This window comes from Amphiura filiformis, chromosome 12 (assembly GCF_039555335.1).
Source record: "Amphiura filiformis chromosome 12, Afil_fr2py, whole genome shotgun sequence".
Classification (NCBI taxonomy): domain Eukaryota; kingdom Metazoa; phylum Echinodermata; class Ophiuroidea; order Amphilepidida; family Amphiuridae; genus Amphiura; species Amphiura filiformis.
This window is the reverse complement of record NC_092639.1, coordinates 4,485,487-4,557,575: the sequence shown is the minus strand read 5'-3', so window position 1 is coordinate 4,557,575 and position 72,089 is coordinate 4,485,487. Positions and strand designations below refer to the sequence as shown.

Sequence of the window (72,089 nt, the reverse complement as noted above, 5' to 3'; positions counted from 1 at the left end):
CATATACAGGGTGGCTCAAATGTATTGATATCATTGTGATATTGTCAAAGTTTCTTACCAGTAGACCATATGCATTTCTTTTGGAGCAATTTTACCGCATTTTGGCTTTTTTTATTTGAGCTATCCGTAAGAAATGATAGTTTCAAGCAAAAAACTAACGGCAATATTATTTAAAAGATTTTTTCCTTGAACAATTAGTTTTACAAGCTATGTGAAATCAAATAAATCCTATGAATATCAATCTATAATTTTCCTAAAATTTGTTTCATAGTAAACCTACTTTACTTTAATTTGACAGTTACGTATTTGTGATTTCGAGCATTTTTTACCATAAATTAACAATTTCAGCAATAGCACACTTGGTTACTGGGTAAATTGACATATCTTTATGGGGTAAATGGGACGAGGCTGTAAATTGAACCACCCACCGATATTGTATGTGTTATGAATATACCCTCTGGATTAAAAGCTAAAAAAACACCCATTTCATGGTTTGAATTTCACAGACAGCGATGATGACCAAGTAGACGACCAACAAATGGACACTCAGCATGTAGAACAGGAAGCCCAACCAGTACCTGAACAACAGGTGCGAAGAGTAGCCCCACCTCAACTGAGAGTGGATCCCCCAGAGCAGGCTCAGCAGCCTAGTCAGGAAGCACCTCTACAGGTTCCTATGGCAGTAAGTTATTGGCGCAAATTTTTTTGAATATTGCATCTTTTGTTGTCTTTGATTATGAGTTATTCTCACATCTGTGTTCTTTCTCACAGTTTTGGTTTGCATGCTTATCACCATCAATTTAATGCTCACTATTAATTATCTATTGCTGCTGCTAAACTAAGGAACAGTTTGCCACATGGTCTTCCTTACTGCCTTCCTTACTGTGCCTCTAATTTGTTAACCCCCTGGACACTACTGATCATCTAACAACATTTCTGATTAGTTGATATCTTGAAATGCTCATTTCAATTGCCAATTATGACTATTATGGTCAAACTCGCATTTGAAGATGATCTTATTAATACCCTCCTTAATTGGTTAAAAAATTGGACACAATATTCATTTTGGCCAATCGGCAGGTAGTTCTCATCTTAATTACATGATATAATCATCTATCTGATCAATCAAAATTCAAAATAGTTTTTTAGATCTCTTGGCACTTTTAAGCTTAATGCCATTCAGCTCTAACTGGGTATTCTTACGATATCTGTGATTGGATCAATGTATGGTATAACCCCATTGTAACCAATCACAGTAGTTCTTAGAGGCTGATATTTTGGTAGGTACCGTAGTGCCATTGGGGTTAAGTATTCAAAGATTGTTAATAAGTATCTCTAAAAACACATTTGCTTACTCATGCTTTTGCTTGTTCTTTAATTGTTTTTTTTTAATAAAATGCTTTTAAGGGCTTTGGTGTAATACAATTTATGAGCATGGTTTTATGTTTATTCTGAAGATGTATTATTTATTGAAGAAATTGTTACATGCTGTAAAATATTTATTTACAGATCATCCTCCTGTTTGTTTGAATGTTGACCTACTAATTCAATTAAGATGTAGTGTAATCTTATAAGTAGGGAATATGTTCAAATTTAATCGTTTATTAAAATACGAGATATTTAATTTCCTAATTTTTTTTACTAATTTTATAGCGTGTGGGTCGTACAAGGGAGAGACTGCCTTCACTTGGAAGACCACCATTTTCTTTGGTAAGTTCAATAACATTGTGGTATACAGGACTGATGTGCAAATCCCTCTTACCGAACAGGTGTTTTACCTACCTGACAATTCATTAATTCATGATACACAATTTCAGAGATATTTTTGTTACATTTTTACCAATTGTCAAGTTATTTAAAACACCAAAATGTACGGTAATAGTTGTTTGTTTTTTGCCCCATTTGGCTCCATTGAGTTGCTGCCCCCATCATAATTTTCAATATTTCTTCAGAGGACCTACTGGTAGCCCTGAAAAATAAAACATGCATACCATTTTAAATATTTCTTCAAGAGGACCTACTGGCAGCTCTGACAAATGAAACACGCATACCATATTATTTGTATTAAACACTCCTCTAATAAATGCCCCGTCCAATTTTTCAACGAAATAAGGGACAAAAATTTTCCATTTCCTATCGTGTGAGTAAGCTTCAAACTTGCATCAGTCATGTCAGTGACGATCGCTAAATTGCATGAACAGAACCTGTTATGCAGACTCAAGCTTCTATCCAGTTCTTTGCCTGATTAGGCCAATGAAAGTCAATTCCTTGTTTCCCGTTACACAATTTTTCATGACTGTAGGTGACCATTTCATTTTTCATTATTTCATACCATTTCATTATTGCATCTGTTACAGGTGTAAACCAATAACTATACCCATGTATACATGTGATAAATCACAGTTTGTAGTTTACAGATGTACAAATGTAGTTTACAACCACATGAAGGTGATTGTACAACTATTATCAAAAGTGTCACAATATTTTTACGGGATGAGATCAGAGCAGATCAAAAAGTGTGGGACAGAGAAGTGAGTAGGTATTCATTATTAATCCATTATTAACCATATGCCATGCTCCTACTGCAAAGAAAATCCCTGAAAATCAACAGAAAGAGATTTATGATATATTTAAAACCACAATTATTTATTGGTATGTTAAAGTTTGTTAGAAATCAATGTTTTATTCAAAATTATGAAATATTTGGCCAGCAATTGGTTTTGAGCGGAGTAGGGTAACGGGAAACAAGGAATCAACTTTCATTAGCCTTATGGTAGAATTTCACTCTTCTCTCTCAATCTTGCTGTGGAGAAGTGTTTCTGTGTTTTACAAAGCACTTTCAGTTTAACCATGGTGAATTTGTTTGTTTCTAAATTGACAGAGTTCAGGTGTTGTAGTACCATTTGAAGACATAGGTGACCATGATTGTCAAGTGCCAAGCACACCCACATTATTTGTGCCTCCTAGGACGGATGGATTTGCTGAAGCAATCAAGTAAGTTGTTGATGATTGATTGCTTGAATAAAAGAAATAGAGTTCAGAGGAGGTTAACTTGTCTCTGAATAGTCTACTGAAAGTGTTGAGAATCATATTTTACTGATAAATTATGCATATTTGCGGTAATGTGTGCTTCAAATTTGTTTTTATTGTTTTTATTTTAATTCTGCCTTCTTCAAAATAATTCTGTCTTCTACAAAATAACTCATGAGCCATAAAAATGATAAAGTTTTGTGATACTAACAAACTAAAAGTACTACTTCCTGTGAAAATTATCAGCACCTGAAGCATGTTGTTTCTGGTTTTGGACTTTCCATTGGGTGCTCCTTTTCATAAGCTTCCTCAGTGGGTGCTTGTCAGCAATTTCTTTTTTACACCAGATTTTGCTGCAAAAAAACCAAAAAAACTCATGCAATTCTATTTAAAAATATATATCTGCAATTCTCTATATAAAAACACATTTTAGATTTGTCATTTGTTATTTTTTTGTCCATTTAGTTCACCACTTGTACAGCGAGGAGGTCAATTTCAGTTTGGAACAGAAGCAGACAGGACTAGGTTCTCAGGATTAGCACAGTTGGCAACTCAAGAAAGTAAGTATATCATACATGGCATATTTATACATTATTGTGCATATTTTGTTGTCTGCATCTGTGACTTCTCTCTAGTCCAAAGGATCGCTAGTCCGAAGGTTCTCTAGTCCGAATATGGAATAAGGGTTAGGGTTATGGGTTAGGGTTAGCGAGCCTTATACTATATTCGGACTAGAGAACCCGATATTCGGACTAGCGAACCTTTTTTAGAATTCGGACTAGCAAATTTTGCTCAATTTCACACTGTTTTTCTGGATTTTTTACTATTTTCTGGATATTTCACAAGCTTTGAATCACATCCCTGTGAAATACAACAATGATAATAAAAATCGCACAAGGCAACTTTTTGTGATACAATAATAAGTGATGCAGACAACGAATAGATCAATACTTCTGTTGAATACAGTTAACAACTTTGCCTTCATTGTGTTGAAGTACAGCAAATATGTGAAGTAGTATACGGCTTATCAGATGTTTTGTGTGCTAGCAATAAGCTTCACATGAAAAAGTCCCAAATTTATTGATATTTTCTCAAAATATGAAGAGCTATCTCAAGAACCACTTAACTAATTCTGGGCTTGTTTGTACTAATTTTAGTGCATTTTTCATGCTGGTTACAAATACGGTCATATAAATTTACAATATTCCAAATACTGTCATAAAAACTGCTGAAATTTTCATGTTATTAAAGAAAACTTGTAACAAGTCTTCTGCAGCTGACACCTGTGTGGAGAGGGTGAAGCTATGTGTCTTTATTTACTCATTAATAATTGTTTGACTTACTAGATCTTGGTATGGATGACACTCGCATCAATTTACTCGGTGGCGATGAGGAAGGAGGGCGTAGTGTACCTACCACACCGCTACAAACACAGGCTCCAGGTGAGAAATGAATGGATATGTCATGCAAGAAATTAATCTCTAGATTAAGTGAACTTTAGGGTTGTAATCAGGTGGGGTGGTGGAAACTGCTCTTAGAAATCAGGTGAAATTGGGATGTAACTAATTAAAAAGTTTCTGTGACAAAATTTTCAACGAGGTTGGTGAACGCACCTTTGTATGGCTGTAATTGATGGAAAATTGATTAACCGCTATGGAAGACATGACCTTAATCTCCCACACCAAGTGGTGTAGATTTGAAATAAGAGTTACCCATTTAGGTAACCCCATTTAAAAACACTTCCTGTGGATTTTTAAGGGCATGTCTTCCGTGGATAGCCCATTGTCCCGGTATATCTATATCTATATGAAACTCAGAGAGCTGATCCTGGCTGTGGTGTTTAATTATTTAACTGTTTTCTCCTCATCTTATTTAGTGACCATGCTATCATCCAGTCCATCAGTGCCAAGTCCCGGTGATGCTTCCCAGTCAGTGCCAGTCACCACAGTATCTACCGCTGAGTCTGCCCAGGCTACTGAAGGAACGTTAGGATTGGATGAGCCTGATACATTACCCTCAGAAGTACCCAAAGCAGAGCAAGGGGAGAGCACAGCCACTGATGAGGACAGGTAGGGCAGATTATTTCACAGTGTATTAAAACTGAACAGGTTTGGGGTGGGTAGTTTAGATAAGGCAGATACACTAGTATTTAAGATGCGTTTGAAACCACAAGGAAACTCAATGTGCTTAACTACAAGCAACAAGAAAAATGTCATATGTATATATAATGGAGAACAGAGATAAAAACACTAGTTTGCGTCTGGCGTCATCTGTCAATCAAACTCGAGCACGATTTGTTTACAAGACTTGTGAGTGCTGAGTTGCTGAACGTGTCGGTAAAACCGGGCGCCTTATTGTTAATTTTGCACCTTCAAACATACAAACCATCTCAAAAGTTAGGTCTTTATAGTAGGAAACTTTCTTTTACGAAGGCACCATGTCAACAATACCTAGAAAAGTTGCTTTATGCCTTGTAAAAGTACGAAATTTTTAGCCATTTTCTGCTATCAGCACCAAATAAATCGACCTTCCTTTTACACGCCATTAACCAATCAAGGATCGTAGGGAACTTGATTGACAGTGACGTCTACACGCCATTAACCAATCAAGGATCGTAGGGAACTTGATTGACAGTGACGTCAGATGCAAACTAGTCTTGTTATCTTGTGTCTTCAATTATATAGCAAGGCAGGAAAGAGCAGTACATCCACAGGGCATGGAAGGTAGGATTAAGGCTAACCAGGCTAGATCCATTTTTCTCTGCTCAACGCATGATAGGTTCTTCCAGTTGAAGTTCATACACCCGCTGTGGAAGATATGTCCTTAAATCTTCCACACAGGGAGTGTGAATTTCAAATAGGGTTACCTAAATGGGTGATCCATTTGAATTCTGCACCCCTTGTGTGGATGATTAAGGACATATCTTCCACAGGGGGGGTGTGGATTTCAACTGGAAGAACCTATTATGAGTTGAGCAGAGTAAAATGAATCTAGCCTGGTTAGCCTTGGTGATATTCTAAACATCCTTAATTGATACAGAGTATGTTTTTGTTGTCCATACCAGGTCTAGCACAGTTCCCACAAGTCAAGCATCACAGAAAACTGAGCCATCAGCTTCCACTCCAGAGGGAGGAGATAACGAGAGTGGAACATCTCAAGACATTCCAGGAGGAGAAGGTAGTTCATCAGGTTCTACCAGAGGAGCTGGTGAAGAAGAGATACCAGGAACATCTGGGGAATCAGGTAGGTGTCATTGGGTGACGCCAGAGGGGGGGGATAATGAGAGTGGAACATCTCAAGACATTACAGGAGGAGAAGGTAGTTCATCAGGTTCTACCAGAGGAGCTGGTGAAGAAGAGATACCAGGAACATCTGGGGAATCAGGTAGGTGTCATTGGGTGACTCCAGAGGGAGGAGATAATGAGAGTGGAACATCTCAAGACATTCCAGGAGGAGAAGGTAGTTCATCAGGTTCTACCAGAGGAGCCGGTGAAGAAGAGATACCAGGAACATCTGGGGAATCAGGTAGGTGTCATTGGGTGACTCCAGAGGGAGGGGATAATGAGAGTGGAACATCTCAAGACATTCCAGGAGGAGAAGGTAGTTCATCAGGTTCTACCAGAGGAGCTGGTGAAGAAGAGATACCAGGAACATCTGGGGAATCAGGTAGGTGTCAATGGGTGACTCCAGAGGGAGGGGATAATGAGAGTGGAACATCTCAAGACATTCCAGGAGGAGAAGGTAGTTCATCAGGTTCTACCAGAGGAGCTGGTGAAGAAGAGATACCAGGAACATCTGGGGAATCAGGTAGGTGTCATTGGGTGACTCCAGAGGGAGGGGATAATGAGAGTGGAACATCTCAAGACATTCCAGGAGGAGAAGGTAGTTCATCAGGTTCTACCAGAGGAGCTGGTGAAGAAGAGATACCAGGAACATCTGGGGAATCAGGTAGGTGTCATTGGGTGACTCCAGAGGGAGGAGATAATGAGAGTGGAACATCTCAAGTCATTCCAGGAGGAGAAGGTAGTTCATCAGGTTCTACCAGAGGAGCTGGTGAAGAAGAGATACCAGGAACATTTGGGGAATCAGGTAGGTGTCATTGGGTGACTCCAGAGGGAGGGGATAATGAGAGTGGAACATCTCAAGACATTCCAGGAGGAGAAGGTAGTTCATCAGGTTCTACCAGAGGAGCTGGTGAAGAAGAGATACCAGGAACATTTGGGGAATCAGGTAGGTGTCATTGGGTGACTCCAGAGGGAGGGGATAATGAGAGTGGAACATCTCAAGACATTCCAGGAGGAGAAGGTAGTTCATCAGGTTCTACCAGAGGAGCCGGTGAAGAAGAGACACCAGGAACATCTGGGGAATCAGGTAGGTGTCATTGGGTGACTCCAGAGGGAGGGGATAATGAGAGTGGAACATCTCAAGACATTACAGGAGGAGAAGGTAGTTCATCAGGTTCTACCAGAGGAGCTGGTGAAGAAGAGATACCAGGAACATCTGGGGAATCAGGTAGGTGTCATTGGGTGACTCCAGAGGAGGGATAATGAGAGTGGAACATCTCAAGACATTACAGGAGGAGAAGGTAGTTCATCAGGTTCTACCAGAGGAGCCGGTGAAGAAGAGATACCAGGAACATCTGGGGAATCAGGTAGGTGTCATTGGGTGACTCCAGAGGGGGGATAATGAGAGTGGAACATCTCAAGACATTCTAGGAGGAGAAGGTAGTTCATCAGGTTCTACCAGAGGAGCCGGTGAAGAAGAGATACCAGGAACATCTGGGGAATCAGGTAGGTGTCATGGGGTGACTCGAGAGGGAGGAGAGAATGAGAGTGGAACATCTCAAGACATTCCAGGAGGAGAAGGTAGTTCATCAGGTTCTAACAGAGGAGCTGGTGAAGAAGAGATACCAGGAACATCTGGGGAATCAGGTAGGTGTCATTGGGTGACTCCAGAGGGAGGGTATAATGACAGTGGAACATCTCAAGACATTCCAGGAGGAGAAGGTAGTTCATCAGGTTCTACCAGAGGAGCCGGTGAAGAAGAGACACCAGGAACATCTGGGGAATCAGGTAGGTGTCATTGGGTGACTCCAGAGGGAGGGGATAATGACAGTGGAACATCTCAAGACATTCCAGGAGGAGAAGGTAGTTCATCAGGTTCTACCAGAGGAGCCGGTGAAGAAGAGACACCAGGAACATCTGGGGAATCAGGTAGGTGTCATTGGGTGACTCCAGAGGGAGGGATAATGAGAGTGGAACATCTCAAGACATTACAGGAGGAGAAGGTAGTTCATCAGGTTCTACCAGAGGAGCTGGTGAAGAAGAGATACCAGGAACATCTGGGGAATCAGGTAGGTGTCATTGGGTGACTCCAGAGGGAGGGGATAATGAGAGTGGAACATCTCAAGACATTCCAGGAGGAGAAGGTAGTTCATCAGGTTCTACCAGAGGAGCCGGTGAAGAAGAGATACCAGGAACATCTGGGGAATCAGGTAGGTGTCATTGGGTGACTCCAGAGGGAGGGGATAATGAGAGTGGAACATCTCAAGACATTACAGGAGGAGAAGGTAGTTCATCAGGTTCTACCAGAGGAGCTGGTGAAGAAGAGATACCAGGAACATCTGGGGAATCAGGTAGGTGTCATTGGGTGACTCCAGAGGGAGGGATAATGAGAGTGGAACATCTCAAGACATTACAGGAGGAGAAGGTAGTTCATCAGGTTCTACCAGAGGAGCTGGTGAAGAAGAGACACCAGGAACATCTGGGGAATCAGGTAGGTGTCATTGGGTGACTCCAGAGGGAGGGGATAATGAGAGTGGAACATCTCAAGACATTACAGGAGGAGAAGGTAGTTCATCAGGTTCTACCAGAGGAGCTGGTGAAGAAGAGATACCAGGAACATCTGGGGAATCAGGTAGGTGTCATTGGGTGACTCCAGAGGGAGGGGATAATGAGAGTGGAACATCTCAAGACATGACAGGAGGAGAAGGTAGTTCATCAGGTTCTACCAGAGGAGCTGGTGAAGAAGAGACACCAGGAACATCTGGGGAATCAGGTAGGTGTCATTGGGTGACTCCAGAGGGAGGGGATAATGAGAGTGGAACATCTCAAGACATTCTAGGAGGAGAAGGTAGTTCATCAGGTTCTACCAGAGGAGCCGGTGAAGAAGAGATACCAGGAACATCTGGGGAATCAGGTAGGTGTCATTGGGTGACTCCAGAGGAGGGATAATGAGAGTGGAACATCTCAAGACATTCCAGGAGGAGAAGGTAGTTCATCAGGTTCTACCAGAGGAGCCGGTGAAGAAGAGATACCAGGAACATCTGGGGAATCAGGTAGGTGTCATTGGGTGACTCCAGAGGGAGGAGATAATGAGAGTGGAACATCTCAAGACATTCCAGGAGGAGAAGGTAGTTCATCAGGTTCTACCAGAGGAGCTGGTGAAGAAGAGATACCAGGAACATCTGGGGAATCAGGTAGGTGTCATTGGGTGACTCCAGAGGGAGGGTAAAGAGTGGAACATCTCAAGACATTACAGGAGGAGAAGGTAGTTCATCAGGTTCTACCAGAGGAGCTGGTGAAGAAGAGATACCAGGAACATCTGGGGAATCAGGTAGGTGTCATTGGGTGACTCCAGAGGGAGGGGATAATGAGAGTGGAACATCTCAAGACATTCCAGGAGGAGAAGGTAGTTCATCAGGTTCTACCAGAGGAGCCGGTGAAGAAGAGACACCAGGAACATCTGGGGAATCAGGTAGGTGTCAATGGGTGACTCCAGAGGGAGGGGATAATGAGAGTGGAACATCTCAAGACATTCCAGGAGGAGAAGGTAGTTCATCAGGTTCTACCAGAGGAGCCGGTGAAGAAGAGATACCAGGAACATCTGGGGAATCAGGTAGGTGTCATTGGGTGACTCCAGAGGGAGGGGATAATGACAGTGGAACATCTCAAGACATTCCAGGAGGAGAAGGTAGTTCATCAGGTTCTACCAGAGGAGCTGGTGAAGAAGAGATACCAGGAACATCTGGGGAATCAGGTAGGTGTCATTGGGTGACTCCAGAGGGAGGGATAAGGAGAGTGGAACATCTCAAGACATTCCAGGAGGAGAAGGTAGTTCATCAGGTTCTACCAGAGGAGCTGGTGAAGAAGAGATACCAGGAACATCTGGGGAATCAGGTAGGTGTCATTGGGTGACTCCAGAGGCGGGGATAATGAGAGTGGAACATCTCAAGACATTCCAGGAGGAGAAGGTAGTTCATCAGGTTCTACCAGAGGAGCTGGTGAAGAAGAGATACCAGGAACATCTGGGGAATCAGGTAGGTGTCATTGGGTGACTCCAGAGATCTACACGCTTAGTGGAACGACGCTCTCAAGACATTCCAGGAGGAGAAGGTAGTTCATCAGGTTCTACCAGAGGAGCTGGTGAAGAAGAGATACCAGGAACATCTGGGGAATCAGGTAGGTGTCATTGGGTGACTCCAGAGGGAGGGGATCATGAGAGTGGAACATCTCAAGACATTCCAGGAGGAGAAGGTAGTTCATCAGGTTCTACCAGAGGAGCTGGTGAAGAAGAGATACCAGGAACATCTGGGGAATCAGGTAGGTGTCATTGGGTGACTCCAGAGGGAGGGGATAATGAGAGTGGAACATCTCAAGACATTACAGGAGGAGAAGGTAGTTCATCAGGTTCTACCAGAGGAGCCGGTGAAGAAGAGATACCAGGAACATCTGGGGAATCAGGTAGGTGTCATTGGGTGACTCCAGAGGGAGGGGATAATGAGAGTGGAACATCTCAAGACATTACAGGAGGAGAAGGTAGTTCATCAGGTTCTACCAGAGGAGCCGGTGAAGAAGAGACACCAGGAACATCTGGGGAATCAGGTAGGTGTCATTGGGTGACTCCAGAGGGAGGGGATAATGACAGTGGAACATCTCAAGACATTCCAGGAGGAGAAGGTAGTTCATCAGGTTCTACCAGAGGAGCTGGTGAAGAAGCGATACCAGGAACATCTGGGGAATCAGGTAGGTGACATTGTGCGACCCCAGAGGGAGGGGATAATGAGAGTGGAACATCTCAAGACATTACAGGAGGAGAAGGTAGTTCATCAGGTTCTACCAGAGGAGCCGGTGAAGAAGAGACACCAGGAACATCTGGGGAATCAGGTAGGTGTCATTGGGTGACTCCAGAGGGAGGAGATAATGACAGTGGAACATCTCAAGACATTCCAGGAGGAGAAGGTAGTTCATCAGGTTCTACCAGAGGAGCTGGTGAAGAAGAGATACCAGGAACATCTGGGGAATCAGGTAGGTGTCATTGGGTGACTCCAGAGGGAGGAGATAATGAGAGTGGAACATCTCAAGACATTACAGGAGGAGAAGGTAGTTCATCAGGTTCTACCAGAGGAGCCGGTGAAGAAGAGACACCAGGAACATCTGGGGAATCAGGTAGGTGTCAGAGGCAATGTCATACGGGAGGCAATATCTGTGTCGATGCGCACTCCTGGGATGCAGATCAATGTGAACTTTTCTTGTGCATGCAAATGGCATAGACTCAAACAGTAAACCACTTGATAGGCCCATAACAGTTTTGATTCCGTATTTCAACAACTCTTCCTATACCTTTGTACAGGAGCCAAGCGTTGTTAATTGGTGATGAATCCACAGTCCAGTAGCGTACACGAACGCAAGGTCATGCCTGGAACTTGTTGAAACAACTCCATACGGGATGCGCACTCCTGGGATGCAGATCAACGTGAACTTTTTTGTGTGTGCAAATGTGTGCAAACTGCTCTGAGCAGCAGTAAACCATTTTGATTCCATATACTGTATTGTCCGTTATAAACGCCCCGGTCATTGCAAGTTTTAAGCTCACTCACACGATATAGCATGGAAATGTTTGCATTTTTGTAAATTTTTCACAGAAAAATTGGAGGGGCGTTTATTAGAAGGGGAGTGTTTATTACAGACAATACGGTATATTATACTGCTCATTGACCTTGGGCTTGACTATTGGGCTTTTGTCGCTATTTGTTTTACAGGTGAATCAAAACAGAAACCTATCAAAAGAATAGTGTGGGGAGAGCAATCCTCCCAGCAGGGAGAGCCACAAAGACAGGCGCCACCACAAAGTAGAGGGCCTCCTCCATCTGGTCTGCAACAACGAGGTGGACTACCCAGCCGAGGAGGAGGACAGTTCAGCCAGAGAGGAGGACCTCATCAAGGACACCGTGGTGGTGGTAGGGGCAGGTTTATACAGAGGAACTACCATCCAAGAGGTGAGATGCATAAATTGCTTATTGGGCTGTTCCATTTAAAATCCACACTACCCCTGTGGAAGATTTATCTACAGTCTTCCACAGAGGGAGTATAAATTTAGAATAGAATAGACAAATGGGTAACTTCCATTTGAAATACTCACTCCAGTTGTGATGGATATAGGAAAAGCTATAATACAGAGGGAGTATGTGTTTCAAAATGATTTACTCTGACCAATTACATTTGAAAAACATAGTCCCCCTATGGAATATATTTCCAAAAAGGGGTAGTGTGGATTTTAAATGTTACATGTGTGTTGCAGTTGTGTAAATGTGAGTGGCAGCTTGTGTGAGCGAGCAAGGAAGGTTATTTGCATTTGAAGTGTCTTTGTTTAAAAATATTGTCAATTTATATTTATATGCAATTTATTATTTAGCTTATGTATTTTTATCTGTGCAATGTATGTTATTCAGCCTTTGGCTGCGTAAATGCATTTTCTAATAAACCTTGAATAAATAAAATAAATATAATAACCCATTGAGTACACTGGTAAGAATATTGACATGCTGTGAAATGATGACATGCAGCAACCCTTTCAGTGGCAGTCAGATAGCGTAAATTATCCTTTGGCTTCAATCAATCTGAAGGTAATGCCCATTGGTGTATCATGTGAGGGGACAGATAATGATAATGCATTTATAATGCGCCATCTATCTAGACAACCTATTCCGAGGTGCAAACATTGAACAATTAAAAATTAACACACAATTATAAAAACAGTCACATAGAAGTCAATTGTCATAAGCAATCTTAAACAGATGAGTTTTTAAAGTCTTTTTGAAAACATCAAGTGAATCATAACAACACCGATCCCACGACAGATCTGTCTAGGCAGGCCAGCTCAACTTATTGGACAGAAAATCAGAAAATTGCTGCATAAATATCTTCATTTAGACCTGTGATGACAAGCATTCACCTTAATTATGGGCCAAAATAGCTTTAAATTACATACTTTTGTGCATTTGGCATGTAACTGTCCCAGTAATCATATTTTGGAGTGACCGGTCATTGGCACAATTTCAAAGATTTCAAAAGAAGTCTTGTGCAGTATGTCACAGATATTGTACCCATTTGACCTCGTATCTCAAAGCCATAGTATACTGTATATGCTGTAGTTTTCGTGATGGTCTAATTTGTGTAGATTTTGCATGTTGGCATGGAAGTATTCTGCACAAGAAAATAATGGTAGAGTAATGGTAATACCGTAAAAACTCAATAGTTGGCATATGTGCTTACTATCGAGCGCTTTTGAAACATGCAAACATGGATAGCCCCATCCACAAAGGTGTAAAGGGTTTTGAGCAAATCATTGATACACATAGTTATATACGAACAAGTGAACCTCCAAATTTGTGTCTCAACCCCATAGCTCAGTTGGTAAAGCGCCGGACTTTAGAACAATTTCATGTTTTCAAAAGCGCTCGATAGTAAGCACATATGCTAACTATCAAGTGTTTACAGTAGATAGTGAATAATATGTGCAGAGAATTGAAAAAGTTGTGTTTGGGTATCTGTAATTCTCAAATACTTTTTCCTTTTCAGGTCGTGCTCGAGGTGGAATGAACTTTGCAAGGAGAGGCGGCCAAGGCTATTAAATTGTCTCGTCTAACTTGATTGTAATGCAGCGGCCTTACCCCAGTGAATTCATGTTGCCCCTACTTATTGATACATTGTATACAAATCGATTATTAAAAGAACAGATTCAGTGCAGATGGGCAAAGTCCCCCATGCTTTGTATGGATTGATGCATCTCACATATTCATGAGGGCTGATTAGTCTAACAAATCACACATAGTGTTGTATGTTTACACCAATGATATTGCTACTGTGCTTTGAAAATATTCTGTAACAGACACAGACTGCATGCGCATAGTAATTTCACCTTGCGGACATCACAAAACGATTGGCACACATTTGATGCTGGTGGACTTGACCCATTTGTACTGCATCTGTTTCTCACTATAGGCAAAATATCTATCTCTCAATCATGAGGGCCAACTTGTGGTATGCACAGATACCACAAGTTGGCCCTCCATAAGCATGTGGTCTTTGCGTAGTACGTTGCGCGTACTATACAAGCTTATGGAGCATGCATAGCTTTTGCAACTTAACCAATCACAGTCTTCAAATATGGTCTTCGTTAGGCAAGGTTTGGTCATGTAGGTCACACGATTGTGTTATTCCATGAAAAGTACGCTGATGCTACATTACGCAGAAGGAACATCCTCTTGTGATCAAGAATTACATATTTTGCCTATAATCTGTGTATACAAGAATGTATTGGTTTTATTATATACTGTGGGATCAAGTATTTTGGTTTGCATTAATCCATTGTCACCCTCTGTTGTTGAATTATATAAAGTGATGCAATGCAGATGGTTTAGTTTTCTGTGATTCATCAGTAATGACTACTTATAGTATCTGGCAAGGTCCTTCAGCAGTGTCCAACTGCTCTTCCTGATTATCGCGTAAAAAGCACTAGGTCACATTTGGGTCATGTGATGCTATGCAGCTTGATCGGGGAACAAGGTGCTGATGTGATAAAGATGTGATTCAATTAGCCAGTACGAACCCCACTTCTATGTAAACAGTGCCATATCAGTAGACCGCTGAAGAACCTTGGCAAAAACTATAACAGTATTTGACAGAAGACATGGTCTGTTGAAGTGCAAGAATTCAAGTGCAACTTGACGATGTATTGATTTAATGTTGAAGCAAAAACATGAGTTTTAATGTGTACTTTTCACACATCAATTTTTGATGTTTTCTGTGTAAATGTGGCACATTCCATTTCCAGTAATATTATGTATTGTCATTTGACAAGTATCCAACAAAGTGTTTGATATTTTGTTTTTCAAATGCCACCCAGCTAAGCATGACTGAAATTAGTTTTTGAGCAGGTTTAACCTGCAAATTATTTGAGATTATGTTGAAATGAAAGATAAATGTTGTTAAACACCTAATAATTATGTTTACAGTTAGAAATTTTGTACTTGGGGAAAAAGAATGCAGAAGGCTGTAGATGATTAAAATTATGAGTTTTTTTTTCTGTTTCTAGAATGCTATTATCTGTTCCAGCTTTGATGACACCCTGTCACTTTCAAAGGGGTATTAGAGTGGTTTGATGAGACAGGTGCCCTGTTCAATTCCTAGCAAATCAAGGCTGGATTGATTGCAGATCTATTCGCTCCATTGCACTCGCACACATGAACATCCTCTGACATTGAATGGAATTTCTCCAGTGTGACGTCACAAGGTGTCACCATAACTGGAACGTATAATAGATATTGCCTTTTTGAAAAATTGGGCATTGCCAGCTGAACTTCACACACCCCCTATGGAAGATGTGACCTAAATTTACCACACAGGCAGTGTTAATTAATTGCAAATGGAGTTACCCGAGTGGGTGGCTCTGTTTGAAATTTACACCCCTGTGTGGGAGATTAAGGTTCTGTAGGGGGTGTAAGGATTTCAAATGGAATAGACCCATTTAGATTTAAAGAAAGATGGTCCCATTGCACCAAGTGCGGATTCCACCTTGTGTAAATGATCTTGATCCTCACTCCGCTATTTGGGGAGTTTCATGCTGGTATTTCAATCATGTATGAATAGTAAGTGGGTTAACTCAATTTAGATGCATTTTTGACGAAATCCAAACAACACTATTGCACAGGGTCAGCGAGATATGACATCCACATAGGCAGTTATGGCAGTGGGGTTGAGGTTGTTCAATAATGTTCATTGACCCATCATCCTCGTTGAAGTTACAAGTCCAAACTATTGAGATATGGTCAATGACATGTTCAAATATTTTGTATTGCATGAAGGTTTATGTAGAATATTTTTGAACTCCTGCTGTTTAAATCCAAATTTTGAAAGAAAGGTCACATTGTGCAAAATGGAATAATCACGTGTAGGCAGGCATTGTCTTAGCCAACCATCGTAGCCGACATATTGGATGGGTAGTTTGCTCCTGGGACGAGTAAAATTAATATTTTTGATAGATGCATAATATTATTATCAAGGCTGTTGAGAAAGTCTGTTGAGCTTTTAAGTATCTCAAATTTACAAAACAAGGCGCATATAAGGTGTTTTAAAAGTCCAATTTGGATGTGCCACTTATATGACAACCAAACTACAATCACTTTCTAGCTAAGATACTGAAACTAAGAATAAATTATTTTGTAAAGTTGCAAATGTTATTGAACGACAGGCCCCTCATTGAAGAGCCAGAATTTGTGTGGAACACAGAATACAGTTGTGCACAAATTCATTTCAATCAGGCCAGTCTATATTTTACTTTTGTTTTGAACAAAAAATTTGGTGATGCAAAAAATGTGTGTTTCCTTCCTAAATTTGCCATTTGCAAAGTACAGAGGATGATTTAAGTATTTCCAAACACCGTTGTCTGTGTGTGAGCCTGTTGTGTCCAAAATACGTGATGACATGGTAAAGGCAGCTTACATAGCTTTGTCGATTGCTACTCCTTGCACCCTGGTAGACGTCTATTGATGTCCATGATGTGACCATTATCTATTCCAATTCCAGTGACACCGTGTGCATATTGTCCGGGGTAAGATTATTAGGCCAGTGTTCTCTGAGGGGTATGAAAACTAGCACTACAGCCACCTGCCCAGGCTACTGCCTTGCTATATTGATTTGTCAAAGTAAAATGCTAATACCTATAGAGGTCGTGCATGACGTATCATACCCTAAATATGGCGGACTACTCAAATGCATTCAACAAAACCGTGATTGCAATCTACTGCGACAGTTCGTCTCACACACATAACAAATGCACCACGATCAAATAGGTTGATGACAACATTTGATTGAATGGACTGCACTGCGCTATGATTATGGTGAAGGACACTGGTTCAAATCCTTTGTTTGTAGCCAAACAATAATTTCACGCACAACCTCTATACCTATTACAATACATCCAAAGGTCCAGGGAAATTAATAAACTCAACCCAGAAAAACTTATTTAATGCATATAAAGCACAGCTTTCTCCTGCGCATTTTGATACCTCTTTTGTTGCTCTACGATATCATTTGGTCGAGTTATGGGGGCTTGAGTGGCTTCAAGTCGGATTTTTAAAGTTGCACTTGGCGCCTATTCAAGCCACATACTCATTTGAATTTGGCGGACAAAAGCAATGGCCATTTATTGGTCACGGTGCAACGCATTTGGCTTGAATAGGAGCTAAGTGCAACTTTCAAAATCCTACTTGACGCCACTCAAGCGCCCATAACTCGACCAAATGATATCGTAGAGCAACAAAAGAGGTATCAAAATGCACATGAGAAAGCTGCGCTTTATATACATTAAATAAGTTTTTGCTATATATTTCGGTTCCCGATATATCTGACCATCTATAATCGTTTCGATACTTTCTGGGTTGAGTTTAGTATCACAGGAGATGGAATAGATAATGGTACGACACTGGCAGATTCTAAACAATGTTGAAACATTAGCGATGAACACTTTTGCAGTGGTATATCAGTTCGGGGGCACTCGTAATTCACGGACATCTCTAATTTCAAAGACGGGTCAGTGATTTCATTTACGGGGGTCTGTTATATCACATACGTCGAGCTTTGTTGACAGCTGGGCACTCGATGCACCACATTGGAATGAAGCTGAGTGTATTAGAATAAGCTTTCCTATGTTTAGCAAATATCTATCTCTGCAAATTCTGACAAATGGTCCCAGAACACACTTAGATTGCAATGGCCATAATCAAATGTTTTGGTAGTAAAAAAATCTCAGGAGTACCTGAGCCTGCGCTCTAATTCATGAATTGGATAGTAAAATTAGCAGGCACTCAACTTGGGCTAGCTACAACCCTGATAAGCATAAGGCCTACTCACAAAATTATTCCCACTGCGCCGGCACGTTCTCCAAAATTACTTATATCGTTTGAGTATGTAATTTATGAGATGTCTCTGAAATATGACATTGTTATGTGACATGACGCTTCGAGAGTATTTGATATCAGAGACGTCCGTGAATTATGAGTGCCCCCGAACTGATATGGGAAGTTCTTAAATCGTCCTGTGGTACTGAGTCTTGTACCGATATTTAAGATGTTGATAAGGTGTTCATGAATTCTTATCTATGTAGCTGTATGGTATAAGAGAGTATTGCACAGAAATGTTATCTGTGTAGACTGCAGAAAAGGATCATGTCTGCATTATTTTGCTATTGTGTATCAGCAAGGCTGATGATAATAAAGTATATTCAGAAATAAAATTGGTGTCAATTTGATTTTTTACGAGTGTATGAATTAAATTTACACAGAATATAATACTATCTGGGGAAAGAACCCAAAAGATCGATGGCATACTACAATGGGTGAAAATAATATTGCTGTTTTAAAACCATTGCAATATCGCACAGGTCAATCAGAAACATGTGTTTGTGGACTTAACATGGTTTGGAACCAAGCTCTTCATTTATATTAAACAAAATAAACTTCCCAAAATAAAAACACTCGCAAACACAATGCAATACAATTAAAAAAATAATTACATTTAATTACTGTGTAAGTGGTAATTTCGTGAGGTTTTTTTTTTCCATGCCTCCAGTAGCATAGCCAGGGGCAACTGCCCCATTGTAAGAAGTCAAGAAGGGGGGGGTACTCTGTATACCATGCACTACGGGTAAGTGCCACACTCCTTAGACCCACTTTTTCAAGCTTTTTTTTTGTTTGTTCTGGAGACCCGTCATCAATTTCTTTTTGCATTCCAGAGACCCTCATTTAAAGTTCCCACAATCTTTTGGCTAAATTTCCTCAAATTTGAGCTCATAGCACTTATTTCTGTATTTCTGAAATATTTGCCAAAAAGGGCACTGAACAAAGCCCCATTTTAGTTCTTGAAACCCCATTTTTATGTCCTCAAACAAAGTCCGATCCAGAGCCTGCATCTGGGCGGCACTTACCTACCAAACAATTAGCCCCCCTCCCCCCGGATAGGTTCTGAGACAAAGCCCTGGAAACTGCTGACTATCAATATATTGTCTAATTCCATTAGGTGCTACATGTGACCTCTCTTACTAGCATCTAGGAACTGATCTATGTTACCAGCAGTAATGTCAAATACATGTACTTCTGATTGTGTGTGTTAAGTTTGCAATGCACTGCATGCTGTCTGTGACTTGAATCTATATCACAATCATGTTCACCAGATTTAGAACAATATGTCTCCATTCCAGTTATAAATCCTTCTTCCCTGGAATATCAGGAGTCAAGTTACTTTTAAAGCCATAATGTACGATCTTATAATATGAAATTGGTTAATTTTTTTTCAAACCTGATTTTTTGCATATTTGTAATGTTTACACATGTCCCAACTTGCACCTAAATGGAATCGGCCAAATTTGTTGTCTTTGTAGGTCAACATAGCAAAGTTCGACATATTATCATAATTTAAAAATTATGATAATAATTTTAATATGTCCTCCCATATAGAACTGTGTGTTAAATGGCCAAAATAACCAGTGGGGTTTCTTTAACTTTTTTAACTTTACCTTGTTATTTCAACCTGAAATGGACAGCAACCCTTCTCGTCAGTTATTACTAATATTATTTCAACATTTTGAATAAAGAATAACAAAATCAAAATTTGTCGGAAATCATACATTAAGGCTTTAACATCATGGCTACCTGTATCTATCACATGTACATTGGATTGAGAACAAACAGTCACCACATCCTAAATATAAGCTCTTCGCTGGTAAACCAGGAGTCAACATCATGGCTACCTGTCGCATCATGGCTTCCTGTTGCTTGTATCTACTACATGTACCCCATAATGTCACTCCTGTCCTAAATATATGTCCCTCCCCTGGTATACCAGGAGTCAACATGATGGCTACCTGTCACTCATATCTATCACGTGCACATGTACTTTGGATTGAGAACAGTGACCCCTGTCCTAAATATAAGCTCTTCCCTGGCATACCAGGAGTCAACATCGTGGCTATCTGTCACTTGTATCTATCACATGCACCCCAGATTGGGAACAAAATGTCACTTTTCCAGTCCTAAATAATTCTTCTTCACTGGCATACCAAGAGCCAACATCAAAATCTGGAAAGAAAAGACCAATTTCTTTCTTTGCATTCTCATCTGAATCTGCAGAAAAGTGAAAAAGGAAACAATAATATGATGAATGCATTATCAGAATGTGTCTGATATTAACCCCATGAGAACTAACTTCGGATTGGCCTAAATGAATATTGTGTCCAATTTTGAACCAATCAAGGAGGGTATTAATAAGATCATCTGCAAATAGCGTTTGACCATAAATAGTTTAAAGCCTAGTCATAATTGGCAATTGAAATGAGCATTTCAAGTTATCAACCAATCAGAAATGCTGTTAAATGACCAGCAGTGTCCAGGGGGTTAACTCCAAGTACTCCAAGTATGTCTCAAAGCTGCGACACACATTTGTTTTGTGGTGTGTATTTTGTCTTGGAGAAATCGGCCCATTTTTTTTCCCTATTTCTTTTTTTTTTTTTTTTTATACAAAATACCCAAAATATTGGTAAAAATGTTTTAAAAGCATTTGTTGGTAGAATTGTGTGATTAACACTTTAAATTAGTGAAAATATTTCAATATTTTTATAAGAATGTTAAGTTTTGAAAATGCCAAGCAATTCAAGCTTATCTTGACTGAGTTTGAGTCTGGGGAAATTCTAGAATATGGGCCTGATGTCACATAAAAAAGAGAGAATATGGGGTCATTAATATTGCACATACCTGATCCATGGGTTGCATTTCTTGTATCTGTGAGCCCATACCTAGCTCTCAAAGACCCGGGAGCTTCATGTTTAGCTCTGAAAAAAAAGAACAAATTACACTGGACACACACCAACTGCAGATGTCCTTGGTTCCCTAGCTACAATCAGTCTACTCTGAAGTACAAAGTACAGACACGGACGCACACATTGTGCCGACTTTGAAGGCACGCATACCTGCAGCAGCGACGCAGCACTACGCACTGTTAACACGCTGTATACGCGTGCGTTGTCACTTTGTACTTCAGATTGGACAAACTGTAGCACAGTCCACAAAATGTATATAAGACCAGTCAGGTTGCCTGGAATAGGAATTTACTACAGGAACCCTTCATAAAGTTACGTCTAGTATTGGGTATTCGTAACTTTACGAATGGTTACTTGAGTTACAAAGGTTTAAAGGTTTAGAGAAATGAACCCCTGGTGTGTGAGCATAGGGTGGGTGTGTGTGGGATGTATGTGTAATTCTCTTAGGAACCAGAAACAAGTTTGTTTGATCTTTGGATCGGCCGTTGATGCTGCTTCGATGCTTGTTATCAATGAACTATCAACTACTTAATCAGAATTAAAGCTAAATTGATATTGGTCAATATCACTACATGTACAAATTACCATTTTATCACAGTAAATTAATTGACTTTATAAATAATAAGGATCGACCAAGCATCGATGGTCGATCGAAAGATTGAACTAATTTGTTTCTATTGCCTTACCTGAATGTTTTCGTTGGACCCATAAGGTTTCTCCAGTGCTTAATAGCATTCTGTCTTGCCAGTACGTGAACACTCATTGGTCCCATGGACATGAAACCAACAAGTCTATTGTAGAAAAACCGACCTGAAAAGACCACATTGAGAACAATTAAATCAAACAATACTTTTACACTTGCAAACTATGACACAGATCATACAGCTGTATTGATATCAGAATTTTTAAGCCAAAGTCTTACAAAGCCTACCCTGGAATAATTGCCTACTTCAAGGTCAAAGTTGAACACAAATGTTCTAACATCAATATTTTCATACAACATGCTGAGCACAGCCCCGGAGCATGGCATTCGCAATAGTCTTTATAACAGGACATTCATACAATAAGAATTCTTTTGTAAAAGTCCGAAAGGCAGTTTTATATATATCTGAAACACATTATGAGACTGCATCCAGTTGTTGGCATAGTTTGGTGTTTTACAACAAGGTTTATTGTGTTGAAAAACATTACAGAAATCAATTCAATTAATTAACCTCTAGATTCCAGTTGAAATCCATAAACCCCCTATGGAAGACATGACCTTAATCTTCCCCACAGGGAGTGTGAATTTCAAATGGGGTTCCCTGAATGGTGACTCCATTTGAAATCTACACCCCTGTGTGGGAGATTAAGGTCATGTCTTCCACAGGGGTGTATGGATTTCAACTGAATAGCCCAAAGTACTCACCTTTATGTTCACCATAGAATTTCTCTGCATCACTTTTACTCCATTTCACAATTTTGGACTGGATGAAATAAAATTCATTCTCAACAATTTCTTCTTTCACCTCCTGAAAAACAAAAATTAAAGATGTATGGTCTGATCAAGTTTTACTGTATAATGGGATATTTTCGCTGCGTTAATTTTTCGTGATTTTATCAATATTGGACAGTTCAGTGGGTGATTAATTTGTGTTTCCTAAAAGGGGGGGGGGGTAACTTTGACATCTTTTTACAGGTCACTTTTTACAAGTTAAACTCTACCTGTCAGATATCAATTTTCTCTCTCTTGGAGAGAAAGACTTTTGCTTTGCTTGAAAGAAAATCTATTTCTGATAGATTTATTAATTGTGGTGAGATGTTTTCCAAAAAAAAAAAAAAGGGGGAGGGGTGACTTTGGCATGCAGGGGTAGCTTTGCAATCTTTTGACAGATCACTTTTTACAAGTTAAATTCTACATGAATCTATCAGATATTGATTTTCATTGAAAAGAAAGACTTTTGCTTGAAAAAAAAATCAATTTCTGAGAGTAGGATCTGCTTGCCTCTGCATTGCCCTCTTTTATATATGATACACCAACAGAGGCAATCCTTTACTATAGGAGTACATGATTATGATGGACAAGTAATAAACATACAGCAAATAAAACAATGTATGGTACTCCCTAACTGCCAAGTATTTTGCAGTACCAAATTTAATTAGAAGAAGGAAAGAGTAACAGTATGTCCCCTTATAACAGATCACTTCTATAAGGCAATAGAAACAAATAAGTTTGACCTTTCATCGACCATCGATGCTTGGTCGATCTTTGTTATTTATGAAATCAATTAATTTACTATTATTCTTGTGATAAAATGGTAATTTGTGCCTGTAGTGATATTGACCAATACAAATTTACCATTAATGCTGATTAATTAGTTGATAGTTCATTGATAACAAGCATCGAAGCAGCATCGACGGTCGATACAAACAAATTTGTTTTGTCAAAACTGCTCTTAATTTTACCAGGCCTTTTTCTTTTTCAGTGTTTAATGAGAACAATTACCAACTAGGTTGTGGTACATACCTCTAGTCTATGTGGATGTGCAACAACATCTGGTTTAATAATAGCCAATGTGAGTTGTAGTCTACCGTCTCCATTACTGGTCATCATTGGTCTCCATGGTGCACCTCCTGGTGTCAGAGTAGATGTGATGAGTTTCCTGAAAAGCGCCCTCATTGTATTGTGTCTAGTACTGGAACATGGATTTCGATTACTAGAGAATTACAAAAAAGTTAATTTGTAGCTATTTGCCTGCTAGATTTCCTTATGTTAGGCTAAATAAACAAAAAGGTTTGTCTCAGGAGTGAATTTTGATTTTATATAGTTTTAGGGTTATGGGAAATGAACAATTGTATTTGAATGGTAAAAGCGATCACAATCACCTGACATGAACCTTCTTTTATGCCCTATGAACTACAAATTCATTCTTGCATTTCTTTACATCTTTAAATTTCCTACCTTTCTGAATGAACCACATTTTATCTGGTATTTTGGCTTTATGACATTTTCACAAATTAATTTGTTAAATATTTGTTTGTAAAACCAAAGTAAACATTGTGCAATGTTGATGGAGGGTACAAATTTGTTATTGTGCCGCAATGTCAGGTTTGAAAAGAGATGCAAGAATCATGATTGATGAATGATACTTGTTAAAGGACATTTTTTGATTCTAGCATCCTCTTTTTAGGGTATGCATAGATGAAAACCTTATTTCCAATCAGTTGATTTGGACATATATTTGTGAGTTAATACGCATAATCACTTGTATTACAGTGTAATGGATGATGTATTTGTCAAATGACCAAATCTGCAAAAAAAGGTTATGTACAAAACAGAGCTCTACAAGCAGTTATAAATGTAGTCCTAGGTTCTGGTGTTATAAAAAGGTCAACTTTTTTGGAGTACAGAAGTTGAGGAGGATGAGGCTGTGGATCACAAAGTGCCCTTTAATAAACACTTGTGCATCACCGATTAACAAGTATGCGTCCGCATCGTCTGCATGGTTTACTTCACCAAGCAAAGTAAACCATGCAGACGCGCCGGACGCGAGTTGTTAATCGGTGATGAATAACGGTGAAACATGATTGAATCCCTTTCAACAACGAAAACAAGGTTAAGATCATCTAATTCACATGATTCTTTCATTCGGAATGTCCGTTTGTCATTGCCACTCAACCTTACAAGAAGATCGGTGATTTCTTCTTCTTCTTCTACGTGAATTCTGGGTAGACCATACATGGTATCACGCCCAGCGGTGCAACTTCACATCCGGTGCAGAACAGACAAAATCACTCCCACCACCGATGACGATGATAAAAATCACAAAACTCACGACGAAGGGTGCAAAATTATATACAGTGAAGACTTGGTGCAGGACTAGTTGAGTGACGCAGCTGCTGGAACAACTGAGCCCATGTACAGCTTAGATTGATCACTGGAAACCAGCTGCTGGATCTTGGTTTTGAATGTTTGGCTTGATGTTGAATTCACTATAGAAGCAGGGAGTTTGTTCCATACTGGTATGGTTGCTGGGAAGTAGCTGTTCTTGTATACTTCTGTTCTTACTCTGATAATCTTGTACTGCTCCTCATGTGTCCTTCTGGTTTTGATGGAGTGTGTCTTGTGGTATGTAGTGACATGGTATTTGGACAGAGACTTCCTGGTTATGAATCTTGTAAAACAGAGTCAGTCTTCATGCCAACCTTCATTGCTGTAGTGTTGGAAACCCCAAGTCGGCCCTCAAAGCAGTGACACTCGATCTTCTGCGATAATTCCCTATGATGAACCGGACGGCCTTTCTCTAGACTCTTTCTAAGCTGTTGATGTCCCTTTCATGGTATGGGTCCCAGATTGTGGCAGCGTACTCGAGGGTCGGGCGAATTAAAGAAGTGTATGCTTGTGTCCGGACCTTCTGAGGGCACTTGTATCGATTTCTCTGCAGGAAAGCAACATAAGAGATTTGTTTGCGGGTTCTAGGCATGACGAATTTTACGCGTATACGCTACTGGACTGCATGTGGATTCATCACGGATTAACAACGCTTGGCTCCTGTACAAAGGTATAAGAAGAGTTGTTGAAAGCATGATGACACCCCAGGGAGGATATGTGACGCAACAGATGCCCCCACAAAAGCTTGACTGCTATGCTCTTTAAGAATCCAGCCAATATGAATTGATGTTGCTATTCATATTTTACTTGCGATAAATGATAGGCCTAAAAACAAGTCAACTATTGATTTGAACATACTTCACGTAAAATTAAATACCCCGAACAAAACTCAGTAAGTATTACACATCAAAAAGCAGATAAATGTGCATAGGTAAGATGAATTAGCTCATATATTTAATGATCATAAGCTTTATACTCGCCCTTTCGGTTTTTTCTGGACTGTGTGGTAGCTTTTGCGCATATGCAGATAAAGCGCGTAACCCATTAGAGCGGTGTGGAAAGCTTGTAACCTATTATGCGTGGGCGTGGGCCCGGTGACCAAGGCCAAGGCCCCTAACCATGCTTACAAAATTTGAAGTTAGCACACTCTAAAATAGAATTAAACAAAAACAAACTAAAGGTGCAAGTCCCGTATAAGGCGAAATTCCCTAAGCAACGCTAAGGTATCTATAAAAAGTTCTATAAAGAACCATAAAGATTTAAAGAAACTTTCTAATCCAATTGATTCTTTGTAGAACCTTTAAGGCGGGCTTTCATTCGTTTGTTTCTTCCCGATTCATTTGTTCGTTTGTTCATTCATCAATGCATTCATTCATTTTTTTTCATTCATTTGTTCATGATCATTCATTCATTCGTTCATTCCCCAGCAAGTCGTGTTTTGGTTTTGAAAACGTTTTAATAATATTTAAATGTCGTCAGGTCATATAAAGGTCATGAAAACATTTTTAAGTTTACATGAAAAACACTACTACATTGTTGTAATAACATTTTGAAAAATATTTGTAAGCAAACATTTGTGCAAAACTTTTTATCAACGCTTAAAGGTGGGTAACCTGATTAACAATCTCATCCCCCACTTTACCTCATCAAAATGCTGATTTATATTATATTTCCGAAGATATCATCAAAAAACTGTCGAATTAGTCTCAAATATGGTATACCATATTTGAGACTAATTCGACAGTTTTTTGATGATATCTTCGGAAATACACAGAGTATGTTTATGAGAAAAATAAGGCCTTTCACTTGAAATCAATATATTACATGATCATGATGATTATAAAAACACTGTAGACTACCAATATCACGCTGTATAAATGTCGGTAATGCCATTAGGAATTAGTCACATTTACAAAAAACATTTACATGTTGTTTTTGCATGAGTGCTTGAAAAGGATGACATTTTATGTTAAATACGTAAGTTTTAAAGAATTTGATTTTCCAAATATATCAGGTCACCATCCTTTAATAACACTATTTAAGAATTTTTTGCAACAAGTTTTCACAAATATTTTCTTCTCAGTAAACACGTTTTATACCCTTTATATTTACCCGACATTTAAACGTTTTAGGTTCGCTGGGTAATTTATTTATTCTATTATTTTCATATTTCGTACTTAGGAGGGCTGGCATATTTTCTTCGGAAGGGGTGGGGTCCCAAATTTACAAAAAGTCGGCGTCGATAAAATTGCGACCCCCCCCCCTATTTCGGCAACAGAATTTTATGACCCCTCACCACTGATACACCTTATCCCCTAAACAGGTTAAATTGTATTGAAATCAGTCTTTTTGAATAAAATAAACACACTATCTGTGGTCATCTGTGACTTCTTTCCGAAAATTTATGACTCCCCCAGTGTATTTGGGACCCACCCTCTTCTGAAGAAAATGCTAGCCTCTTTCTATACTTAATTGCCTTTGTTGTTCACGTTTGTTCGTTCTTCCATTTGTTCTTTCTTTCTTTCATTCATTCATTTTTTTCTTTCTGTCTTCATTTAGTCCTTTCGTCCGTCCGTTTATTCTTTCTTTCTTTCCTATTTCCTTTTTATCTGACCATACACATTTTAAGGGCTCTGGTAGCAACGTTTGAACAGTATTTTTTGTGGGACGTGAGAGCACATCAGATATATCGAATTGCATTCTGAATACGAGGAATGTCCTTCTGATATCAAAGAATTTTGATTTTTTTTTTGAAATTCGCAATATAGTACACATATGGCAAATGATTAAAAACTGATATTTAAAGGTCCTCGAATTAAACTTTATAAATTTAATGATATGTACTTAAAGTGTGTGTAGCTGGGATGAAAGCCGACGATCAATTGAAAATGAATATTGAAGATATGGATATGTTTCCCCAAAACACCAAAACAATTTAGGTCTTTTTGGGTAAAATATGTACATATGAAAGGTCAAAATGTTCAATTGATCGGCGGCTTTTCATCCCAGCTACATGCACTTTGAGTACATATCATTAGATTTATAAAGTTTACTTCGAGGACAGTTAAATATCAAAAATTTAAAAAATATCAAATTTCAATAATTTGTCATAAAATTTGTATTATATCGCGAATTAAAAAAAAATCTAAATTATTTGATATCAGAAGGACTTTCTTCGTATTCAGAATGCAATAGGTCTGGTGTACTCTCAGCTCCCACAAAAGTACTGTGCAAACGTTAATATCCGATCCCTTAAGTCATAATAAATATTGTCGGGCTAATTTTTCGCTTTCATCCAGCTAGACAATACTTGAAATTTGAATCCGTCTAAAACTGAAACGGTTCATCTTCATAATCATGCTAATTTATATAATTTATTTATCTAAATGGAAAAGTTCAAGGGCGACGGTGTAACTGAGCACAGTCTGCACAGATTTAGGATATAATTGCAAATATATAATAGAGATCACTTACCAAGCATGATAAGCAGTAAGTCTTTTCTCAGACGTCAATTTAATAGAAATCGGCAAGAATGTGGTCAGTGACCACCACCAGTTTTCTTTTCTAATGAAAGTCTTAGTTGATATTCGGGAAAAGACACAGAATGTTTTCTCCACGCGGAAAGAAATGCTCGTTTTACAAGTTTATATTTTTGTAAACGTACACGGAATATTTTGCTCTGACGCACATAGCTCACTATCTGATAATTCGTCATTATGAAGGAGAAATTTGTTCATTACTAGTTTGCTATTGTAGACATATCAAGATAAATACAAGGTAGGTTTAATTTATATGTATTTTTACGTGAATATTTGTGAGAAATAAACTGTTTTGTGTGTAAATAACATGAAATGAGTAATGGTTGATAATCATGCTCCAGTGAATCACGTTGTGGCAATATTGTTTGTTTCATAATATTAGAATTTATATAGCAGGAAATGTCACCATTGCTTCGATTAAATACACATTTTACAATTTACAAATTATTAAACATTTAAAGATTTAAAACATATTAAGAATTATAAAATAGGAAATCGAAATTTCACAATTTTTTCAATAAATACACACATTTGAAAACTAAGTAATGTATTTCAACATTTGCCAAATACAAATCTTCCAGTTACATTATTTAAAAAATACAATCTGATGTGTAAAAGCAGTCATACACACTTCATCTAGGGAGAACAAGAATAACATGTAAAAATAAAATTTGTAATTGTGAAGGTCAAAATACGTGTTACTATGGAAACTCAATTCAAATTGATACCATGGCAACGAACCAAGGATGAGATAATTACATAATGGCAGACTGACATCGTTTGTACATTCATCTAAGGATGAAATATATAAATAGCCATTTTGAACATATTTGCTATTTCGTGCAATGGAGTGTTTGTTTTTGTTTTTGTTGTTGTTGTTGTTGTTTTATTTAAAAAATAACAGATAATCATGATAATCATGATAATAGATAATAATAATTTAAAATATTTGTTCGTAATGATGTCGATCCAAAAAGAATTTATGTTTCATAATGTAAAAATGTGTTCAATGTGAAAATGAAATTTAAATATACTTTTTCCTTCAAATTTCAAAATGATGTTACGCTTATATGATCTTGTTTATTTTCCCCCATCTGTTTATCAATGCAATGCGCAATATAGTCAAAATCAATCAAATTAATTATTTTAAGGAGTGACGAGTTTTATTTTTGCCGGCATCAAACCATACAAATGATTACGCAATCAAAATTATCATAATTAGAAGATTGTATTTAGAAATAAAAATGTACTTATATTTCAATCACAAAAACTCATTAAGTGTGGAAGAAACGAAGGCATGGCCAAAATGAAGTTAGGGAAAGTTTGAAGTCTATGTTGTTGCAGTTGTTTAATGTTTTTTAATGTAGCTTTTCTTTTGAATTTGCAGTTGTATATATGTGTCAGCCAGCAATTCTGATGTTGACTTGTCAGCCAGTATAATTCCGATGTTTTGTCGATGACGGTACTCTCGATGAAATTCACAGAGCCATGAACCGAGCTTTTGATGTCCACAAATTTGATTTCGGTTTAGTATTCAAACATGTTTCTATTCAGCTGTGGTATATGATTGCGTGGTTTGTTTTACTATGGACACCATTGGTATCTGCACAAGGTTTAGGAACAACAAATCAGCCGTGTAAGTTTACGTGATCAAATATTTTAAATGTTTAATTCAGTAGAATGCGTTAGAAATAAAGTGATAAGAATTTTATATAGGAAACTAAATTAATAACCACATATCAAATTGGGTGGATCCGTTAATCAACTTAGGCAAGGACGCATGACTCCAGACATGACTCCGCTACCGGGGACCACCATTTATGACTAAAGACTTCCATTCGGGACCATCCCGTTATTCTCAAAAAACAACAACAAATAAATAAATAAGATTAATGAAAGCATGTCATAATGTTTTTTGTTTATTTTTGGTACAAACTGAGTCATGTACATGTCTCTTTATCTGTTACTTTTTAATTAAATCATGATATGAACTGATATAATAACTTTATCATAACAAATTTTTATCTTTTTTTCAATAGCTCCATGCGACTCTAACCCATGCGTCTCACCAGACGCTTCGTGTTTCGTCAGCCAAGATTTGGAGCATTATATTTGCGCATGCCCAGACGGATCAAATGATTGCCAATTTGGTAATAACCATGACAGAATATTATAAAGTGGGTGTGGGTGGGGTCGACCCCCAAATGCTAAGAGAAAATCGGTCCACACCACAGCAATACTGGTTGCAGATACATTACCTCTAAGAGTGTACACGCGCTTGCTATCTACTGAAGATAGCAACAGTATTACGACAACTGGAGCACGGCAGGTGCATGAAAAGGCGATTGCAGTTTCCAATAAATGGCGGACATATCGTAAATATGATTATGAAAATAAGAATTAAATGTGTATGAACACAGAATCACAGTTAAAGGCCCATTCAGTGATTTGCTCATCCGGACGATCATAAAAATCATCAAACTTCAGATTTTGGTACCTTTGTCATTGTCACAGATGTGCTAACATAGCCTCCCAGGAAACACAAAAACGTTTTAAAAACGTTTTAAATAAGTTATATTTTGGTTTTTGGTTTAGGTAAAAACGTTTTAATAACATTTAAATGTCGGATTATATAAAGGTCATGATAACGTTTTAAAACGTTTTGTATGAAAACACACTACAATAATATTTTAAAATGTTTTCAAAAATGTTATTGTAAACTATTTTTGCAAACATTTTTGCCAAATATTGTGTCAATACTTAAATAACATTATGTTAAAATATTTGAACCCAGCAAACACAGAAATGTTCTTAAAATGTTTTTTCAAAATCGTTTAATAACATTTAAATGTCGGGTTATATAAAGGTCATGAAAACGTTTTTAAAACGTTATTGAAAATATTTTGGGCAAACATTTTTCGCACAATATTTTTTCAACCCCAAAATAACATTCTGTTTAGAATGTTTTGTATCAAGTTTTCAAGAATGTTTTTGGAATGTTATTAAAACGTTTTTATACCCTTTATATAATCCGACATTTAAACGTTTTTGTAAAACATTTTTGTTTGCTGAGCAGTAGATTATCAAAAATGTTATTTAAGGTTATGAAAACGTTTTATACTCTTAATATACCCTTTATATAACCCGACATTTAAACGTTTTCTGACAACCTTTTCTAACCTTTTGCGAATGATGTCGAAAACGTTTTGTGTTTGCTGGGCTGCGAGTGGTTCAGCCGAAAGCCGTGTATTTAAGACAAAATAAGACATTTTACACGAATCTGGGCAGTATCTAAATTAGCTACGGTACATGTATTGGCTTCAACTTCGTCAATATCTGCTGTTTTCTTCGTTTTTTGCCAAATTTGTCATTTCAAAAATACCAAATGACAATTTGAATGACTTATCCTTCACTTGTAAGCAATTTATAAACAATTTTAATTTTTTTACACTTGGGCTGGGATCACTGAATGGGTCTTTAAGTCGGCGGGGGGAGGGTCTCCCTATTTGATGGTGTATACGGGTATGTACAACGGTATTGAAATACATTTTAGCCATTTTGGTATAGGTGTAAGTCTGTTATAAACCGTTTTCGATAGGTTTCAGCAGACACAATCGCGCCCATATCACATGACATGAATTGGGTACATTTGGCAATTTTCCCCACAAAGACGACCAATTTTGACAAAATTGGGTATTTTCTGTGAAAAGTGGGGTCGTAAAATTTACTTTTGTACCGCTATAGAGATAAAATTGATTCATAATACATTATTTGTATGTTTTAATATCGTTAATGTCTGCTTATTTCCTCATTGCCAGTTCCGTGTGATTCCAACCCATGTTTACACGGAGGAGACTGCTTCTCTAGTGAGGACCTATCGCAGTTTTACTGTATGTGCAAAGGACAATGGCATGGACAATTCTGTCAGACTTTAAGTAAGAGAAATTGTTTTAACAGAATCATTCTGTGGAAAAATGGGTACTCCAAGTGGAACTCTCATACTTGAACATTAACAAAATTCCTAAAAATTTAGAAATAGCAAGAGCAGCTGGTATAGCTTTAGGAAGAGTCACTAATACATGCTAGCAATAACGAAAAAGGGGGAAACCTCAATAAGAGTTCGTTTGACAAGCAACCTGAATCTTCTGGGGTCTGATTTGGCCATACTGGTGTTCTGCCAGCTCTGCCGCTTGCCAGGATTGTAAAATTTTTCTCCCCCTGGTTCTGCCCCTCTCCTAAAATTTCTATATGCATATACAACTGGTGTTTAGAAACTTTTTTGACACCCAAACGCATTTTTCTCTAATTAGTCAATGAAAATGCACATAAAATTTGTTTATTATAGTTTACTAGTATCTGTTGCCCCCTGTTTTATCTTGTCACGTGAAGGTCCTGGATCTAGTGTGACGACACGGAAACCAACCACTGCTTCCGTTTTTACGATATTTATACCAGTCACTACATCGCCTGCGCCGACTACAACACGAAATGACGATGGAACTCAAGGTATACAAACAAACAAAATAAATAAACAAACTTCTAACAAACATACGCACACATAGTAAATTTGAATCAAAACGTTCCGTTGATGGCCCGCTCATAAAATAATTAAAACATGTTATTTTTCAAAACAAGTTTCATATATCACATTAATTCTCTGAAAAGATTATTATATTCGGGCTCTAGAAAGTTAAATGTTCAAAACAAAATTGTTAACTTGCTCTGCTCTTTTAAAATGCAAGTGCATTCTTTTTTATTTGAAATTACTAACTAGGCCTATGACAGTTCTGTTTTATTTGTAATCGTTACACCTTAAAACATTTACCAAAATGGGTTTTTTTAAAGTGTTCTAACGTGTTATACGTTTAGATAAACCGTTTTAATAACATCCAAATGGCGGGTTACATGAATGGCATGAGAACGTTTTTAAAACGATTCATATGAAAATGTTATCTTTAAAATGTTTTTAACTATTGGCATTGCAAGATGTTTTTGGCAAACATTTGAACAAAAATTTGTCAACACTTATAACATTATGTTAGAATGTTTTCGAAAACGTTTTTTGATGAGTTACTCTGCTCTTTTAATACAAGAACATTCCTTTTTATTTGACATTACTAACTATGACATTTATGTTTTATAACCATTAGGGATGAAATCACAACTCGACCGGCGATTAACCACCGGTTCCGTCCGGTTTCCATTGTTTAGAGCAATAGAAACCGGACGGAGCCGGCGGTCAACCGGCGGTCAAATTTTGATTTCATCCCTTACACCTTAAATCATGACAGTTGTCGTCCAAAATGAGAATATAAATTATAGTACCATAATTTTATTATATGCTCGTCTTAAGATGTTAATAATAATTCTATCTCTCCCAGACCCACATACTTTGACGCAAACAAATGACCGATCTACACACTCCGTGGAGCAGACTACGTTTAAAGGACCTATAAAGAAGGAGGAATGGACGCTATTTGGTTTGACTAAGATTGATTTACTCAGCATTGTTCTACCAGTAGTCATTGGTATTCCAAGTAAGTACAATCTAAAAAAAAGTTACTCAATGTTGCGTAAAAAGGGAACAGAGCAACAGAGCAACAAAATTAATCAAAAACAAAAAGGCATGAAAATTCACCAAGCGTTGGTTAAAATTGCTACGCATTCTTTACCGAACTGATACCACTTGTTGGATTTATATTAGACTTCACTGGGATAATGAGAAAAATACGAGCTTTCTTCTGATGCCAAAATCTCAATTTTGATGAAGAAAATGGGCGACGAGGCTGTCGATCGGGTCAAGGATCGACCTTTATCGGTTTTCTCAATTTTTTGAATCAGCACCAATAGTGTTTTTATACATTAAAATATACAAAATGCTGATCGAAATTGAAAAAAGTCAAATTTTGATCCTTTTTGACCCATTTTATAAAGACGAAGAAAAACAAATTCAAAAATTTGAGAAACTGTGTCTAGTTTTGTGTCTTGATTATGTTGGATGAAATAAAAAGGGATTGAATATGTAATTTGGCGCTTTTCTCAAAAACTGCTCATTCGGGATTATCAAAATTGATATGTTGGTGTTGAGGTAAAGTTGGAGATTGCTGTCATTGATTATTAATGTCAATATATGAACCTTTTTCATTTAGGTGCAATTCTAGCGATTGTAAAAATTTACTTCAAATGCAAACATCGTGGACGAGAACCTGGCAATGATAACGATGACGATGGTAAGAAAGTCAAAGGACGAGTATTATAAATCAATAAAACAACTTCACTCTGCTCGTAACTATAGCTGCACATTAGAGAGCTTGCGAAATGACGTCCATGCTTTAACTTTAACTTTAACGTCTAGAGGATTATAGAGGATTATGTATTCAAAATCAAGGTGGTTTTGAATACATAATCCTCTATAATCCTCTAGACGTTAAAGTTAAAGTTAAAGTAACGTCATTTCGCAAGCTCTCTATTACTGACACCGAAGGCTTGTCATAAACCCTACACTGTTAGAAATGTTCCGTAAATTTTACGGGAAAAAACCTGGCAGTTCTATTGCCAACTTTTCCCGTAAAAACGACGATTTAACAAGTATTTTACCGTAAAATTAGCATATTTACGATATATTGTCCTAAAATATACGGTATGCGGTATAATGTACGGCAGAAAGTCCGTAATTTACGGTAAAAACCTGGCAGTAACCTGGCAGTTCTATTGCCAACATTTTCCCGTTAAAATTACAGTAAAAAACAGTAAAATTACAATAAATTATATGAAGTAGTCTTTAAACACAATCTGTCAAAACAAATACGGCTATTTCCTATTTGAAAAATGTGGACGATGCAACACATTACAAAATAATCAACTTTAACGGTACTAACATGCATATTTGTAGAGAAATAGTAATTCAGTTTACGGTAAATTACCGTAAAATTTTACGGTTTGTGCCGTAAAAAAACCGGTGATTTCTAAGAGTGTAGTCATGCTTAACAACTTCACTCTGCTCGTAACTAGCTGCACATAATATGACACCGAAGGCTTGTCATAAACCCTCGTCGTGCTAAATTGGTTCTTACCGCGAAGACCAATGAATAATACGACTTGATAGCTCATTCATATACCAGCATCCTGATTTCTATTTACTGATTTAGGCAATCTCCCTTTTTTCCTTCTTTAAATTGAAAACTGTTTTTATAAATTGAAAATTTCAGATGATTGATTTTGGAACAGTATGAGTCGGGCAGAAAGGCTATATACAATTATACAAATGGAAACCTTGAATCCGTCCTGATGAATGTCGCACCGAATTCACGAACAGCAAGGTTTTAAAACCATTTATGGAAATTTGATAAAGTTTGGAAAAACCAACTATAGACAAAAACTGATGAAACTTCAGCAAAGTCACTCACCTAGAGAACACAACGTGTCTTATATACACATGTATATTTTCTTAACTTCACCACAGGAAGACGTGGATCGACTACAGCCATCTTTTGGAAAACAGAAAAGAAGAATTCTACCACAGAAAAGAAACAGAAAACCTCGCGAAGTTTATCACTACCTTCGTGTAATAAGGTAGAAGATGTGTCGAATGTGTCACTTCAGGTCTGCAGGTAACATAGAACTTACGGAAAGCTGTATCGGATATTCTTCTCGTTACCGATGAAATTGGATAAGCGCATGAGATCTCTCTTAAATCCGAGCTAAAAGCCCGGGCTAAAAGACGCAGCTACATGGCTGCTCGTTCCAATTATGACATATCTGTCTTTATTTAAGCTATTTAGGTGAACATAACTGGTACCTTAATTATTTTGTGCACTGTATAAAGTAGTGAGTATTATTGTGGTATGTTTGTATATAAAGTGCTTTTAGTTTTAGCATTTATATTTTGGTCTTAACGTTTAAAACTGACTAATGAGGAGTCGAGTTTATTTCCAAAGATGCTCTTTCACTTTCGCATTCTATAAACGTTTATCATGTGTATAAAGTTAGGTGTTTTAAATCCATAAAATCCTTTTCACGTGTCAATGTATTTCCACTTAAACACAATGTATACTGAAAGGCCGCTAATATTGTAAATAATTATACTGAAATTGAAATACATGTACCTCTAAAAAGCCTGAAAATTACACTTTGCAATACATTTTATGGGATTAAAAAAAACCCGAAACATCAAACAGTATCATGATCCGTAAAAACAGTAATGTATTTTTTGTACTAAGAATTATAATTAAAATTATACCTAATTGTTTTGCATTCACATTCTTTCTCTCTACCTCAAAGTGGACTAAAGACTAATATCGTTGAATGCGTCCCCTATATGGTACTATTGTATAAGTGCCACTGGAAATTAAATGATTCCGATAAAAATCCGAAACAAATTACGTCTTGATGAGTATTAAAGTCTCTGAAATGTCAAGATTGTGTTTAAACAATGGGAAAAAGTGTCGATCGAGAACAAATTAAGTTTTTAGATTTGCACAAAGATCTTGACGTTTTAAATTCAAAATCTAGCTTGCTTGTTTCGATTTATAAGCATGAAAATAACGAAACAAGAATAGGCCTATGTGTGTAACCATGGTAACGGTTAGCTATAATCCAGGATTGGACCTTCATCATTCTTAGGCCAAAAGCCGAAGAGAGCAAATAATGCAAATAAATTCATAAGGGGTTCAGCCTCAAGAAGGGGAAGAGAAGCAAAACTTCTGATGGATTTTCCCCAAACCGGGCCCCAAACAAATCCAGTACCCCCCGATAATGATGCGTCCCTAACTACACTTGTTTGAAAATGAAAAAGTAGGGTAAAGTGGGTATAGCAGGGCCTACATAATATTATGCTAAAGTTGTAATTGGCAACTTCCTTCGATGTAGCTAGAAAACCACTCCACAGGATTAGTATTCATTTACAATATAATATTAGTAATATACTAGTAGATGAAATAATTGCCAGAACCGCCGGTTATATACATTAATTGGGCTACTTTCACGATTTCTATATCAACTCTTACGCTATATAAAGTTAGTCCGGCAAGTAAGGACCAACGAGTGCATTACCAATCCGTGTCCGTGGCTAACACACTCGTAAGTCCTTTCTTGATGAACATAAGTTGCCCGGGATAAGTTGATATTAATAGATTCATACGCTTCACTTTGTGTGGGTAGGCCTAGTTTTGGCAACTTGACTTTTTCTGAAAAAATCGACAACTGTGCCAAAATTTATTAACAGGGATAAATGTCATTTAAATCTATAGAACAGGGAGGGTATTTAGGGATTTTATATCTCAGTGAATCATTTTCGTTGACTTGACAATGGCATTTGCACAACATGTTTCAAGCCCATTCATGTATGATTAAATACATTCCTGCCCTAAGTGATAGTGGATGACTTTTGCTTGGATTATTTTTATTAAAACGTTGGAGTTCATTTACTTTGCCAGCTTCGTTTAGTTTCGTTAAAAAGGAAAATATTATGTATACCATGATTGGACAGAATTATTAAACTTAGTTTACGATTTCGACATCGAGTTGTGTACGTGGTTTAGGATATTAACACGGTAAGTTGAATCTAAAATGTCATCATGTCATGGGCGCGAAGGACCGAGGTAGTTAGGAGGTTTCCGTTTCCAGTTACGGCGGAAGCAGTAAAATTGAGGGGAAACGCAGTGTTCCAATCTTATACAAGGACATTTGCGCGCCAACAAAATTCAATTTCAGACTATTTATCCCCAAATGAAGGTTTTGCTAATTTATTAGTAGACCAGGTGCGCGACAAGCGCGCAAACTTTGCAATTTTACCCTATTTTTGTTGCCCTAAAATAGCTATTTCGGGCTAAAAGGAAGATGCATAGGGCAATTATTGTTTTATTTTTTCTTCCATTTGGATAAACGTCCCTCTATTTAGGGGGTACGTGTGCCCCAGACCCCCTCCACCCCGCGTCCGCCCCGTATGTCCGGTTCTGTCCAAGCGAAAGAAAGAATCCGATGCTAACCTACCAAAGTTTCTGTTTGAAGGCTATTACGAGGGGCAGTCAGTATGTAATAAGAGTTGACTTGTGACGTCATATTTGAATTGTTTTCATGGCATTTCTCAATGATTACATAAACACTGTACCTTTCAAATAACACACATGACTACGTAACAGCATTAGCATAAAATCAATAGACTAGGGACACTGCCAAATCACGCAAAAAAAGGCGGGCCTTTTAAATTACAGCAAAGACACGTGTTTAAAATGTCCGAGAACAGCAAAAGTACAAGGTGCATATGGCTAATTTTGGGTAGGAATAAACACTAGGTCTTTAGTTTGCTGTTGGTAAAATATGAGACTTGCCATTAAATTTGGATGGAAATGGGACGTCTGGAAACTTCAACAATTTTAGGGCTTAAATGGAAGCAAAATTATTATGGCGAAAATGAAAAAGCAGTTATTACAAATGACAGTAATTATCTCCAAAATGAAACAGACTAAAATATAATGACTGGTCACGTGTGAGAGCTGGTACTCAGTGCGATGATAACTGGTGCAAATCAAACAACAATCTGCGCATGCGTAGGTAGGATGACCGATACAACATGCTGGAAATGCACGAAAATTGCAAAATGCCATGTAAATAGGGCCTAAAATATTACAAAATGATATGAAAATTTTAATTTAAATATTCTTATGAATTTTTATGGATGACCTCAACCTGAAATGAACAGAAAAGTTTTAAAATAAATTTCTCATTCAAACGATGGCTCTCTCTCTGTTCCACTACTTTTGTACAACTATAACAATAGTAGAATAACAGTTATATTTTAATCACGGTTTCAAATATTTTCCATGGAGACTCCCGTTATAATGTCGGGAGATTAGTCAACAGAACTGGCAAAAAAACATTTCCACGTTTGCTATCAATATCAAGATTTTCATAGAAAAAAAAGTCTTGTTTTTGTCAAAAATAAGACATATTTGACCACGCATTTTAAATAAACTAAAACCTTTACAGCCCAATAAACATGGTTCTATGAACTGATAGTTTGTGTTCTATTAGGCCTACTATTCTAAAAGGCAGCATTCTCCATATTTTAATTCCAGAGAAAATATAAAAAATACAACAATACCTCATTTCAGCCTCTTATTTCCCTTGATAACAAATACGACTCAATTTCAGCAGGTGACTCTACACCATTGATTTTATGCTAATGCTGTTACGTAATCATGTATGTGTGTGATATAATTTTTACATGTGTTGTTTGAAAGACAAAGGTAGGGCCTACAGTGTTTAATCATTGAGAACTGAATGCCATGAAAACAATCCACATATGACGTCAACAAGTCAACTCTTATTACATACTGACTGCCCCTTGTATTTCGGAACTTTTTGTATAAATATTCGATATGTATGTATGATCCAAGCTCCGTACGCAGGATTCTAAAACTTGGAACCGTTTACTCCCAAATTCGCTTGCGCGTAAAGCATTAACTGTATCCCCTCCGCGCAGCAGCGTTTAGCGTATATTTAACGGATCTAAAAAAATAATGATATTTACCTAATGTAGAATAAGCGGACAATTTGACACAAATTGACAAAGTATGAAGGAAGCTATAATTAATAATATGACAATTATGAATATGACCTTGAAAAAAGTTCACTTATCAAGTGTCACTGCTAAAAACTGTCAATAAGGTCACGAAGAACTGATTTCAAATTAATCAGTTAACTTCCTCGTTAGGCCAAATAAAAAAAATAATATTTCGTCTCCTCCAATACCTATGTTTGCGTCCACCTCCTCACTTTCTGGGATCAATCCATATATTTTTCATATCAAATTTGTCAATTTTCATATTAAATTTTCATAAAGTTTATAATACTTTAGTAAAACGTTAATGCTGATAAACAAGTTAATTAGTGAGCATGAATCATTTGCAAGTGTTTTTATGGAACTCTAAGGGGTCTAACCCCTTATAATTATAAAAAGGAGCCCTCATCGTTTTCCTGCCTGTTACTGTTGTAGTTTGTCAATTTAGCAACAACAACAAAATAGCAAAAAAAGCAAAAACACACAAAAAAAACCAAAAAAAAAAACAAACCCCTAAACCTAAGAAACCTCTTTTCTTACATTTTTTTGAAATATGGCGGGCACTAAAGGAGAGGGCGTACTTTGATTTCGGTAATCTTTTGTCAGCTGAGAAGTATACAAAAGACTACCCAAACCAAAGTACGCCCTCTCCTTTTGTGCCCGCAATACTTCAAAAAGGCTAATGGGTGACTCCATTAGAAATCTACACCTCCTGTGTGGGAGATTAAGTATGTCTTCCATAGGGGATTTCCACTGGAATAGCTCAAAGTGAATAATAAATGCACATGTTTCTTTTCATCTTATAGCAATTCAGCGTCACCTTAACAAAACTTTTATCTACCATTTTCTTCACAGATTGTCAGCATTCGACGTCTAATAAAATTGACAAATTCGCATCATGAAGTGCGTTTTACAGACGTTTCAAAAAGATTTCTCTCAAAATGTAAGATGGTGTAATATGAAGATATTAATAGTGACGTGGATCTTGGCATTGAATGTTCTTTACGTTGGTGCGCCGCCTGGTGGCAAGAATAAGCCTAACCCTAAGTCTGATGGTAAGTTGGGCTGTGCAATTATTATGTGTATACCCGAGGGTGAATTATTAAAATTGTTGCCAAAATTCGCTGGATCACCCTCCTTTCGATATGCCAAAATCTTTGTCTTTGACTTACCAAAATATCATTTTCCCCCACATTTTTGAAGCCCACATTTAAACCGTTAAATTTATATCTGATTATATAGTTCGAGTTCAGCGATTAGGAATATTTGAACGTATTTCTACTTTACCTATCATTTCTGTTCCCCCAGGTGATTAATTGATTGATTGATTGATCGATTGATCGATTGTTTGTTTGTTTGTTTGTTTGTTTGATTGATTGATTGATTGATTGATTGATTGATTGAGTGCGTGAGTGAGTGTGTGAGTGAGTGAGTGAGTGAGTGAGCGAGCGAGCTAATTGGTTAGTGATTGAATGAGTAAGGCAGGGAGACGTTGAATGATTTGACAGTGATTGTGTGTATGGGTGAGTGATTGAGTGACTCAAACTATGCATTTTTGACAGTGATTGTGTGGATGGGTGAGTGATTGAGTGACTCAAACTATGCATATTTGACAGTGATTGTGTGTATGGGTGAGTGATTGAGTGACTCAAACTATGCATATTTGACAGTGATTGTGTGGATGGGTGAGTGATTGAGTGACTCAAACTATGCATTTTTGACAGTGATTGTGTGTATATGGGTGATTGATTGGGTGACTCAAACTATGCATATTTGACAGTGATTGTGTGGATGGGTGAGTGATTGAGTGACTCAAACTATGCATATTTGACAGTGATTGTGTGTATGGGTGAGTGATTGAGTGACTCAAACTATGCATTTTTGACAGTGATTGTGTGTATGGGTGAGTGATTGAGTGACTCAAACTATGCATTTTTGACAGTGATTGTGTGTATGGGTGAGTGATTGAGTGACTCAAACTATGCATATTTGACAGTGATTGTGTGGATGGGTGAGTGATTGAGTGACTCAAACTATGCATTTTTGACAGTGATTGTGTGTATGGGTGAGTGATTGAGTGACTCAAACTATGCATTTTTTGACAGTGATTGTGCGGATGGGTGAGTGATTGAGTGACTCAAACTATGCATATTTGACAGTGATTGTGTGGATGGGTGAGTGATTGAGTGACTCAAACTATGCATATTTGACAGTGATTGTGTGTATGGGTGAGTGATTGAGTGACTCAAACTATGCATATTTGACAGTGATTGTGTGGATGGGTGAGTGATTGAGTGACTCAAACTATGCATATTTGACAGTGATTGTGTGGATGGGTGAGTGATTGAGTGACTCAAACTATGCATATTTGACAGTGATTGTGTGGATGGGTGAGTGAATGAGTGACTCAAACTATGCATATTTGACAGTGATTGTGTGGATGGGTGAGTGATTGAGTGACTCAAACTATGCATTTTTGACAGTGATTGTGTGTATGGGTGAGTGATTGAGTGACTCAAACTATGCATATTTGACAGTGATTGTGTGTATGGGTGAGTGATTGAGTGACTCAAACTATGCATTTTTGACAGTGATTATGTGGATGGGTGAGTGATTGAGTGACTCAAACTATGCATATTTGACAGTGATTGTGTGGATGGGTGAGTGATTGAGTGACTCAAACTATGCATTTTTGACAGTGATTGTGTGGATGGGTGAGTGATTGAGTGACTCAAACTATGCATTTTTGACAGTGATTGTGTGTATGGGTGAGTGATTGAGTGACTCAAACTATGCATTTTGACAGTGATTGTGTGTATGGGTGAGTGATTGAGTGACTCAAACTATGCATTTTTGACAGTGATTGTGTGGATGGGTGAGTGAGTGACTCAAACTATGCATATTTGACAGTGATTGTGTGGATGGGTGAGTGATTGAGTGACTCAAACTATGCATTTTTGACAGTGATTGTGTGTATGGGTGAGTGATTGAGTGACTCAAACTATGCATTTTTGACAGTGATTGTGTGTATGGGTGAGTGATTGAGTGACTCAAACTATGCATATTTGACAGTGATTGTGTGGATGGGTGAGTGAGTGAGTGACTCAAACTATGCATATTTGACAGTGATTGTGTGGATGGGTGAGTGATTGAGTGACTCAAACTATGCATTTTTGACAGTGATTGTGTGTATGGGTGAGTGATTGAGTGACTCAAACTATGCATTTTTGACAGTGATTGTGTGGATGGGTGAGTGATTGAGTGACTCAAACTATGCATATTTGACAGTGATTGTGTGGATGGGTGAGTGATTGAGTGACTCAAACTATGCATTTTTGACAGTGATTGTGTGTATGGGTGAGTGATTGAGTCACTCAAACTATGCATATTTGACAGTGATTGTGTGTATGGGTGAGTAATTGAGTGACTCAAACTATGCATATTTGACAGTGATTGTGTGTATGGGTGAGTGATTGAGTGACTCAAACTATGCATATTTGACAATGATTGTGTGGATGGGTGAGTGATTGAGTGACTCAAACTATGCATATTTGACAGTGATTGTGTGGATGGGTGAGTGATTGAGTGACTCAAACTATGCATATTTGACAGTGATTGTGTGGATGGGTGAGTGATTGAGTGACTCAAACTATGCATTTTTGACAGTGATTGTGTGTATGGGTAAGTGATTGAGTGACTCAAACTATGCATTTTTGACAGTGATTGTGTGTATGGGTGAGTGATTGAGTGACTCAAACTATGCATTTTTGACAGTGATTGTGTGGATGGGTGAGTGATTGAGTGACTCAAACTGTGCATATTTGACAGTAATTGTGTGGATGGGTGAGTGATTGAGTGACTCGAACTATGCATTTTTGACAGTGATTATGTGGATGGGTGAGTGATTGAGTGACTCAAACTATGCATTTTTGACAGTGATTGTGTGGATGGGTGAGTGATTGAGTGACTCAAACTAAGCATTTTTGACAAACAATATACTTAAAAGAAACATTTTGTTCTTTGTCATCAGCATGCAATCCAGACCCGTGTAGCTCAGCAGAGGCGACTTGTCACACTGCACCGCATAACAATCATATCTGTCGGTGTCCCAGACGGATCTCAAATCTGCGACGGATCAGGTGAGTACAAAATACACTACCAACAAAATTCATCAGCTAAAATCAAATCTACTCACTGTGAATCAAATCAAATCAAATAAATCAACGAATCATCAATACTTTCTTACTTTCTTTTTTTTTCTTTCTTATTTCGGACAATCTACCTTTTGGATTGTGGAACCCCGGTTTAGTTTTAGACTATTGGTCCTTCGGGTTTTTTTTTTTTTTGACCAATGAATCTTCGTGTTGTTTCCACGTAAAATAGTTTTGCGCTACAACGAACCTGAAATCACTATCACCAAATTCCATATTATATGGGGCGACCATCTCCGAGTCAAGCCGACAAAATACTGCCAAAAGTTTCATAAAAATTCATTTTGCTTCCATTTTTTCATATTTATTTCTATAATTTTGCAGCATATTCATGTAATACCAACCCCTGTAGAAACGGTGGAGACTGTTCTTGGAAGAAGAAGAATAAACATACAGATTTCCTATGTGCGTGTCGAGAAAACTGGACTGGTGCGACATGTGAACAAGGTAATAAACATACAGATTTCCTATGTGCGTGTCGAGAAAACTGGACTGGTGCGACATGTAAACAAGGTAATAAACACACAGATTTTCTATGCGCGTGTCGAGAAAACTGGACTGGTGCGACATGTGAACAAGGTAATAAACACACAGATTTCATGTGTGCGCGTGTCGAGAAAACTGGACTGGTGCGACATGTGAACAAGGTAATAACACACAGATTTCCTATATGCGTGTCGAGAAAACTGGACTGGTGCGACATGTGAATAAGGTAATAAACATACAGATTTCCTATGGGTGTGTCCAGAAAACTGGACTAAACATACAGATTTCATATGTGCGTGTCGAGAAAACTGGACTGGTGCGACATGTGAAGAAGGTAATAAACACACAGATTTCCTGTGTGCGTGTAGAGAAAAGTGGACTGGTGCGACAACGGTGAAGAAGGTAATAAACATAGATATCCTATGCATGCGCGTGTCGAGAAAAGTGGACTGGTGCGACATGTGAACAAGGTAATAAACACACTAGATTTCATATGCGCGTGTCGAGAAAAGTGGACTGGTGCGACATGTGAACATTAATAAACACACAGATTTCCTATGTGCGTGCTGAGAAAACCGGACTGGTGCGACATGTGAACACTAATAAACACACAGATTTCCCATGCGTGTCGTGAAAACTGGAATGGTGCGACATGTGAACACTAATAAACACACAGATTTCCTATGTGCGTGTCGTGAAAACTGGAATGGTGCGACATGTGAACAAGGTATTAAATAACGGTTACACTGCCAGAACTGTGTTTTGTTTACAGATTAAATAAAATTTGATGTAATAAATTTATAAACATGTTTGTCCTGTCAAACCTGCTAAGGTACTGGGCAAAGAGACAGATAGGTGCACACGTTGGTTTAAAGAGGCAGTAGCATTCAGAAAGCAAGGGACCACTATGAACAGAGACGAGGACAATACAATCTTAGTTACGTGTTTGACGATCTTCTCAAGACTAGTACATCTGGCAACCTAGTTGCTAACCAACCTCTGCGTTAAACTGAAGATCGTCACAACATGAACAGTGATGAAAAAGGAGTTTGCTAGACTTCGAAACATCCACATTGATTACTGTTTACAAGAACTATGAAACTATATCGATATGATACGAGTATATAAACATTATGTTGTCATTCTATCTCCACAGCTAGTAATCTTTTGGTAACCAATCCCCCAGCCAGACCGGATCCAGGATTAACTGAAAATAAACCTATTACAAAAGGTATGAAAGTACATTTTAAAAAGAAATTAAAAAAGTGTATGCATATATCTCAGAAATCTACGCAAAATATTGATCGTGAACATTTCAAAACTTTTTGCACCGAAAGATATAAACAATAAAATAGTATCGGGAATAGAGACAGTTTTTTTGAATATTTTGTTAGGTCATGATTTATGACATCTATTGTCGCATAATTATTATTATTAAATGCATGGTAAGGCTATACTTGTTCTTATGTTATAAGCATTTCAAACCTCCCCTTATTGTATGTTTTAGTATAGCGTATCCGTTATTTTTTGCATTTAATGTAAATGTAAAACCACATTTAGCCTGCATGAATGAAGCATTTCCCCTCATAATATATCGTCAGCCTGCTACGCTAATTGCTTAAGTATTTTTTGTAATATTGAGAACGAAGTACAAAATATGGTTCAAGCATGCGTTTAAACATTATTTATTCACCAATCTTTGCACAAGAACAAATGATAATGATACAAATGAAAGGGAATAATCCGAAATAATTAGGGTGATTATGTAACTGATGCATGCTTGAACCACATTTTGTTCTTTGTTCTCAAAATTACAAAAACTGATTTAGGGAATTAGAGTAGCAGGCTGACGATATAGGAATACATCAACATAATCAAGATTTAAGATAAACGATACTATAATAAAATTATATATTAGATAGGCCGATAGATAGGTACACGAATTACGCTTTCTTCTATTCGTAGGAAAACCGGATATACAAAAAACACAAACAACGCCAAGACCAACCACTAGAATTACTGGAACACCGAAGTCGAAATCCAAGGAAGAGGAATGGTCATTGTATGGGCTATCTAAAGTTGATCTGATCGGAATAGTATTGCCAATGGTTGTCGGTATTCCTGGTAAGAATAATTTGTGTTGCTTTTTTTTGATAAAAAATTACCCGGTACTATATTTTATAAAAAAATATTTAAAAAAGACCGCTAAATTGATACATGTCTCACCCGAATACTAATAATTTAATTATGGAAATCACAGATCTGATACTTGTACCGTAATAATTCGCCTAATGACGCACATGGGTAATTTACGCCCTTTGCCTTGGGTAAATTTCATGGTGACATACAAAGCTCACACCTCGGAAATCCATGCAAACAAATTAAGAATGAAGGTTCCGTGGCCTTATTTGCTGATGGGAAAACAGGGTACTGATAGGTTTAGCTTAAAATTCCATTATGTCAAGTCAGCCCATAGCGCCATTAGGCGAATCTTTACGGTAGTATCGTGTTTTTGTTTATTTTTTTAATAAAGAGAGTTCTACTTTCCACACAGTAACTAAACGGATTATACGAATTAAGCAAAATTAATGTCAAAAAGTAAATGGAAATACAAATAAAGAAAGGGCAAAAGACAGAATACACGATATAAAGAACTATACAATAGAAAAGAAGGTTTGCATGTAGATCCTAAAAAAAATATTTTTGAACCGTAAATCAGTAGTTCTACAAAGAACAAAAGGTGTTCTGCAAGGCCGGAAAGAACCATATCAGACATGAAAAAGTTCTGTACAGCCCAGAAAGAACCATTTCGGTCGGGGTTCTTGCAATTTCGTGGAACCCCTGAATCCCTGGTATCTTGAATGTAGAACCATGCATTGGAACCCCTTTTCTATAAGAGTGTGTAAAGAGAGAATTAAACTTTTACTTACACTCCTTGCTCTTTTCATATCTTTTTAGGTGCAATACTTGCTTTTGCGAAAATCTGCATAACAATGCGCAACAAACGAGCTGCCCAAGGTAAGTGACGTGTCAAACTGTGGATGTTTAATACACTTTTATAATATTATGTATTATTATTATGCTTTCCCATGAATTAAAATTAAGTCAATACATACATATTAATAATGCATAATTTCAAACGCTTCTACATCTAGATCATAGCGCTGAAACAGAATGACCAAAAGTCACATTGCCATCTTACCATGCTTAATGCTTTGCGTGTACAGCCATGATAGGCTTTATCACCAAAAAGTTTTGAGATACTTTCTGGAAATATCAAGAGCTATCTCAAAAACCACTGAACCAATACTGGGCTTGTTTGTACTCATTTTAATGCATTTTTCATGCTGATCCCAAATATGGTCATAAAAATGCACAATTCTGAAAGTTTTGAATTCTTAAACATGTTAAAGAAAATTTTGAAATTGTCGTCTGTAGTCAGTCAACACCTGTGTGGAGAGAGTATAAGAAACAAACAAACAAGACATTGCAAGCAAGCGAACTAAAACAAAGAAAAATACCAAAACAGACAGAAAACAAAAGAAAACAATATCAAACAAACAACAAACACATTGCAATGTCCAGTAAATCAACTTTTAGTAAACCTATAAATGCTGGCTTATAAATATCTCTTAAATGTTTCCCTTTGCATTTTTCAGACAACGCCAAAAAGGAGAAACCTACGCAGGGTCCATCGTAGCAGGAAGAATGAACTCTTTATCTATAAAGGGGCCGTGCAATAATTATTTGTAGAATGAGGAGCGATTTCGTAAAATGGTGTGTCAAAAATTGCTCGACGTATTTGCTTTCCCCTTTTGACATTATACCAAAACTTTGCCCCCTTATGATGCCAGATTTTGAGGAACCCAAACCTTAAACATGTCTAATTATGTGATGCGAGTGAAGCGAGTAGAACTTCATTTCACGTTGCATATTTGAACATTTTTCTATGCCTTGTTCATTTATATAATTCACCCCACGGGGTACACATACTTATTGCACCACCACTAACTTAAGAAGGACTTTCGTAAAATAAATATAAACACTTTTATAAGCAAAAGATAATTAGACGTTACAGAGTGTGGGTGTGTGGGTGGGGGTGGTGGTGGTGGTTAGAAGGGATGGGGTGTGTTGGGTATAGGGTGTGGGGGTGCGTTTGTAAATACCTCCCAAGGAGGGCCTATTTATGGATACACACATGACAAATGAGGATACACCTCCGACTGTGGACGTCCTCAGTCTGCTGGAGTACCAGGACATCGCAAATAACGTAAAATGTATTTAAAACGGGTCCACCTACAGGGGGTACATGACGGGCCATGCACGGTTGGATAGTAATTGGTCTGGTGTGTGTGTGTCTGAGGTCCACGGTATGTCGATTAAGAACGAGTGTGTTTGTCCTCGGTTAGATAGTATTAAATCATATGAGATCCTCGTTTGGAGGTATTTACCAGTAGGGGTGGGGTGTGGGTGGGAGTGTATGACTCTGCTCAGTGGTGTAGCCAGGATTTTCAAGAGGAGATCAAGGCGACTTTCGAGGGGAAATATTTGACGAAAATTTTCAAAAAATGATTAAATCGAAAATGTCACGGCAGCCAGCCTCCTTTATATACAAGGGTGGTGGCAAGATGGGCAAGATGTTTCACAGGGGTATCACCGGGTACATGCTTTGTGGCCCGCCCCTGCCTTGGCTACTATGTAGACCTAATGCGTACATCAATTGAATCTGCTAAGTATAATAAATTTTGTAAACAATTGCAACTGTCAGACTTTGGCGTCAATGTATGCAATGTTAAACCTAATGAACCTCTTCAAGAATGGTCATTTCTTGTTAGAACGAGGCATTCCCCGGTTTTGTCGTTCGTCGGAATCGTGTTCAATATTAACAGCATCAATTGATGACAACAAAGTTTCTAAAATTCCAACTAGGACGCTCCAGCTAGTTTCAAAGGACCCAAATGAGTTAAAAAAAGTACCTCAAATAATTGTTAAGAAATGAAGTTGCTAAAGTACTAGAACCCAGAAGAAATGGTGTTGTGACTTTAGAGGAATTATTTGCATGTCAAAGTAAAAGAGTACATGATTGTAGCCGTTGACAAAAAACAGCCTTTGCATCGGGGCTTGAGATTGGAATTCCAATTTCCTTTCTCACGAAGTAAGGGCTAAGAGTAAAATTGTGCAATTGTGTTTGGGAGTGGCCTTCTCTCCTTTCTCTTTTTCCTTGCAACATTCTTCCATTTCTTGCTTTGTTTATCAAAGCTATCTGGTCCAGCATGCATCTTATTAGCCTACACTGGCTATCCAGGCTTGTGCATTTTTATTGTGCATGAGCTTGGAACGGTCCATAGATTTCCCATGGATTAGCGTGTGTCCCTCACGGACCAACCTGGGTAAACAAACAAACAAACAAACAAACAAACAAACAAACAAACAAAATGTGTCATGATGCAGTCATGTCTACAGTTGAATTCACTACGACCTTTGCAGGACTTAAACCCCATTAAAAGCTATTAAACCAAGATAACACTCATTGAAAACAGCTCAACTATGTTAAATCAGATCTTCCATGGTTAAATCCACACTACACATGTTTCTGTTTTACCTGTGCAATATTGCAATGAGCTTGTATTATAGTTTTAGTTGGTTGAATAAAGCAAACTCAAGGTAACAATACTGCATGTGTGAGCCTTTGTTTACGAAATGAGACAATAGTCTGCACATTGTTAACCAGCATTCTTGAAAATGCGAAACATAATGGTTGTAGACTTAACACGGCTTGGAAATAATTTCTTCATATTTTTTGGTGTTATCTGTCGTTTACATATCCTTTCTAAAACAACAAAGTGCGAATATTTCCAAACACCTAAATTAGCTAAAAATTTAGGACATGTTACAAAACTAGGCCTATATTTTCTAGAATTTCAGAGAGTACTTTAAATATTGGCCGGTTATTTTTCACACAGTGACGTTAACTAGGCAATGCCCATATACCTATAACATACACTGTTTGTAGAGGTCACGCGTCAATGGTGAGAGCACTGTGTATTATGTATAGGAAAACGGACAGTAACTGCAGTATGTTCAAATACCAGAAGTTATGATAAGACTATTGAGGGATTATTTACCAAAGTACCAGAACATTTAATTATAGATGGCGCTATGTTGAAAAAAATTGTCCAAATACCGCTCATACCAGAAGTTATGAATTTATAGTGGGACTATTTGTCAAAGTATCAGAACATTAGACTTTCCAATGTTACTATAGGTGGCGCTATAGGGATTGTATAATGAGCCAATGAGTCATTATTAATGACACAGAGATACCGAAATTATGTTCAGTTGTACAATTGGGCACAAATACTAGACCAAGTATGCGGAAACTATAATTAATTGGATTAGATTATAAGCTATCATATGAATAAAATTCCCCGGTAAAATTAACTTGTTCGCAAGTGTCACTGCTAAGAAGAACTTCCAGTTAAGGTCGCGAGGAACTGATTTCAGTTTAATCATACCAGTTAACTTCCTCCTTACAATGAAAACATATGACTTTGTGAATGGAGTTTAATTAATTAGGCCTAATACCATGTTTAAAAGAAGCCAAGGTGAGTGACGTTTACCCTTAAGGCGACGAAAAAATGAAATCATGGTCTACGGGTCCGACTAATCCAAAATAAATAAATAAATAAGTAAATGAATAAATAATCAAATAAATAAATAAATAAATAAATAAGTAAATAAGTAAATAAGTAAATAAATGAATAAATAAATAAATAAATAAATAAGTAAATGAATAAGTAAATAAGTAAATGAATAAATAATTAAATAAACAAATAAATAAACAAATAAGTAAATAAGTAAATGAATAAATAAGTAAATAAGTAAATGAATAAATATTTAATTAATTAATTAAATAAATAAATAAATAAATAAATAAATAAATAAATAAATAGATAAATAAATAAATAAATAAATAAATAAATAAATAAATAAATAAATAAATAAATAAATTCCTGCACAAATGAAAACTGGGCAAATGTTACAATTTCTGACAACATTTTGTTTGTAAATATGTGATTATTTGGTTCTGTAATGTTTTTTGTTTTCGTTTCCTAACAGTGCACTTTATATTTTTTATGTATTCTGAAAAAATTGAAGGAATTCAAAAACTCGTGTACACTCACATTTCTGTACAGAGGTCTAGTTCGACTCATGAACTGCAATTTAAAAATTGAAGTTAATGAGACAAGGGATAAATAATTAATGCTCGGATTCCCCCTTGTTTTCCCATTTTCTTCATTTAAAATTAATCATTCCCCTCACACATTGTTCAAGTAAAAATTCAAATTCCCCTCAAGACCCCCAAAAAAACTAAAACTCCCACGCCCCCTGACGTAAATATTGAACGGTCCCAAAAGAACCATGCGTTACTGTTACTAAATGTGAAATTTGAAAAAGATCATAGTTAGCAGAGTTGTAACGAGTCACATCATTTCATGGTCGAGTCGAGTCATTTCTTGCAATATCTCGAGTCGAGTCGAGTCAAATGACTCGAGTCACTGTACAATCTCTATGGGGAAAATTTGCAAATCCGAGTCGAGTCATTTCATTTTTCAAAAGTCGAGTCTCGAGTCATGACTCGTTACAAGTCTGATAGTTAGACCTTACCAGTCAGCGCCACCTTAATGCATATAACTTTACAACTACAGGTAAACTGACCGACTGTCAGCATTCGACGTTTACATTATCGAACCAAATCACAATATTCTCGTTATCATGGTGTGTGTTTTACAGACATTTCTAAGACATTTCTCTCAAAATGTAAGATGGTGCAATATGAAGATATTAGCGACGTGGATCTTAGCATGGAATGTTCTTTACGTTGGTTGTAAACCGGGTGGTAAGCCGGGTGGTAAGCCCGGTGGTAAGTTAGGTAAGTTTTCCTGCATGTTTTATACAGCACTGTCTCATTCTTTCATATGGGCAGTTCCAGTTGAAATGTACTGAATTTCTCCCTATGGAAGAAATCTTCAACACAGGAAGTATGGATTTCAAATGGGTTATCTGAATGGGTGACTCCATTTGAAGTCTACACCCCTGCGTGGGAGATTAAGGTGATGTCTTCCTTAAAAATTATCATAAGGGTAAACTGAACGTTTTCAACTGTCGACAAAATAGCTGTTGAGCTGAATGAAACATATTTTCAATAAAAAATTCTTGTTTCAGTAGAATTTGACCAACATAAACAGGGGACACGGGGGGGGACTCGAATATAAAAGTGAGGTACTTGTGCCTACCGGTGTAGGGTCTATCGGTGGCGATTTTTGTCGAAAAAAGAAGGTCACACAGCGTCATCATCCCTATATCTTTGTGTCAAAAATTGCTGTGATAGTAGTGCGAATCCACTAGTTCTTCAACAGCTACACATGGCGATTTTGTTCGAGATAGCCCGAGTGACTTAGACATTTTGCATTTCCACGTAATTCCGTCTGTAAAAATGTAATTATTGATCTGATGGTGACGCTGTGGGTCATTCAGTGGCGAGTCCAAGAAAATGGGAGTCATTATGTGTGGGCACGCTAAAAATTGGGTGCCATTGACCCGGAAAAATAACATTCTGAGTAAAAATGTGCACAAATTTGAAGCTAAAATTGCTATAAAAAATCGTTGATTTGGTGTAAATTTCAATAAAAAAAAGGGGTTATTGGGTGTAAGCTGATGAAAAAATGGGTCATGGGGTGGCAGATTTACTGAAAAGGGGGTCCATTGACAGGCACACGACGCGTGCCAATATAAGCGAGCCCCCGGGACAATATAGTGAGCCATGAAGGCAATATTGACATGACCAGATTGATGACTCGGGTTGTCAGAAACAAATCTAAAAAATCCGCCATTTAGTCCCCAGTTTGTTGGCAAAAGACATAAACTGTGCTGTGTGTCGCGTCGTTGCGTGTCCCCGGTTGTCACGCATAACCTTCTCGTGTCAGATTTATCCGGCGTTGAGAAGTAGGCCTAAAAGGAGAAGAAGAAAAAAACACGGGGAAGAAGAAGTAGGGGTGAGTGAACAAGTGAGTGACTTATAGTGAGTTCGGGTCTAACTGTGGATTTTTGACAAAAAATTAATTTATTTTATGTTATTGGTCATCAGGTGCATGCGATTCCAACCCATGTAGTTCAGCAGGACCAGGGACGACGTGCCACACTGCCGGCTATCTTGCATATATTTGTCTGTGTCCTGACGGATCGCAAATCTGCGAAGGATGTGAGTATACAAAATACCGTAAAAACGCGATAGTTAGCATATTATCAAGCGCTTTTAAAACATGCAAACATGAAGAGCCCCTTCCATAAAAGTGTAAAGGGGTTTGAGCAAATCATCAATACACATAGTTATTATACGAACAAGTAAACCTGTAAATGTGTCGCCGGACTTTGGTACATTTTCATGTTTTCAAAAGCGCTCGATAGTAAGCACATATGCTATATAACTATCGAGTTGCACAAGTCAGCTGTTGAGCACAATTTGCCATTGAAATTACACGTCCGACTGCTATGAAATTTTGGAATTCTCTCTTCGGAAAAATAGCTCGACAACAGCTTTCCCGTGACATTTTTTACTTCAAATTATAGTATGTTAAGGATGAATATTATAATTCACATGTGAGCCTCTATTGGGTGAAGGGTTTTCCCACCAGCTCACTAACTAGTCTATTGTCTATACCTACAGTACAGTGAGTGAGCTAGAGGTCAATCATCAATTGGAGCGCTGTGCATGTGCACTGAATAGGAAAAACGGACAGTAACTGCATAATGGGGGACGAAAGTTAGCAATAAGACCTTCTTGAAACATTTTTTGAAGAATTGTCCGGGAGAATTGTAGAATTTAAAACATTCTAAAAAACAGTGATAAACAATTTAAATTTAGTGACAATATTTCATTTTGTGTAAGAATGTTACTCATCAGTTTGAAAGTTTGGAGCATCTCGTGCTTAATTTGACTTGAGTTATGATTGTACGCCTATTTACTTTCGTTTCTTTTTTACATAAATATTTCTATAAATTTGCAGTAACCTGCGATACCAATCCTTGTAAAAACGGTGGACATTGTTCCTGGAAGAGCAAGAACAAACAAACAAATTACCTCTGCACCTGCCGAGAAAACTGGACTGGCTTGACGTGTGAACAAGGTAACTGGGCAAAGTAAAATCTCTGTCGCTGTCTTTTCGCTTACTACCGTAAAACCTCGTCTACAAGCATATAGAGTGCTTCTAATGAAAGCTAAATTAATCCAGGCGCCATTATGGAGTTTGAGCAAATAAATCACAGATCCAAGCATATACAAACAAATATTATTGTAAGACCAATCTATTGTGTTGGCATATTTACGCAAGTATCGTATTAATTTAGCTTTGTATGTGACCAGCTCCAACAAAACCCGAAACAAGTCGCCAGGCATATTTTTGAGTTATAGGCCTTTAAAGATGACATTCCCCAAAAAACAATCAAATTTTGGAATTCTTAATTTCATGGTATTTGACCTTGGGACTGAGTGGACTTTCAAAATTCGTTCGTTCGTTCATTATTAATTCGTTCGTTCATTCATTCATTCATTCGTTCGTTCATTCATTCACCCATCCATTCACCCATTCATTCTTTCATTCATTCATTTCATCATTTTGGTGTACTAAGTTCAGCATTTTTTCATTTTAATTAATTAATTAATTAATTAATTAATTAATTTGATTAATTAATGATTTAACAATGCCTTACACGGGATGCATTATAGTACCGCTTATAGAATGTTTTGATTTTAAAAATAAAGACATTGTTTAACTAGGATAATTGGTAAACATAATATATGTTGACTTGTTGTCATTCTATCTCCACAGCTAGTAATCTTTTGGTAACCGATCCTCCAGCCAGACCGGATCCAGGATTAACTGAAAATAATCCTATTACAAAAGGTATGAAAGTACATTTTAAAAGGAGTTTAAAAAATAGTAAAAATCAACTTCAAACAATGGTGAAGATTTCAAAACTTTTTCAGTGAAGAACGTTAAAATAATAACATTACTCGTTGACTGCCGATAAAACGCCCAATAAAGACTTAGTCACCGGACCGCGCCGGCCAGTTAAAGTACATGCCCTATCACACCACTCCACACCATACATAAATTCTCCCAGTCACATTTCCCAAATATGAAATTAAAAAAGTCAAATTTTAATTTACTTCTTTTAAAGTTTAGCAGAGGCGGGGTTCGAACTCACGGCGCAACGCTTAGTACTCTATGAGCCTAGCGCCTTAGACCACTCGGCCACTTGTCTTGTTATTCATTTGAAACTTAATTTAAAAATATAATCGCTACCACGTGACAAGCAAAGACAGAAAACGTATTATATTTTGGAATTTTATCATTAATGTGTATTATAATAGAGCTACCATTATTTATATTGTTGAATTCTCAAGCGCATCATTTCGAATTGGGTTTTTATTCCTAAAGCCCGATACTGACTCCACCTGTACATTTTTATTTCATCGCGGGATGCTGAGATGTTTGAAAAGCATCGCAGCATCGCATACCGCTGCGAAGTGGAGTCAGGATCGGGCTTAATTCGAACCACCAGCATCCATGGTTCGATGTAGAGAGTCTTTCCTATTCAGAGGAAATATTGCAATTACACACCTTATTGCCTTTTAACAATAACCAATGACACTAGCACGTAATTCCAGTCAAGCACCAATCTTTAATCCTATTGTTGAAGAGGATAATAAGCTTATACTTATGTATAGCATTCGTAAAAAAGCTTAAGTCTTTGTTTGCTTTGGTTAAGTCCTGTTCAAGTGGTGGATTAACCAACAATTAACAATGAGAGTACATTCCTGATCCTCGTTCAGTTGGCGATGATTTGAAGTGACCGCCAATTATGACCATTTGATATTTAATAGGGGCCTACCAGCAATGTGGAAAAAAAGAAATAATGTAGTGCCAAAATAATGTACCCTTTTACGGAAGGAGCAAAGTTTAACAAGTTACAACTCCGCTTCTGCAGTACGAATGTCAGCGGCGAATGTCAGGTTATTATTTCCCAGTCTTGAAAAAAATTGCAGGCAGAGGTGGGAATCGATCTCGGTACCTCCCGGTTAAAAAGCACTGTGCAAAACCACTAAGCCAACTAAATATCTGTCGTGAGATGCTTGACATTAATCTTTGATATTGCTGAATGGAACAAATCGCGGAATTAAATCAGTAATAAAAGAAGTATTATTTATTTATTTATTACACTTTATCACTGGCACAGAATTACAAGAAATATATAATATTGCACATAAGTTACATCAAAAATTACACAATATTATGAAAGGAACATTTGTTTTAAAAAGTCCAGTGAATGGCTGGAGCGAACAGGTGCCAGGCACCTCTAAGACCGCCCCACCAAAACCAAAAAAGAAGGGAAGGGAAAAATAAATTAGAGGGGGAAAATGCAGGTAAGTAAAAGAAGGGAAGGGAAAAATAAATTAGAGGGGGAAAAAGTAGATTCTCATTTAGCGGCCAAATTGGATAAAAGGGGAAATATTTGTCCCTGCTCTAAAGTAAATATAGGTTAGAAAATTATCAAATAAAATTAAATTAAAAATTGAGACTTTATATTTATTTATTTCACAAGGCGGCATTTTCACAGACAAACACTGTATACGCTAAAAACTCGACCCTCATTACTAGATGATGGCATAGCTCAGTGTTAGAGCATCAGACCATGCAGACTGGTAATGTCAATATCGTTGGTTCGAATCCGCCTGCCAGCAATGGTTATTATGATTTTAATGCTACGCTACAATTTGTTCAATTTTTTTTCATTTATTTATTTATTTATTCATTCATTCATTCATTCATTCATTCATTCATTCATTCATTCATCTATTTATTTATTTATTTATTTATTTATTTATTTATTTATTTATTTAAATAATTTGATATATTTGAAAGGGGTATTTGAGCAATTTGAAATTTTTACCCCCGTATAATCCTATGGGGTCATTTTGAACCCACTCCCTCCCAAATTGCCAAAACCTATGAGTTTAAATCATGATAATGACAGTACGTCAACGGTTGGTCACTGCATTTATTTGGGAATGGGTAGGCACTGCAGCTTGATTCACCATCCACAACATGATAATGTGTGCACATGCTACATTATATACACTTGTAGGCCTATGTTGTTGTTGGTGTATAAGTAATGGGCCTTGCAATTGAAATGCCTCAAGCTTTTAATCCGATATGCAGATTATCTATTTGTTTTCATGAATTGGAAGACATTCTTTGATGTATTACTGACCCGGGATTACTGAGCTCAATGATCTGAAATTACTGGAGTGTGAGGTCAGCATAGTATTTTATTAACAGAAAGTATAGAGGCCTTGAAATTATCGATTGTGACGGTGTCCATCCGTAAATATGGCGGACTACTCAAATGCATTCAACAAAAGCATGATTGCAATCTACCGTGACAGTTCGTCTCGCTCATATAACCCTGCACTACGATCGAATAGGTTGATGACAACATTTGATTGAATGGATTGCACTCCGCCATAACTACGGTGAAGGACACCGGTTCAAATCCTTTGTTTGGAGCCAATCGATAAAAGAATGCAGGGCCTCTATAGAGGCCCTGCATGAAATTATCGATTGACTCCAAACAAAGGATTTGAGCCGGTGTCCTTCACCGTAGTTATGGCGGAGTGCAGTCCATTCAATCAAATGTTGTCATCAACCTATTTGATTGCAATCATGCTTTTGTTGAATGCATTTGAGTAGTCCGCCATATTTACGGGATGATATGTCACATGCAAGGCCTCAATTCTCCAAATTCATTTCCTAATGTATGTGAGAATGATACAATAATGACATGATGAACATAATCATTGATGCATCAGTTTTAAAATAGACTAGGCGGTTACCATATTTGGCGGTTCTCGGCTGGGCGCGATTACCAGGCTGATGGTGACATGTCCATATGACAGTTTTTACTAATTTGACCTCAGATGACCCCTGGCGACCCCAAAATGACCTTCCAAAAATTTGGCTCTAAATGTTGACTGTACCCACCAAGTTTCATGCCCATATGACAGTTTTTAGTAATTTGACCTCAGATGACCCCTGGGTGACCTTGGATGACCCCAAAATGATCTAAACTTATAACTCTAAATGTTGACTGTACCCACCAAGTTTCATGCCCATATATGAGTTTTTACTAATTTGACCTCAGATGACCCGTGGTGACCTTGGATGACCCCAAAATGACCTTCAAAAAATGTTGTTTTAAATGTTGACTGTACCTACCAAGTTTCATGCCCATACGACACTTTTTAGTAATTTGACCTCAGATGACCCCTGGGAGCGGACCCCGGTGTCAGATGACTTTAAAACGAACATAAACATCTTCTTGACAGGACAGAACTACACCCACCCACCGAGTTTGAGCCCCGTACGACCTAGTTTCATGCCCATATGACAGTTTTAGTCATTTTTACCTCAAATGACCCTGGGGGGCCCCGGGGTCGGATGACTTAACGAACATGAACATCTTCTTGCCAGGACAGAACTACACCCACCTACCCACCGAGTTTGAGTCCGTAGGACCTAGTTTCATGCCCATATGGCAGTTTTTAGTCATTTGACCTCAAATGACCCCTTGGAGGGGCCCCGGGGTCGGATGACTTAACGAACATAAACTTCTTCTTGCCAGGACAGAACTACACCCACCCACCGAGTTTGAGCCCCGTACGACCTACGACGGCCTCACATTAGCAGTCACAGACAAAACCTAAATCTACAGAATATATCCATTACTCGTCTCGAAAGAGCTCAAAATAAATAACTTAGAAAATTTTCTTGATGTCCTTTAACATGTTTCCATAGTTAACCATCGTTAGCCATGGATATCTATGCTGTAGAACTGACCGGTGACAAGTCCGATTTATTGGGATGTTTATCGACCATCAACGAGTAATGAGAGTATCGCGACGAGAGTCGGATAATATGAACATTTATACTTAGGCTCAGGCCCATACGCAGGTGGGTGTGTGTGTGTGTGTGTGTGTGTGTGTGTGTGTGTGTGTGGGGGATGGTGGTGTGTGTGTGTGGGGGGGGTGCGGAGGGTGCGAGTATACAAAAAGTCAAAGTCAAAATTTCAGAATTTGCGAGCGTAGCGACCAAAAAATCACGTTTTTACTCTTTTTGGACGAAAAAGGTCCAAATTTTAGGAAGAAAGTCCACTTTCCACAAAGTCGCCCCCCCCCCCTGGAAAAAAAGTCCACTTTTTCAAAATCAGCACCCCCAAATGAAATCCTGCGTACGGGCCTGGTTAGGCTAAAGTTATAAGGTTTTCTATTGTACTGCGTTATACTTGGTTCTATTTCAAACTGCCCTTCTATTATGTTTTTAATGTTTTACCCCTTATTTTTGCATTTATGTCAAATTACGTATGGCCTGAATGAATGACTCTAATATACATAATCTGAAGATTTAATCTGAAGACGTATTTCGGCTAAAAAGATAAAAGATTATAGTATAAAATGGTATATTATACGTGTACACGAATTATGCTTTCATTTGTTTTTAAAAAGAAAAACCGAATGTACAAACAACGCAAACTACCACGCAAACTACGTCAACATCAACAACTAGCATTACTAAAACACCAGATTCTAAACCAGATGGAGAGGAGTGGACATTATATGGTTTATCTAAAGTTGATCTGATTGGAATAGGCCTGCCTATGGTTGTCGGTATTCCTGGTAAATATGTTTCTTTCCCTAGATATGATAAAAAATCTTATATTTGAGAAAAATAGGTTAAAAGGATCCCTAAACTTATACATGTCTCACTCGCAGCACTCTTAGAAAAAAAGGTTCTTGGCCTGTCCTGTGTATAGAACCCTGAAGGGTAAATGGTTCTTGAAAATTGAAAGAACCCCAAACGGTTCTTTCTGACCTGCCCAGAGACCTTTTCAGGTCTACAATAGTTAGGTCTATGGTTAGTTATGGTTTATTCTGATATTTTCAGGTCTACATTAGTTCTTCCTGCCATTTCAGAACCATTTTGGTTCTACGTATACCCTTTTCTAAGAGTGTATAAAGAGATGTGTATATGCCCTATAGTTATCACGGGAAATGATATTATATAATGTTTTTGCTTATTCTAGAATGTCGCTTTCCACGCTGCTCATAATACACCCAAAGAACATACCAGAAATTGTATGCATACAAAGGCAAATACAATAAGAAAGGACGAAAGAGAAAAGACAAGATAAAACTACTAGTATATAGATAAAGCTGGGTCTAAGGCCACGAACACAGCCGTGGTGTGACCCCTTAATGACCTTTGACCCCAAATCTCCGAACACCCCGTAGACATGGATAATGTCTGAACGTGGCATTACTCTGCTATGTTATTTGTGCCAGAAGAGGCATTTTGAAGGAATTTCATTTCAAAAGTGATCCCTAAAATTATGACATTTGACCCCAAATGAAAAAAATACACATATACACTGGGTAACAACAATTAATGTGTGAACATACCGTCACTGTGCTATGTTTTTCTTAGCACTGGGCAATGGCAATACATGCATGTGCATATGGCGTCACTGTCCTACGTAATTTGTGGGAAAAGTAGCATTTTGAGTTGAAATAACGTTTTTGAACGTTTTTGAAAATATACCGGGGGTATGTAAGTAGGCTTATGTGAGTGCTAGAGTCGACAGAAGAAAAAATCGAAACTAGACATAGCTGTGGTCTAAGACCACGAACACAGCCGCGATATGACCCCAAAATGACGTTTGACCACAATCTCTGAACACCCTATAGACATTGCATTGGCCAATGTCAATGCATGTGTGCACGTGGCATCACTCTGCTATGTTATTTGTGACAGAAGAGACATTTTTAAAGGACTTTCGTTTCGGACCGGAAGTGAACCCTTAATGACATTTGAACACAAATAGAAAATACCACACATAAAAATAAGTAACAACAATTCATGTTTAAACATACTGGCATTCTGCTATGATTTTCCTGGCTAATAAAAATTGTTGACGGTATTTAATTTTAGACCGGAAGTGACCTCTTAATGACCTTTGACCTCAAATAAAAAATACCACATATACATTGGGTAACAGCAATTCATGTGTGAACATACCGTCACTGTGCTATGTTTTTCTTAGCTAATGAAAATTTATGAAGATATTTGGTTTTACACCGGAAGTGACCCCTTGAAATTTGACCGCAAATCTGTGTATGATGGACATAAGGGATACTTAAACGTAAGTTCTGATCCTCCAACTAATTGTATTTTTCATATCTTTTTAGGTGGAATACTTGCCTTTGTGAAAATCTGCATAACAATACGCAACAAACGAGCCGCCCAAGGTAAGTCACGTGTGACGATCTTGTGATTAACTTTTAAATACAATTACTTTATTATGTGATTGGACACTACGAATGAGCCGTAAACTCGGCAAATTGTATTCTGAGTTACAGTGTAAAATGTACGTGAAGTTCGTATTCATAGGTATCTCAATTCGGTGCGACAAGTATCTTATCAAACACTGTTTAAACCAATCAATAATCCTATTTCTGAAGAGGATAATAAGCTTCTACCCAATTCTATAGAAAAAGATCTTGTCTTTGTTTGCTTTGGCTAAATCCTGTTCAAGTGGTGGATAACAAAGCATTGTATTTTGTCTAGGTATGTATAACCAACAATTAACAATGAGAGGACATTCCTGAGCCTCGATGGTTTGGGGATGGTTTGAAATGACCGCCAATTATGATTGTTTGATATTTATTACCAGAAATGTGGAAAAAGAGACACACGTAGAACCGAAAAAAGGTACAATTTTGTTGAAGAAACAAAGTTAAACAAACCATAACCCCGCTTCTGGATATCATTTGAAGTCAAATGATATACCATTTTAAAGCTTATGACATATATTTTCTAAATACGAAATAAAACAAAATTGACCGGGAGCTGCGTCCAATCACATATGTCGTTATTTTGCTTTTCGACAAATGAAGAATTAAGTCAATGAAACACGTGATTTTAGTAGCTTTATCTAAGCATGTAACAAACAAGTAAAACACAGACAACAAGCAAACCTCGGGAAAGGAAACTAACAGACAAATAAAAACACAAAAACGGACAGAAAAACAATAGCAAAAACGGACAGAAAAACAAATGAAAACACCATCAAACAAACAAACATACAAACAAGCTTGTTATAATGTTCAGTACACACTTAAAAGTGTGGGCTCAAAATTCGATTCCACAATCCGACGGTTCAAATCTCTTTTTAAACATAACCCTTTTAGGATAAAAAAAATGATTATGTTTAAGGGTCATTTGATTAATGGGAATACTAAAATGGGTACGATGGAGAAAATTACCCTTTTGGAGTCACAAGTGACTACACTTAGTTATAGGGTCATTTTAAAATGACCATTGTAGGGGGTCATTTTAATATCATGCATACAAACAGGAATAGCGTAAAAGAGTGACCCCGTAAAGGTTAGATCACTTTCGGTGATTGAGGTGAAACAAATTGATGACTTAAGTTACAAGATACATATTTGGTGCATACGCACCAATATGAACCTCGCGCCAATCGATCCGTGTTCAACGTATAAGTGACGTATGTTTCATTGCTTAAGGATTGGAGAAATAGGTAACCTTGAAAATAGGGACCCAAATTTTATGATTTTTCTTATAACTTGACCTTTGACCTCGCTTGACCTCAATTTTATTTCGGGCATATATTTCCCTCGTATCAAGGATTCCACCCACCAAATTTGAGCCCGATCGGACAAAGTTTGAAATTTGACCCCCTCCGTAATGACCTTTGACCTTGGTTGACATCGATTTTATTTCGGGCATGTAATGCCCTCGTATCAAGGATTCCACCCAACAAGTTCGAGCCCGATCGGACAAAGTTTGAAATTTGACCCCTCCGTAATGACCTTTGACCTCGCTTGACCTCAATTTTATTTCGGGCATATATTCCCCTCGCACCAAGGATTCCACCCACCAAATTTGAGCCCGATCGGACAAAGTTTGAAATTTGACCCCTCTGTAATGACCTTTGACCTTGGTTGACCTCGATTTTATTTCGGGCATATATTCCCTTCGTATCAGGGATTCCACCCACCAAATTTGAGCCCGATCGGACAAAGTTTTTAATTTGACCTCTCCGTAATGACCTTTGACCTCGCTTGACCTCAATTTTATTTCGGGCATATATTCCCCTCGTATCATGGATTCCACCCACCAAATTTGAGCCCGATCGGACAAAGTTTGAAATTTGACCCCTCCGTAATGACCTTTGACCTTGGTTGACCTCGATTTAATTTTGGGCATGTAATCCCCTCCTATCAAGGATTCCACCCACCAAGTTTGAGCCCGATCGGACAAAGTTTGAAATTGACCCCTCCGTAATGACCTTTGACCTCGCTTGACCTCAATTTTATTTCGGGCATATATTCCCCTCGTATCAAGGATTCCACCCACCAAATTTGAGCCCGATCGGACAAAGTTTTAAATTTGACCTCTCCGTAATGACCTTTGACCTCGCTTGACCTCAATGTTATTTCGGACAAAGTTAGTGACGTATATGTTGCTTAAGCTTTCCAAGAAGCTTTCCCTTTAAAGGGAATTTTATCAAACACCCCAAACAGAAAGAATTTCTTGCCAATTTATCACCACGCATGCTCAATGCAATTAGTAAATCAACCTCTATATGCAGAAAACAAAATATCGTTTTGTCTAAAAACACTATTTTCTCTGAAAATAGTGAAATTTTATATTTTTTATATTACACACTATCATCGCTTGAATATTTGTTTTCATGAAAGTATCATAAATATTTAAATGAAGGTAAATATAATTTACTATATTCAGGCTTTCCCCATGTCCCCACGTTCGATTCAGAAGGAAACACTAATACCTCGAGGAATAACCATCTCTCAAACGTTCTCCTTTGTCTTTTTTTCACAGAAAACACAAACCAGGAGAAACCTATGCAGAGTTCATCGTAGCAGACGGGGAAAAATAACTTTTTATCTAAGGGGCTGTGCAATAAATGTGTGTGGGCGTGCCAAAAATATTTGTCTTCCCCTTTACACATGCCAGATTTCGATAAAACCAAATTAACCGCATATGTCTAATCATGTGAAGCGAGCAGGAGATTTGAATGTTTTCCTACAATATTTGTACGCCTTTTTAGGGCAAAGTAATATCAAAAAGGGGTCACACGGAGTACACATCATTATTGAAAACCCTTAATTTAATATATTTTTATTATTATCCCAATGGCTCCGAAAATTTCCACCATGGGCCAAAGAGCGGAGGAGGAAGATTGTCTTCCCATCGGTTATTAGGCTGGTGTGTGATATCATCATTGGTCAACCTTCCATCACTAGCCAACATGCTCCAGATCAGGGGCGAACTACTGAATATTGGTGGACGTAGACTGCTGTGTTTGTTTTGTTTTATTTCTTCTTTTGTCTGATTTACTCATTCAGTCAACTCACTCAAATAAGCATACATAATCATGAACTTGGGGTAAACCAACACACCCTACATATAATTTTAAAATACATTTTTATGTGCCCATAATATTTATAAAAAGTTTATATAAACTCCTCAATAAAAGTTTGTAAAGTTTTTTCAAGCATCTATATCTCAGATTATTTGTGACATGTTCATATCGTGTTGCGTATCAATGGACAGCTAATTTATTCCCCTTGACAATTACACCATATTTGAAACCATCACCTTTTTTCACAGCTGAGTACACGTCTTGTGAATGTAGTGGGTTCTCAAAGAGAATGTGCTAAATTGACCATTATTCTATGCTCAAACAACATAGTCACTAACCTCAATAGTGGGTGGAAAAACCATACGCAGCCACAACAGCCGGGTATCTCTTCCTCCTGCATGTCTTGCTGCTTATGTACCTCTAGTAACACGTTGCTGATGGATGGCATTTCTTTCGTCAACCAGGATTTGTCGCAAGTCAATGAACGCGGTTGCATTTGGCTACTCTGGCACGCATAGCACGACCAAGCTGTTCCCAAGTGGTCAATGGGGTTGAGGTCTGGGCTGATGGCAGGCCATTCCATTCTCTCTACTCCCATATTCTGTAGGTAGTTGTTGCTTGCCCTGGCTCTGTGGGACGAGCGTTGTCATCATGGGGGGATTGCATTTCAGTTCCCAGATTGCGAAGATACGCGATTGCAGCTTGCTGCACATAATATGGTCAATGTGGCACAGTCTCTTTGAAACTCCATTACATTCACAAGACGTGTACTCAGCCGTGAAAAAGGTGATTGTTTCAAAAGTGGTGTCATTGTAAAGGGAATAATTTTTTTTTATATTATTATTATTTTTTTTTCTCCGGCAAATCAAATTTTCATTCCTTAAACATATTACATATCTTACTCTACCGGGTTTTTAATACAACACAAAACAACAACAATACAAAACAAATAGACAGAACAATTTATCACAGCACCATTCTCAAATATAATAGTGTAGACAAAAATCATCGCATGCATTAATTAAACAAGCCCCTCCAAACCTGCCATTTACGTTGATATATTTGGTAATTTAAGTCTTTTAAATAAATAAATCTTTCCAGAAAGTGATAATTTTCAATTTCTTTTTGAAGAGGTAAAAAGGAGAGTGACGGATTTTGACATCTTCTTCTATAAATATAAAATTTGGTTAAGATAATAATCAAATTTACAGCATGATTACTCTTTTTATGTCTGTTCCAAAAAGAATATGGTTTTGATTTAAGATAACAGGAATACCAACTTTTTGTAAAAACCAGGTGTGTAGCTGAACCCAAATTGGTTTCACCTTTTTACATTCTGTGAAGATATGCTTAATTGTTTCAGATTCCTCATTACAAAATGTGCACAAATTGTTATTTCTTTGGTTGATTTTATACATGAAGGTACTGGTGGTTAAGATTCTATTTAGAATTCTATACTGAAACCACCGCAATTTTACGTCTATTGTGCATTTAAAAGGTATCAAACAGTGCATCTTCCATTCATCATCTTGAAAAGGGAAGCCCAATTTTTCGCTCCAATTTTGTTTTGCTTTTGGAACCTTTATATTCATTAGTTGATTACAAAGTGATTTGCAACCTTTTTTATCCTGAAGGATCAGACTCAAATGAAAAGGAATAAAAGGTTTTGGGATCGGGTACATTTGAATATTTTCCTGGAATATATGCTTAAAATTGCTTTTAATTGCACGAAGTACACCATTATATTCTAAAGGATTCATTTTCAAATCATATTTAGCTTCAATTTCATTCAAGAAAAGAAAACGACTACTATCGGCATGAACCAGATCCGAAATGAAACAAATTCCCGATGTGCGCCATTTCTTGTAATTAATTTCTTTTCCACCAATTTTGAATAGCTCGTTGTCCCACAAACATGATTTTAAAACGTCATCAAGTTTTTGAGGAGTATGATTCTTTTTTATATGGGACGGGTTGGGACCACGATAAAAGAACCTCTTTCCAGAAAATATTTTGTATCCTTTTCGCAACTGTTAAAGTATGATTTGCTCCTTTTTCCAGATCATCAATGTTCATGCCGGTAAGCTTATTAAACAACATCAATCCTTTTTCATCAATATTACCATTTGCAATTCGTCTGATCCAAGTACTTTTAAGTGCTTCAAAAAACAAATCTACTTTTACCAATCTTAAACCACCATCAGAGTAATCATTTGACAATTGATCTCTACTTATTTTATCTCTCTTTCCCTCCAAATAAAATCATAAAATTGCTTTAGCAGGGCCTTGATAAATTCTTTAGATGGATTTGGAATAGAAAGAACAAGGTGGTTAAACTTTGGCATCAAAATAGATTTAACAACAGTTATTCTTCCCAATACAGTTATATTTCTTTTAGACCAGTGTTTTATTAAACCTGTCACCGACTCCATAATTTTTTCGTAGTTAATCTCTGGCATGTCTATTAAATTTGTTGAAAAATCAACACCCAGAACAGAAAATTTACCATTTTTCACCCAATTCAATTTTTTGTTTGTTAGTTCGGGGTTTGGATTTTTACCTCGAAGTGAACCGATGTAAACAACATTGGTTTTGTCTTCATTTATTTTCAAACCGGATAATCTCTCAAACAAATCCAAAGTATTCAATGTTTGTACCAAACTCTCATCGCTTCCATTTAAAATAACTGTGGAATCATCAGCATATTGAGAAATTTTACAATGAATATTTTCGACTTCAATACCAGTAATATAATTATTTTTTCTAATAAGGCAGCCCAAAATCTCCGCACAGATTAAAAAGATGTACGGGGATAAAGGGTCACCCTGTCTACAGCCTCGACCCAAATTAAATTGTTTTGAAGCGTTGCCATTTACCAGAACTGAAGATTGACTATTGTTGTAGAAGAGTTTAATCCATTTTTTAAAAGAAGTTCCAAAATTGAGAAAATCTAATGTTTTAAATATAAATTTGTGAGAAACAGAATCAAAAGCCTTTTCAAAATCTATTAAGAGTAACATACCTGGCTTGTCGTGTAACTCGGTATACAGAATTAAATCATAAAGTAACCTTATATTTTCCCCAATATACCGCCCCTTCATAAAGCCTTTTTGGTCATCATTTATTAAATTCGGTAGGATATGTTTCAATCTTTCAGCAATACATGAAGAAGCTAATTTATAAGTTATATTTAAGAGACTAATTGGGCGCCAATTTTTAAAAACTGTTTTGCTTTATTTCCTTTTGGAAGGAGTGTAATAATTCCAAATCTCTGTGTCACTGACAGCTCCCCTGATTCATAAGCGTAATTAAGAGAACGTAATAGAAACTCACCTAAAAAAAAAAAAAAGAACTTCCAAAATTCAGAAGTGAATCCATCGGAACCAGGACTTTTGTTATTTGGCATTTTTTTAATAGCAAATAATAGCTCTTGATAAGTCAGACGCCCCTCAAGTTTTTGGAGCTGATCATCAGTTAACAGCGGAAAATCTGATCTAGATAAAGGTTGTTCAAATTCCTCCAAATTTAAATCATTATCTTTAGATGCATATAATGTTGAATAAAACTTCAGAATTTCTTCCATTATTTGTTCTTGATTATTTATATTATCACCGTTTGGGTTTTGTAAGTGGGCAATTGCCTTATTAACATGATTTCTTTTTTCTAAGTTCAGAAAATACTTTGACGGTTTTTCTCCGTGTTCTACCCATCTTGCTTTTGATCTCATCATAACTCCCTCCATTTTTTCCCTTCTTATTTCTTCTAACTCCAACTTTTTGGTATCAATATTTTCAAGAACAACAGGATCATTTGACCTAGCGAGCTCTTCTTCTAACTTATTTATATCATTTTCTAGTGACTTTTCCTTGCTTTTTTTCCTTTTATTCCTTTCTGAAGCACATTTAATTGTTTCCCCCCTAATTTCCATAAGTAATACTTCCATAAATAATTGATCATTTATAGTCAGCTCAAGTTCACTTGGGGAATTTGACTTATACTATTTAAGTTATACGGTGAAGCAGCATATTGAATTTTAACTTCCTTAATTTTTTCTTTTACCCTAGCTGAAAACTCGAGATCTCTTAACAGTAAATTATCAAGTTGATTTAAATTAAATCTAGTCAACTGGACTTACTATTTATTGACTGGCGACGTTTCACATCCTGTCCTGGATGCTTCCTCAAGCCGTCTGATCCAGGACAGGATGTGAAACGTCGCCAGTCAATAAATAGTAAGTCCAGTTGACTAGATTTAATTTAAATCAACTTGATATTTTATTTACCTGGATGACTGAGAATATACACAAATATTTAACAGTAAATTGTTAAATTTCCAAAATCCTTTTCCATATTTGATAGATGACATGTCAAGCGAAAGACTAGTAAGAGAGTGATCTGTTCGATATCCAGGTTCAATCTCTGAATTTAAATAATAAGTTGTAAGCTCTTCTGATATAAGAAAAAAGTCCAGTCTGGATTGTTTTAAAGGGTTGGCTGACGCCAGGTGTATCTACGAATATTTTGATTGTGAAGTCTCCATGGATCTATCAGTCCAAAATGATCTTTCATATCCAAAACTACTTTTCTCGCTTTTGGGTTATTTATTCGAATATAATTTGAGGTATCCAGTTTTGGATCCTGAACCAAATTCCAATCTCCACCACACAAAATGCAGTGTGCATTATTTATTTCTTCTACATGTCTTTTAATTTCATTATAAAAATCCGGTTTATCTTCATTTGGACCATAAATCGAAAAGAGTGTCACACGAATATCATTAATAGATATATCTACAGCTAACCAATTTCCTTCTTCGTCTGCACGAGTGTTGTGGACTTTATAATCTAATTTATTGCTAAGAAAAATGGCTACTCCTCTTGCATTGGAGGTAAAAGAGCTAAAAAAGCTTCACCACCCCATTCTGCTTTTACCATACATTCAATATTTTTATCAAAGTGAACGTCTTGCAAACAAACAATTGAAGCGGATTTACTACGTATATAATGTAAAACATCCCTCCTTTTTTGTTTACCATTTAAACCCCGACAATTCATTGATATAATCTTAACATCATTAACCGTACCCATCTATATAATAATACGCATCGTCTATCTGTCTGTCTATCTGTCTGTCTATCTGTGTGTCTGTCCGCCTATTTTCTCGGAGACTAGGGGTCGCACGTTCCTCAAACTTGGTGGGTGGGTGCATGTTGCCCCCATACAGATCAAGTTTGTATTGGTTAGTGGGTCAAGGTCACCTGAGGTCATCCAGGGGTCAAATTAGTAAAAACTGTTTTTCTCAGAGACTGGAGGTCGCACGTTCCTCAAACTTGACGGGTGGGTGCGTCTTGACCCGGGACAGAACAAGTTTGTATTGGTTAGTGGGTCAAGGTCACCAGAGGTCATCTAGGGGTCAAATTAGTAAAAACTGTCATATGGGCATGCAACTTGGTGGGTAGGTGGATCTTGACCTAAGACGGACCAAGTTTGTATTGGTTAGTGGGTCAAGGTCACCCAGGGGTCATCTGAGGTCAAATTAGTAACAACTGTTTTCCGCCTATTTTCTCGGAGACTAGGGGTTGCACGTTCCTCAAACTTGGTGGGTGGGTGCATCTGGACCTCAGACACAACAAGTTTGTTTCGGTAAGTGGGCCAAGGTCATCCAGGGGTCATATGAGGTCAAATTAGTAAAACTGTCGTATGGGCATGAAACTTGGTGGGTACAGTCAACTTTTAGAGTCAAATTTTTGGACGGTCATTTTGGGGTCATCCAGGGGTCATCTGAGGTCACAATAGTAACAAATGTCGTATGGCCATGAAACTTGGTGGGTACAGTCAACTTTTAGAGTCAAATTTTTTGACGGTAATTTTGGGGTCATCCAAGGTCAAATTACTAAAACTGTCGTATGGGCATGAAACGTGGTGGGTACAGTCAACATTTAGAGCCAAATTTTGGAAGGTCATTTTGAGATCACAAGGGGTCATCTGAGGTCAAATTAGTAAAAACTGTCCTATGGGCATAAAACTTGGTGGGTAAAGTCACCATCAGCCAGGTAATCGCGACAGCCGAGAACCGCCAAATACGGGTAACCGCCTAGTACTTACTAATTATCAATGGTATTAATATTGTTTGCAGACTACGAATATAATGTAAAACATCCTTCCTATTTTGTTTACCATTTAAACCCCGACAGTTCATTGACAAAATCTTAACATCATTAACCATATACCCATAATTACAAATTATCATATTCAAACTCGTATTTAATACTATTTGTACAGTCTTATCTCTAAGCATGCAAAGATATATCATGAAAAGTTGACACCTATCAAAACAGAATATGCAAAAATATACACTGTGATAAATAAAACAAAACACACATACACACAAAAACCTGCACTCAATGCACGAATGCATGAAAGGAAATAAAATAATAATCTGAAATAATTTTTTCATCCACGACCAGCACAAAATAATTAAAACCAACATGTTTAACCGAAATTGATATTTATCTTCAAAAACAGTTTTCCAGTTTCACTTTAGATAATTTTAAATTTCAATTTATTTTATAGTCTTCAACTTGAAGGTTGCATATTTCATTTACTTTTTGAATCAATATAATTTGTGAACAGAAACATAATAAGCAAGTATATT

At 37.4% G+C, this 72,089-nt stretch overlaps 4 protein-coding genes across 5 annotated transcripts; 3 read left to right on the top strand and 1 right to left on the bottom strand.

Annotated features, from left to right (window-relative positions):
* Positions 1-18,912: 18,912 nt before the first annotated feature.
* On the bottom strand, positions 18,913-26,055 carry LOC140165683 (nucleoside diphosphate kinase 6-like). The gene is made up of 6 exons (XM_072188988.1): positions 26,032-26,055; positions 23,687-23,876; positions 22,589-22,691; positions 21,867-21,990; positions 21,116-21,192; positions 18,913-20,488 (listed from the first exon to the last, which is right to left on the bottom strand). The coding sequence occupies exons 2-6, from the start codon at positions 23,837-23,839 to the stop codon at positions 20,334-20,336; spliced, it is 612 nt and encodes a 203-aa protein (XP_072045089.1). The 5' UTR covers positions 23,840-23,876; positions 26,032-26,055; the 3' UTR covers positions 18,913-20,333.
* Positions 26,056-29,991: 3,936 nt separating this feature from the next.
* LOC140165304 (uncharacterized) lies at positions 29,992-36,409 on the top strand. Of its 2 annotated transcripts, none has more exons than XM_072188641.1 (7): positions 29,992-30,226; positions 30,630-30,740; positions 32,409-32,525; positions 32,980-33,096; positions 33,972-34,127; positions 34,740-34,820; positions 36,053-36,409. In XM_072188641.1, exons 1-7 carry the CDS (start codon positions 30,079-30,081, stop codon positions 36,202-36,204), a joined length of 882 nt encoding a protein of 293 aa, XP_072044742.1. In that variant the 5' UTR covers positions 29,992-30,078; the 3' UTR covers positions 36,205-36,409. The 2 variants fall into 2 exon arrangements, with proteins under 2 accessions (XP_072044742.1, XP_072044743.1); XM_072188642.1 differs by lacking the exon at positions 36,053-36,409 and adding an exon at positions 35,799-36,010.
* A 1,498-nt stretch (positions 36,410-37,907) lies between these two features.
* On the top strand, positions 37,908-49,608 carry LOC140165682 (uncharacterized). Its single transcript, XM_072188987.1, has 8 exons — positions 37,908-38,141; positions 41,006-41,205; positions 44,181-44,289; positions 44,686-44,808; positions 46,004-46,078; positions 46,813-46,971; positions 47,806-47,865; positions 48,507-49,608. Exons 2-8 carry the CDS (start codon positions 41,146-41,148, stop codon positions 48,545-48,547), a joined length of 627 nt encoding a protein of 208 aa, XP_072045088.1. The 5' UTR covers positions 37,908-38,141; positions 41,006-41,145; the 3' UTR covers positions 48,548-49,608.
* A 2,898-nt stretch (positions 49,609-52,506) lies between these two features.
* On the top strand, positions 52,507-65,167 carry LOC140165305 (uncharacterized). Its single transcript, XM_072188643.1, has 7 exons — positions 52,507-52,780; positions 53,996-54,109; positions 54,915-55,034; positions 55,737-55,811; positions 60,473-60,643; positions 62,213-62,272; positions 64,893-65,167. The coding sequence occupies exons 1-7, from the start codon at positions 52,624-52,626 to the stop codon at positions 64,931-64,933; spliced, it is 738 nt and encodes a 245-aa protein (XP_072044744.1). The 5' UTR covers positions 52,507-52,623; the 3' UTR covers positions 64,934-65,167.
* Positions 65,168-72,089: the final 6,922 nt, after the last annotated feature.

What these genes read in the sequence shown, in the direction of transcription:
- LOC140165304 (XM_072188641.1), top strand. Translation starts at nt 30,079, where the DNA reads ATGAACCGAGCTTTTGATGTCCACAAATTTGATTTCGGTTTAGTATTC. An exon ending in ATCAAATGATTGCCAATTTG is followed by an intron (nt 30,741 to 32,408) that starts GTAATAACCATG and finishes CCTCATTGCCAG; the next exon opens with TTCCGTGTGATTCCAACCCA. An exon ending in ACAATTCTGTCAGACTTTAA is followed by an intron (nt 32,526 to 32,979) that starts GTAAGAGAAATT and finishes TGTCACGTGAAG; the next exon opens with GTCCTGGATCTAGTGTGACG.
- LOC140165682 (XM_072188987.1), top strand. Translation starts at nt 41,146, where the DNA reads ATGTTCTTTACGTTGGTGCGCCGCCTGGTGGCAAGAATAAGCCTAACC. An exon ending in TGGTGCGACATGTGAACAAG is followed by an intron (nt 44,809 to 46,003) that starts GTAATAAACATA and finishes CTATCTCCACAG; the next exon opens with CTAGTAATCTTTTGGTAACC. An exon ending in AAATAAACCTATTACAAAAG is followed by an intron (nt 46,079 to 46,812) that starts GTATGAAAGTAC and finishes TTCTATTCGTAG; the next exon opens with GAAAACCGGATATACAAAAA.
- LOC140165305 (XM_072188643.1), top strand. Translation starts at nt 52,624, where the DNA reads ATGGTGTGTGTTTTACAGACATTTCTAAGACATTTCTCTCAAAATGTA. An exon ending in TGGCTTGACGTGTGAACAAG is followed by an intron (nt 55,035 to 55,736) that starts GTAACTGGGCAA and finishes CTATCTCCACAG; the next exon opens with CTAGTAATCTTTTGGTAACC. An exon ending in CAACAAACGAGCCGCCCAAG is followed by an intron (nt 62,273 to 64,892) that starts GTAAGTCACGTG and finishes TTTTTTTCACAG; the next exon opens with AAAACACAAACCAGGAGAAA.
- LOC140165683 (XM_072188988.1), bottom strand. Translation starts at nt 23,839, where the DNA reads ATGAGGGCGCTTTTCAGGAAACTCATCACATCTACTCTGACACCAGGA. An exon ending in CACATCCACATAGACTAGAG is followed by an intron (nt 22,692 to 23,686) that starts GTATGTACCACA and finishes TTTGTTTTTCAG; the next exon opens with GAGGTGAAAGAAGAAATTGT. An exon ending in GGTCCAACGAAAACATTCAG is followed by an intron (nt 21,193 to 21,866) that starts GTAAGGCAATAG and finishes CTTTTTTTTCAG; the next exon opens with AGCTAAACATGAAGCTCCCG.